Below are 62,833 nucleotides of genomic sequence, written 5' to 3'. Positions count from 1 at the left end.
ATATTAAGAGGGGGTAGGATTTTTCAATCTTTGGCTTTATTGAGCGACTTATTGATAGAAATTCAGGTGCCAGTGCAATCTGGTTAATTTTCTTCATTTAGGCCTAATGGGGCCACTGTGACCTATGTTTGATTCATATCTATATATCCAAAATGCATCAACAGTTCCAGTTTGATGGTCCTATGCCTCACAGTGTGAAAGATACATTGTACGACTTGGACACGATTTGAGTATGTAAACCATAAAATTTCAGTAGAAGGCTATTTTTGATTCAAAACACATGCTGCCTCCAACTACATCATTTGACCAAGTTTGATGGTCCTAGACCTCACAGTGTGAAAGATATGACCCAGACACGAAAAAAGTCAACAGACTAATGGGGAAATCTTGCATCATAATGTGGCCCATCAAAAGACAGGGATATCAAATTCAACAGAAAGATTACACTGGAGATATTAATAAGAATATACATGTAGTAATATGTTCAGTTCAACCCCCATGCCTACTCTAATCACATAACTGTGACATTGTTTACTATTCAAATGGTGAAATGATGACTGGCAGAGTGTGAATTAGCATATTTACAAGAATTATCCCTATTATCTCCCCTTTGAAGGGGGCATGGCCCTTCATTTGAACAAACTTGAAAGCTCTTCACCCAAGGATGCTTTTGGCGAAGTTTGGTTATAATTGGCCCAGTGGTTCTGGAGAAGAAGTTGAAAATGTAAAAAGTTTACGGACGGACAGACAGCCGACGGACTATTGGCAATCAGAACTTTCAGCTCAGCTGAGCTAAAAGACGTGTAGAGTTTATTTACAGACAGATGGACAGATAATAGATGGCCAGAAAAGATCACTTATTAATAAGCTTAATATAGCTCCTGTGAGCTAAAAATGGGGAGGGGTTGGTGTACAATTTGTAGGTTTGTGAACTTTTGAAGGTATTCTATTCACTTTTGTCATTGCTCAAAGGTGAGTAAATGATATAAGTACCAGTTACGAAATTTTTAACAATTTCAAATTTCCATGTGCTCATTTGCACATGTACTGGTAATATCAGGGTAAATGCAGAAACTAACTACACTTTGGTAGTCAAAAATGTTGATGAAAAGAATTGCTAATATGTTTACAAAGAAGTCAAGGACATTAAAGGAAGGTTGTCATATTTACAATTACATACTCTGGTAGATCATGACCCAACAATGCAAGTGATGAAATCACACACAAGATGCACGAATAAAAGTGGGGACTACAATTATTGTACATTTATATTCTTTTTACACTTACTATGAAATATCCTGGATTGGCACCGAAGTCAGATATAGTACATTTTGTGTGTTCATATTACTGACTTCATGAATCAGGGATCACAACATCCTGTGTGCCCCTTATGTTCAGGAGGAAATCACCCTCACAGAACTATGAAAATTTTAAGTCAATTCATCACTCAAAGTTCAGATTTCTTCTGGCCAATGTTTTTGTACCAAAATGTTTTGAAGCTTATGTTTTAAATGTAGAAAATGGATGAATGAGAAGTTTTAATGAACAGTATATCTTTAGCTGTACCTGGTATTCAGGTAGGTGGCAATCTTCAGTGCTGATGCTATGTGGACTTGGATAAGTTGACATTAGTACATAATAATTCTATAATAAGTGAAAGCAGACCCCAGCTGGAAGTTCTAGTAATTTAATATGATAGACATGTATCCCATCCACAAGGGCTCATGCTTCATTGGATTTTTAGGAGTGTTATAAATGTAGATACAATTGGTCCAATCAATTGACAGAGAAATCATTAATTTTTGCATAAAAACCTTATTTGCTCATGAAATTTAATATTTTAAACAAGAGATGTTTGTAAAACACATATGCCCCCCATGGTGCAAAATTGAAAAGGGTTATACACACACACACCATTTAATTAAGAGTAGTATCATCAATTCAAAATATTGAGCAGAATATCTTCCTATATCAAGAGTGGATTGACCATGTGACCTAAAAATCAATAGGGGTCATCAACTCCTGAAGATGTACCAGTGTACCAAGTTTGATGTCTGTCAAGCAAAGGGTTCTCAAGATATTGAAGGGACAGTATATTCCTATGTCCAGTTTGACCCTTGACCTCAAATTCATTAGTAGTCATCTTCTCCTGATGATGTACTAGCGTACCAAGTTTGATGTCTGTCAAGCAAAGGGTTCTCAAGATATTGAACAGACAGTATATTCCTATGTCCAGTTTGACCCTTGACCTTTAATTCAATAGGGGTCATCTTTTCCTGAAGATGTACCAGTGTACCAAGTTTGAAGTCTGTCAAGCAAAGGGTTCTCAAGATATTGACCGGACAGTATATTCCTATGTCCAGTTTGACCCTTGACCATGTGATCTCAAAATCAATAGGTGTTATCTTCTCCTAATGATGTACCAGTGTACCAAGTCTGATGTCTGTCAAGCAAAGGGTTCTCAAGATATTGAGCGGACAGTATATTCTTATGTCCAGAGTAGATTGACCCTTGACCTTTTGACCTGAAAAACAATAGGGGTCCTCTTCTTTTTATAACCAACCCACATATGAAATATCATTACAATCAAGTGAATGGTTCTCAAGATATTAAGCGGACAACTCATGGTCTACCACATGGGGTTAAGACCAGCAGTTTGACCTTGACCTTTGACCACATGACCTGAAAATCCATAGGTATCATCTACTCTCTAAGGAAAGCCTCTGTTTCAATTTTGGCTATTATCAAGCAAAGGGGTCAAAAAATATGAGCAGACAACACATGGGCTTAATACCAGAGGTTTGACCTTGACCATGTGACCTGAAGGTCAATAGGGATCATCTACTCTCCAAGGGCAACCCTTGTACCAAGTTTGGTAGTTATCATGCATAGGGGTCAAAAGTTATTGAGTGGACAACACATGGTCTACCACATGGGGTAAAGACCAGCAGTTTGACCTTGACCTTTGACCATGTGACCTGAAAATCATTAAGGATCATCTACTCTCCAGGGGCAACCCCTGTACCAAGTTTGGCTGTTATCAAACAAAGGGGTCGAAAGATATTGAGCGGACAACACATGGTCTACAGACAGACCGACTGACCGACAGTTGCAAAACAATATGCCCCCTCTTTTTCAAAGGGGGGCATAAAAATAACAATAATCTAAAGCATTAAAAAGAAGCACACTTTTATACTCCAATTGATACATGGTTGAAATTTTGAAATGCAAAACTGTATTTTGAATTCACACTAATTATGCAAATTCGTAAAAAAAAAAAAAAAATTCATTCACAATTTCTTATATCTATATTCACACATTCATTCTCACAAAACAATCGTTTGTATTATGATCAAGATTTCGTTTTCTTTGTATTCATCAAGGTACACCAAGTCTGTATAATCTGAATGATTTTCAATACAGTTTACATGCACAATGAAATCACAGATCACCATTACATGATTACTCCACCTATTTTCACTTTTCTTCTTTAATAGCATGTTTAATGTACGCTTCATCCACCAATGCACCTTTGCTATCAAGTTGTTCTTTTCCAAATTTTCTTTTTTAATGATGCATCTGATCAAAGCCATATTGTTTCTCAATCGGAATCATCCAGTTGAACACTGCCGTCGGTAAATAACACTTCATTATTTTTTATAGCTTCAGCTGTCCTTAAATATCTGTTATAATCATTGTAAGCAAAGTACATCCTGTAAAAAAAGAAAAACAATTACAGACAATTGGATACTGCATACTGCAAATCATTGTCATCGAAACCCATGGGTTTCTCTTCATTACACTGCATTCAATGAGTGCAGTGTAATGGAGAGAAAACCCACGGATTCTGACAATAACTGCAATTCCTTCATTTAAATAATGTTGTTTTACTAGTCTGAAAATCTGTCACATATCAGATTGGCATGCAAAATTCTACAGCAACTCAGAATCAGATTGATAACCTGAAAATGTTCTATACCTCCTTATATTCTTGTCATATACATGTATATAGTTACCTTTTTAACTTCATCAAAGACTTATTGTAATATGGTGATTACAATTCATGCATTCTTAAATTTGTTGACAAGTTCATAAAATTTTTGAAACATTTATAAATGACTGCTTAAATCTAAAGAAAGAAAATATATCACATGTATGCAAAAATTACTGCATGCAATATACATTCAACTAAATTTAAAAAATGCAAAAAAGTAACCCGCATGTGACAAATAAAATATGATAATATAAAATAAGCTCTCAGACCTAATATCAGATGAAAATCCCCGCCTCAAAATTGCTATATACTGAATATATTCAATATTTGGCTTTAAAACAAAGACTGATTATCTCTTTGGGGCAAAAGAATGTGGCTATATCATATAATATACCAGTATTTAAATTGAGGTTTGGGTGATGGGTAGATACAGGAATCCTAACCAACCTGAGGGTATATCCGATCTGTCTGTCCCACTTTGTTCAAAATGTTTGCTTGGGTCATTAGTTTGTAATGGTAAGAACATTAGAAGCTTTCACTTGGAAGAGACTGGAGACTAAACAGTGTATTATGAGTTTATGACCAATAAGCATAGTTATTTCTTCAAGGTCATTAGTGAATTTTTACCATAATTTTTTGTCTAGAGGATTGTTTCTGACTTGGTAGTGTGACATGACCTTGAACAAAGGTCCTTTTGCCAAGGTCAATGGTAAAAAAAGCAAGAGACATTTTTATTCAACCCTGGTTTTAATACATGTACTATTTCACTAAATATGTTTAATCAGTAAGGGTACCATCTGATAATTCTTTGGTGATAATATTCATTTTATAACAAATCAGAATCTAAAAAGCTCATACATGGATTTTCAACATAAAATACCTGTTGATGTCTAGTTTCTGTAACCTTGGTATGATAATATCAAGTAAACAGTATTAAAGAAAATTAATCTTTTAACAAGAAAAATGTGCATCAAATTATAAAGAAAACTCACGTGGTTCCAACATAAGTACTCAAAGATGTGAACATCCCAACAATTACGCCTCTACGCAAATTACCTAAAATATATCAAGTTCTCTTTACAAATACAAATATTTATTGGCACAAACACAATTACAATAATTGGCAAAGGCCCATTGAACATCAATACATAATGTTTACATAATTTTTATGTAGTCGAAAGTAATTGACTTCTGTATTCAAAACAGTCTCTAATAAATTTCACAGTAATTTTTAACACTTTATGTATATCACTCTTAAAATATATTTGTAACATGTATCTTTCATTGTCAAGAGTAATATTTTTCTGTGTTTAACATGTGGCTACTGTAGTAAATAAAGCAGTAAATATTTGATATATTGTATGATGACAAGATTTTGATGAATAAGAATAACCGTTCTCATGTAAGTAATGTATTCGCTTCATTATTTACTTACTTGTTAAGAGAAAAAATCCCATTGATGTTGATAACAATGCTATTGTGGAATTCCTTAGGGACATCTTTAAATATGGAATTGTATTTGCATCGTATCCAAACAAGACTATTCGCTTTCTCTGAAAGCATAGAAATCTGAATGATCAGCTTTTATAATGTTCGATAAATTTACATAGAATACATATCCATTTAAACAGAAATAACTGAAGAAAGATGAGAATGAATAACTGATCTAGTGTAACTAGCTAGAATTTTCTCTGACAGAGACCTATACCAAGAACCTAAGCTGTAGATTTTTAACGTTACAAGAAATAATTATAGATATAAAAGAAAAATATGTAGTAATGATACCAAATAGCTGTCATCATAATTGCAAAAAAGAAAACAACAGGTTACATCGCATGGACATGTGCATGTTTAACAGTGGCTCAAACAGCGTGCACGTCATTCCCATCGAAAGACTGAAAGTATTTTGTAACAGACGTACCTTTGACTTCTCTTCCCCTTCGTGAATCACCGATGCAATGTCTGACATTTTTACGGTTTATGACTATTGGTTGGTTAATTGTTACAATAGACTTCAAGGATAACCGTCATGACGGGTTACTGGAATCTGTGCAATACCCCCAAAAAAGTGCTATACCCAGAAAAAAGTACACTATACCCAATACTGCGATAATATACACAGGATATCCTCTTAGATGGGTTGAGAAATGGTTATCTGGAAAAAATGGTACACTGAATTGGTACCGTTACCGTTATACAGCCAATTCATAGAAAAATCCAATACATCCGGCGCCATTTGCCGGCGCCATTGCTTGTGACGTATTATAAGGTATACCACGCCCGATCAAATTAAAGACGATGATGTAGTTTAAATGATGGTGGGTTTTTCTAAGTTTATAAATTCAAATATATGTATATTTTTTTTATTTTTTAATATAAGTTGATGCCCCATCACCTGTCATTTTGTCACCAAAATGAATTCAATGGATTTTTTTTTTTTTTTTAATTAAATATCATGAATTTAACACCAGTATTTAATTATTTCAAACACTTTTTAATCTCAAAGGCAGGCATGAGTATGTAATTTAAGTGATTAAATAATTTTCTTGCAAGACAAATACACACAAATACACACACATACACACTAATATAAATAAGGAAGTTAGCCATAAGGAAAACATGAATTTGAAATTTATTTAAACATTCATAGTTTCCATATGTTCCCAGCCCTAGCCACGTGGAGGCCTCCTTTCTGTAGAGCCATAATTTCTTTTTTTTGAAATGAAAAATTTAAAGCCAAAGGACCAAAATCATGAAGAACACAACATACAAAAATTTAAAACACATAAAACATCTGTAAATTTACATTTATAATTTATTTTTTGCTTATGTTAAATAAAAAATATTGAAACCAAAGGAAACCAAACTATCAAAAATATAAGAGACAAAAATTTAAAACATCTTTAGTTTTACATTTACAAACAAGAATTTCATTGGCATGTCATTTTCTGCTCATGTTAGATAAAAATATCAAAACCAAAGGACCAAAACTATAAATACGAGAGACAAAAATTAAAAATACACGAAACATCTTTAGTTTGTTTTTTAAATGAAGCAATGAAATATTTTAGGACCTTGACCATAAAAAGAACAGATCAATAGATGAAAAGAGATAGGAATATAAACACTTAATACTATAAAAAATATTTCAATATTACATAATTATAATTTTTTTTAAAAATAAAACAATCCGTTTCATATAAAAATCATTAAGATTATATATTTCATTACGATATCCTTGTTTGGGAAAAAGAGGATGCCAACAAAAACCATTACAACAAAACAAAAAAATAAATATTTAGAGAATTTTAAAAGACCATATGAGATTCATAATTGAAAAAAAAAAAAAACATTTGTAACATTATATTAGCATAAAAAAAGTTATGCAGCTAAAGGCCAGAACATATGAACATTAAAATTAACAAAATGCAAATGGAATGGGTGAGTAATAAGCCTGAAAGTAACCCTACTCAAAGTTCTAACCTACACAAGATCAAGCTGTATTCAGTGGACACACCCGTCTGGCGGGGTAGGAATAAGCCTGAAAGTAACCCTGCTCTAAGTTCTCAAAATTTACTACATTATAATTTTAAAAAAATGAATATGTAGGTTAGAACTTAGAGTAGGGTTACTTTCAGGCTTATTCCTCCCCCGCCAGACGGGTGTGTCCAGTGAATACAGCTTGATATTATGTAGGTTAGAACTTAGAGTAGGGTTACTTTCAGGCTTATTCCTCCCCCGACAGACGGGTGTGTCCAGTGAATACAACTTGATCTTGTGTAGGTTAGGAAGAAATTCAGTTGTTTCATTAAATGTTTGTAATTCTATGATAATGTTATTGTACAAAAATAGTATTTACATTTTTTTATCTAGTGCATTTTTATGGCTTTGGTCCTTTGACTTTAATACTTTCTTTTTTACAAACAGAAAAATTGTATTATGTTAATGAAATACCATAGATTTTTTGTGTAATTTACATTGTTGTCCACTACATTCTTTATGGTTTTGGTTATTACGCTTCACTAATTTTATTTCACACAGTAGAAAAACAAATTATCAACAACTGAAATTGGTTAATGTTAGTATCACAAAATTTATTTATTTTTGATATAATTTTTTTGTATGTTCTACTCTTCATGGTTTTGGTCCTTTGGCTATAAATTTTTCATTTCAAAAACAGAAATTATGGCTCTACAGAAAGGAGGCCTTCACGTGGCTAGAGCTGGAAACATATGGAAACTATGAATGATTCAAAAATTCATATTTTTCTTATGGCTAATGTCCTGATTTGTATAAATATGATGGTGGTTACAAAGTGGTAAATTGTTTGCTTATTAAAAAACCATTTTATTATAGAGCAATGCATTGAAATCACTGACTTATTTATGTATCATTATTTCTTTTTTTTCCCTCATTAATATACATTTGACTATATTCCATATAGCACAAAGAAATTTATATTTCTCATCAAATCATACATATTTCATGTATACAAATAGCAAAATACCAAATGCCTGAGGTGTCATTGGAGGTTTATATAGGGTTTCAATAAACAGGGTCTTCTGTCAGTAGTTGTGTATACACAAAGGGGTGTTAAACAGGCTACAGTAACAGGATATGGGGGTCATGTGTTGGTAGCTGTGTATACACAATAGGGTGTCTTCAAAGAGTCAAGTTGTATCATTTACTTTCAATAATTAATGACCTTTATTGAGATTAAAAATATGATAAATGAAATCAATCACTTCTCAGCATTAAATTTAACTATATAATTCAATGAAAACAACTGTGATATCACAAAGCTGGCTTGTTTCTTGTTGTCTGGTGTCTGAACAACAGCTTTAGTGAGCATTTTTGTGACTTTTAGTCCAGTGAGGTTTTGTCCCGTGACTTTTTATCCTATCTAATCAAAAGTCACCATTGTGACTTTTTATCCTATCTGTCCTATCTAATCAAAAATCATCATTGTGACTTTGTCCTGTGACTTTTTGTCCTACGGATTTTGTGACTTTCTGTCCGTAATCTAAATAACATTATACAGATTTTTAGCGGAATTTTATACTTTGATGCATATATTTTTTCTTTGAGCAGTCACTTACAATTCGCATCTTACAGTTCAACCATCTCATGCTTAAAGAAAAAAAGGTTTTAATGACTGATCCATACACAAATAAAGGGATCAGCATTATGGCCTTCATGAAATGGCATGAAATTCTCATCGTTGGATAAAGCAGAATTATATATATATATATATACATATATATATATATATATATATATATATATATATATATATATATATATATACATGTATATATATATATATAATACATAGTGTTTAGCTAAAACTCAGAATTCTTTTTATGCTGATATATATATATATAGATAGATAGATAGATAGATAGATAGATAGATAGATAGATAGATAGATAGATAGATAGATAAATTCTCAGTTAATGTACACAAATCTTTATTCTGAAAAAACAATTAAAGAATTCCAAAACTGTCCTTCTATACTTATTCATATTGCTAAATGTTTGCAGAAAAGACAAGACAAATATAATTATATGCATGTAATTATAATGCGTTTCATTTTTTACACAATGTCAAACATAAGCACCCTCAATACCAAGTAATTAACACAATGTACGCTTCGCTGAGATCATGTATTCATTTTTGAAAGGTGATATTGCATTAGTGTCTCTATCAATACGTATAATGTCTGATACGAAATTATGCTGCCAGAATATTGAAAACATCAATGGAAACCGTGTTAAGATATTGTTGTCAAACATTATAAACTCAGACATAAAGGAAATCATACACATTCTAGAAACCTTAAGTGTCTGCACTCATGGGGTTCCAAAACAGATAACGCACACATAACGTACATTTCACGTTTGCAAAACTCATTTTCCATACTTAATTTTGGTATATATGTGTGTGTGTGTATGTGTCGACTTTCCGCTCTGTTGAGTGACATTTTCTGCAAATATGAATAGAGATGAAATTGTCTATATGGGGCTATCATAATCATCAAGTATAACTAGTATTGCCTTAACAATAAATATCCGTTGACCAGGGGGTATCATCGTTTTTCAAAGGAAAGGGGGTCGGAATCACAAATTGAAAGTTTATTGGCTTCTCAAAACATCTTGACAAGCAGAAAAAATGGTGGATAATTTTTTATATAAATGCTCTATCGTCTTTATTCACAATTCTCAAGCTATAAATCGTATTTGTAAAGGATTTGATAGGACCACATTGAAACATCATATCTAATAGGAAAACCATCATTTACAACTGATATTTCATACAACATTTCACGTTCCTTCAATCTAGCATTGCTAACAGACGTACGTGTATGTTACAAACAATATATATTAATGTTTGGAATATTTGACACTATCATTCTCTGACAGTGGAAATAATGTATCATGATTGACGGAATGTAAAGTTCGATCTTCAATACAATTGAGTAGTTTATGATATAAGAAATGTACGTTACAATATATAAGGTGCATCCCCCCATAATGTCGTAATTATATGTAGTCAGAATCATCATCTACAATTTCAGAAATGGGAACAATATCGTCTAAAAATTGACATATCCATGTTAAATTTGTTTACATCACCAGATTTCAAAATCAGTGATCTCGTCAAACTTGTATCCAATTACTAATTTCTGCATTGTTTCTGATTTCATTAGAATCTTAAACATAAATTACTTCAAAACCACGCGGTCATATACTTTGTGCAAAGTTAGACAAATTTTTAACACAATGTCGTATGATTTGGTAACGTATGCTAGTCAGTAACGCAGGTTTCGAACAATGCATTGTTGCTTAAACAAAGGTTAAGGACATTTCATAATTTTTTATATTCGATTACAAATACGCAAGATGAATGAAACGTACAGTATTTCATGTTTCATGTATTATACTATTTTCACCAGGCATATATTGCATTGAAAAACTCGTTTTTTCAAAACATGAAATACTGTACGTTTCATTCTTATTCATACGCTAAGAGAACACAATATTAAAATTTGGATAAATCAAAGGCTATATTCTCTTTTAAAAAATGAAACCTATGGATCGGCGACATGACTTTATAAGATACACATTTACAGAGCTCCAGTTAATTTTTTTTATCACAAAGAGTATTTACCCCCTGATTTTCTAATCAATGAGTATTTTGCTTTTCAGAAGAATTCAAAAGTGTATTTTTTTAATTTACTGATTATCGTTGTTCTTTTGCACAGCACAGAAGATGTCACCAGATAAACGATACTTCTTCCGTTAAACTTGAACTTAAAGTTTATACTAAAAGGCCGCTCCAGCTATTTACGGAGAAAATCCTTTGTAGTTCTTTAATTTAAAACTATTCATTGTCATTTGAAATTTGATATTTATCATTGATGCATTAAATTTGAATATGTCAGACATTCAAGTCACATGATTATGATCTAATTTTGTATATCATTCGTCCACGATCGATAATACAAGGGTTTTTTTCTCTGTGCTTTCGACCGCACAATAACTCTTTAAGAAAGAAAGTATAACAATTAGGAATATATAATAGTGTTTTGAGTTAACTCTTCCAATTTTTCAAAATTGTGATTGTCATCCAAATGTATTTCATAGCGCTAAATATCATGTATGATCAATCCCTGGGCTAACCTCACTTCATATGAATAGATAATTCATATTTATATCATACTACATGTATCACAAATACGCGGACTAATAAGCATTACTTTGGGAGTGTAAAGCGTATTTACATTCCCTAATGAGTAATTATACGCATGATTTTCAACTTAAATGCGTATTTGGTAAGATTTAATGAGTATTTACGCTGATACGCACCTTATCTGAGCTCTGCGATTTACCAATTTGAAAAACACACAATAGAACTTATCATTTTTCAACTCATTCATGCTATCGAACTTCATCAAAAAATCTGTTGTTATGCGTACCTTTTATATATCACTGATAATGAAATATAAAATACCTGCTCTGGCTTGTAACGTACGTTTCATTTCTGTACATAACGGTATTCCTTACTACAGTAGTTGGCCATAAGTAAGTTCACAAAGAGAATTTTCTCTATATATTTAATGCAAATCTATCTTTTTTTCAAAATCTTCTCTTACACCCCCCCCCCCCCAAATTACACATACTTATATAAATAGTATATACTCTCAAATTAAGATTCGTGTTAAAATCGTCATATCTTTACAATATATTATCATATATTTATTCTTAAATTATTATATGCTACTGTGAATACTTCTGAGATCAGTGCTTTTTATTTCATCAAAATTGATGAAGAAATGCGGTCAGAAAAATTGTTTAAAAGTATATGGTTTTGTATTAAATATATAGTGAACATTTTCTTTGGGAACTTACTTATGACCTAGTACTGTATACTATGTTTACATATCAATGGATAAATATATGTTAATTTCCAGTTATGGCAACCATTTCTTTTAAAAATTCTCATTGAATTTCTAAATGGAATAGGTATGTACTAATAAAACAATTAAAAAGAGAAAACAAATACTACGTTAAAGGAGGCTGCATGTGCATATTTTTTTTATACTTGCATACTGTACTTACTAAACTATAATTATACTGATTTGATTGCAGTTTTATATGTATTCAAGCAACAATATCATTTTCAGCTGTTTCTGAAACAGTTGGGTTAACTTATCTAATATATCAGGTTGTTAATTTAAATCCTGTCTACAATTAGTATTTCATGTATAAATGTAATTATAGATGTGTGCAGTGCAGAAGTGTTAACTTTGCCAGTATCAGTACCTCCGAATGATTGTTATTTATTTTCATTGTTATAATTAATTGCTTGTTTAACCTGTGGTGCATCCCCCCCCCCCCCCCTCGCTAAATAAGCAATATACATAGCTTATAGTGTAAACAATTTGTAAGGAAGAAATTTTGTCTTGCAAAAAAAGTATTTAATCACTTAAATTACATACTCATGCCTGCTTTTGAGATTAAAAAGTGTTAAGTGTTTGAAATAATTAAATACTGGTGTTAAATTCATGATATTTAATTAAAAAAAAAAATTAAAAATCCATTGAATTCATTTTGGTGACAAAATGACAGGTGATGGGGCATCATCTTACATTAAAAAATAAAAAATTATACATATACTTGAATTTATAAACTTAGAAAAACCCACCAACATTTAAACTACATCATCGTCTTTAATTTGATCGGGCGTGGTATACCTTATAATACGTCACAAGCAATGGCGCCGGCAAATGGCGCCGGATGTATTGGATTTTTCTATGAATTGGCTGTATAACGGTAACGGTACCAATTCAGTGTACCATTTTTTCCAGATAACCATTTCTCAACCCATCTAAGAGGATATCCTGTGTATATTATCGCAGTATTGGGTATAGTGTACTTTTTTCTGGGTATAGCACTTTTTTGGGGGTATTGCACAGATTCCAGGCACCGCCGTCATGACCGGTGCCCGAGTCGTTCACTGTGTCACTTTTTCATAACAAACATACCTGGTTCCCCTCCCGATGTTCCGAATAGTGGGGCAAGAACCAGGCAAGATTGAATATTCGGCAAACTCCGGCAAATTTCGGTATCCAACATCATATGAAAATGAAATGATACTTACTTTTATGGCACACCAATTTTATATCTAGATCTATGTGGAGCGCCAAAACATAAACTCAAATAATTGAAGATATCTTTAATTACTATATCACCAATTCATATGTTGCGCTCATCAATTATTGAATTGATATAGATCTATGGCACGCCAAATTCACAAAAATGAGCTAAACATAGTTTTACAGTTGATAAACTAGGTTTATTGACTGTAAACTATAGTTTACGGACCGCAAACTATAGTTAACGACGTTAATCTATATTTCACATCTGAAAACCATAGTTAACAGATAATCTATGTTTCACAAGCGTAAACTATAATTAACAATGAAAACAATCATTAGCGATTGCAAAACATAGTTTATCTGATAAATACGGTTTCACGATTGTAAACTACGGTTTACAAGTCTGATAAATATAGTATCACAATTTGTGAAACTAGGATTAACAATTGTGAACTATAGTTAACGAATGTAAATTATAGTTTACAAATGTGAATCTGTATTTATCAGCAAAATATATTGTTAACGTTTATTTAAAGACAGATAAACTTGGATTAGCATTTGTAAACTATAGTTTACAACCGTTAAATATAGTTTTACGGATGAAAACTATAGTTAACGAATCGTTAACTATAGTTTACAGTTCGTAAACTATAGTTTACAGTCGATAAACCTAGTTTATCAACTGTGAAACTATGTTTAGCTCATTTTTGTGAATTTGGCGTGCCATAAATATCTTCAAATATTTGAGTTTGTGTTAATTTTGCGTTCCATGCATGTGGACATTAATGGCCACCTGCAAGCTTCTCACGAGTATCACACATTTAACAAAAATAACAATTTGAAGTGTTGCCATCTTCGCTAGCCAAGGATTTACGATCTGCTACTCCTAACTTGAATTCTCTACAACCTTTGGCTGCGCTAGCACAATTTTCGTGTCAACAATTTCCTGCATATGATTGGATGCAGGCCAAGTCCCCTGCATCTAATCAGATAGCGTGTTAGTTAAAATTTTACAATCTATGGACTTAAACTCTATATGGACACAAAATTCATCTTGGCCAAATGACCTTGGTTCAGGTCAAAACTCTATGTCTCTCATAAGCAATGGCAAAATTGAAGATCTATAATCCTTCTTGATTAAATAGTTACAATCTGGAAGGAGTATTTCTAATGAAATTGACCTCTGACCAAATGACCTTTTGTCTTATCAAAAACAACCATTAAACCAAGTACGCCATTCTAAAGTCTTGTATAATGATCGCCTGGAAAAAAGTACGTACCTCATTTATGCAAGTGAACTTGGCTTTGGTTAAAAGACACTGATTAGTTCAGGGTCATGACTCACTGCCTGACCATCAGCAATAGCTGTGACGAGAACAAATATCCCATCTAGTAACCTTGACCAAAGGACCTTCAGTCAGGGCAAAGCATATATATATAAATTATCTGGTCATACGCAGCTCTAGCTCTCTTTTTAACCAAGTACATTACTTGTACTTAATATCAAGTTGCCAAGATTCTGTTATCATTCAGACAAGCGAGATGGTATGCGCCACATACTGGTAATTCTAGTATGCATGTACATTCTTCAGCTATATGAAACGAGTGGGCCATAGAGCCACATTACCCTTTGTTATTTACAGTTATAACGTTTAACTCTAAAATGGAGTTTGAGTAACTATGTTTTCAGTGGAATCAACGGCAGCGTAGTACGTATCAGTTTATTCTCTCATTTGGAAATTAAGTACTTGCCTTTGTCTCCGGCAGAACGAACTATTTTTTAACGTATGGGAATAAGTGGTATTAAACTGACAAAAGTATGCAAGAGGCCCATTGGCCATAATGCCCACTTGAGTCATCTTGGCCCATATTTAAAGATTTTCCCCTATATATATTCACTCAGTACATATTTCTATGTAAAACTTAGATGCCTTATATAGGCCCCAACCTACACCCGGAGGTTATGGTTTTAACAAGCTTGAATCTGCACTATGTCAGGAAGCTTTCGTGTAAATTTCAGTTCTTCTGACTCAGTGGTTCTCGAGAAGATTTTCAATGACTCCATCCTATTTTTGCGATTATCTTCCCTTTGAAGGGGGCATGACCCTCCATTTGAACAAACTTGAAAGCCCTTCACCCAAGTACATGTATGCTATTTGCCAAGTTTGGTTGAAATTGGAGAAGTCCAAAATGGGAAAAGTTTACAGACAGACTGACAGATAGAGAATAGGTGATCAGAAAAGCTCACTTGATATTACAGCTCAGGTGAGCTAAAAACGATTGTAAATACATGTATGCCTGATTCTATGAATTTGCCATCTCTCCTAGGGCCATTGTAAATGTCTACCTTCGAAAGAAAATGAGAAAGTTATAAGTAGAACGGAAATTGAGATAAAAGTTTTACTAATTTTGGTTTATGGCGCTGTGTATTCGTTGAACTGCGATGTGCCGACACACATACTCTACCCCATAAACTTCCACGTGATATAAAAATGACCAATACATTTCCATTTTAGCTTGTTTTTGCGTGTTATTTTAACCCCTTTTTAAGTGTTTACTTTTTCTCATATAGAGACGCCAGTAGTGTCACAAATTGTTCTATGCACAATACGCAAGGCTGTCGACTACCGTAACCTCAACTTTTAAGGCCGTATCTTTAAGGCCGTATCCTAAAGATCGTGATGCTCGTCGAAGGAACAGTCACTAGCAATGAGAAAACCATTTAAGTTGGGATCAAGAATCGAATCTGGGACCTCACAGTTGTGAAACGAGTGACCTCACCACTATAAACTACCACGACTAGTTGTATTGATCTTTTCCGAGCTCCAGTGAGTGCCCTCTACTCAAAGCTACCGCCACTGGTCGTATTGATCTTGTCCGAACTCCAGTGAGTGCCCTCACCTCTAAGCTACCGCCACTGGTCGTTTTTATCTTGTCCGAGCTCCAGTGATTGCCTCACCTCTAAACTACCGCCACTGGTCGTTTTTATCCTGTCCGAGCTCCAGTGAGTGCCCTCACCTCTAAGCTATCGCCACTGGTCGTTTTTATCTTGTCCGAGCTCCAGTGAGTGCCCTCACCTCTAAGCTATCGCCACTGGTCGTTTTTATCTTGTCCGAGCTCCAGTGAATGCTCTCACCTCTAAGTTATCACGACTAGTTGCATTGATCTTGTCCGAGTTCCAGTGAGTGCCCTCTACTCAAAGCTACCGCCACTGGTCGTATTGATCTTGTCCGAACTCCAGTGAGTGTCCTCACCTCTAAACTACCGCCACTGGTCGTTTTTATCTTGTCCGAGCTCCAGTGAGTGTCCTCACCTCTAAACTACCGCCACTGGTCGTTTTTATCTTGTACGAGCTCCAGTGAAGTGCCCTCACCTCTAAGCTACCGCCACTGGTCGTTTTTATCTTGTACGAGCTCCAGTGAAGTGCCCTCACCTCTAAGCTACCGCCACTGGTCGTTTTTATCTTGTCCGAGCTCCAATACCAACACAGCATTGCATGCAAAATAAGTATTCATATAGTTGATACACATTGTTTTAATTTTTTGTTATAACATAATGTACAATATTAGAAATAAATGAATTATGAGCATTTTATGTAATTATTGTATTCAGGTGCTGGGATATTGTATATCCTTGCATGAAACAATAATTATAAAACTACGATCTGTAAAATTGCTTTCAAATGGTGATTTAAATCGGAGAAGTAAGCTGCCTAAGACATAATACCCGGTATACTAGTAGTAAAACAAGAGGCCCATGGGCCACATCGCTCACCTGAGTCACCTTGGTCCATATCAGAAGACTTTCCATATATATTTGCATGTAAAACCGTAGTCCCTATTATGGTCACAACCTACCCCTGGAGGCCATAGTTTTTGCAAACTTGAATCTACACTATGTTAGAAAGCTTTCATGTAAATGTGAACTTCTTTGGCCCAATGGTTCTTGAGAAGATTTATAAAGATTTTTCCTATATATTTGTATGTAAAACTTTGATCCCCCCTTGTGGCCCCATCCTACCCCCAGGAGCCATGATTTGAACAAACTTGAATCTGCACTCTGTCAGAAAGCTTTCATGTAAATATCAGCTTTTCTGGCCCAGTGGTTCTTGAGAAGAAGATTTTTAAAGATTTTCCCTATACATTTGTATGTAAAACTTTGATCCCCTATTGTGGCCCCATCATACCCCCGGTTGCCATCATTTTAACAAGCTTGAATTTGCATTATGTCAGAAAGCTTTCATGTAAATATCAGCTTTTCTGGCTCAGTGGTTCTTGAGAAGAAGATTTTCTCTATATACTGTATTTGTATGTTAAACTTTGATCCCTATTGTGGCCCCATCCGACCCCCGGGGGCCAGGATTTTAACAATTTAGAATCAATCTGCGCTATATCAGGAAGCTTTCAAATAAATCTCAGTTTTTCTAGCTCAGTGGTTCTTGAGAAGAAGATTTTTAAAGATTTTTCCTATATATTTGTATGTAAAACTTTGATCCCCTATTGTGGCCCCATCCTACCCCCGGGGGCCAGGATTTTAACAATTTAGAATCTGCACTACCTAATAAAGCTTATCTATAAATTTCATATTTTCTGGCCCAGTGGTTCTTGAGAAGAAGATTTTTTTAATGACCCTACTCTATTTCTACCATTTCTTGATTATCTCCCCTTGGAAGGTGGTCTGGCCCTTTATTTTAACAAATTAGAATTCCCTTTACCTAAGGATGCTTTGTGCCAACTTTGGTTGAAATTGGCCCAGTGGTTCATGAGAAGAAGATGAAAATGTGAAAAGTTTACAGACAGACAGACAGACGGACGCCGGACAAAATGTGATCAGAAAAGCTCACTTGAACCTTCGGTTCAGGTGAGCTAAAAAAAAACCCAACAAAGTGTTACATTATATCAATGTCAATGCAACGTTAGATGAAATTTAAAAAAAGTTGTTTGTATAATGATAGATATATGATATTTTAAAATACTTCAACGAACAAATCAAGGAAGTGGCATAGAAGTATATATAAAAAAAGTAATACAAGTAAATTTTCATAATACTAGATCCTACAATATATATATACAGAATGACAATACTCTAAATCCACCACTATATTGCATAATTCTACGACCATATGAAGAGGATTTAACAATATACATGCATAATACAATTTTGTTTGTAGTTTTTTCATGTGATTAGTAACATTGTAAACATATATACATGGAAATCCATACATTCACAAATAAATCATGGTCAGACAAAACTGAAAAAAGGTTTAACAAAATCCACACCATCCCGAACATGAACTACACAAAACAATATTCTGAAATCCATCTCTTACAAAATCACGCTTTTTCACCTCTAACACGCACTATATACAATTAATATTAGTATTCTGAAATTCACTTCATGATGTACTGTATATTCTAGACATTATTTTCGTACTCGTACACTTGTACTAGTAGGTCTTTTCATAATTTATTTAAACACATATAGGTAGTTATATACAATTTAATTTAACATTCCCCTATGAATTGGATTTGTCTCGCCACTGTTTGAGTTTCTCCCCATTTAACAGGAATTCCTGTAAATTAATTAGAATTTTTGTAAAATAACTGTCAATATTGTAAACAACGCCTTATTATGATATTCTAAATCCTGAGCTTAAAATATAAATTTACAATTTTTGTAAAATAACTGTTAATATTGTGAACAACGCCTTATTATGATATTCTAAAATCTCGAGCTTAAAATATAAAGTTACCTCATTCATAAGAGTTTGATTTACACTGACCACGATCCAGGTAAACAGAGGCTTGTATTTCACCAGAATTACTTCATACCGCAGACTGGAAACGCCGTCAAAAGACCTGGAATGTTTGGTTTTAACTCCCGTGCGGAACCTGTTTTTAAAAGTACATACGAGTTTTGTTAATAAAATGTGGAACTGTGTGATCATTACACCGATGCGGACCACTAAATTATCATCTAGATTCGACATCAAAGGAGGGGAATATATTTATATTTTATTTGACTTTAAACTCAGAACAAAAAGATCAATTACCGAGATACAGTGATACTGTAAATATGTTATCTTGAGAGACTCCTTTTCATATACATGGAATTAGGTGAAGCAGAAAACGTTACACAGTCGAGGTCCATTTGGTCCTTGAAGAACTAAATGAAAAATATACCGAGAAGTGAACTTCTTCCCCTTCTTGTGCGCTAAAGTCGTGACAAACCCGTCCTGGTAATCTGTTCTATCAAACCAAAGCCGACTCTCCACAAATCTACAAAATATTACCAAACAATTCGATTGGCATAGTTCAATACAAGCATATTAGGGATTGGGGAAGAATTTCAACAATAAAACGTCGCTAAACCTGTCAAAAAGATTGTCATCCTCTCCACCCCAAACGAAGAACATGTTAGAATATCCATTCAATGTCGTCATCTGTGTGTCAGTTAGTGCTATCACTCCCCCAAGCAACCCTCTGTATGGTAAGCTACAAAGATATTATACTGTGGTATAATTAAGGTATTAGACTTCTAAGATCGCGAAAATACAATATTATAGGTTTGATATAAAGGATTGAAAATACATACTATGAATTATCTGCGATTTTCCTATCATACATCGAATGAAAAATAGGGGAGAGGAGGCTAATCTATATATATATACATGTATATATATATATATATATATATATATATATGGCACGCCATACTCATATTTATTCCTCTATAAAGATCTTTTATAATTTATGAGATATCTTCTATTTCTAATAAGATATCTAATAAATTTTATAAGATATCTCATGTAATTTTTAGTTTTTAAGATATTTCATAAAATATAAGATATCTTATAAACTGTATAAAATACCTCATAAACTTTATAAAATATCTTGTATATCAATCAGATATCTTATCAAGTTTATGAGATATCTTATAAGAAAAGAAAAGACATCTAATAAATTTATTGCTATAAGATATCGTATAAAACATATAAGATATCTTATATATTTTAAAAAGACATCTCATAAACTTTATAAGATATCTAATATAATTTATAAGATATCTCATAAATGAATTTATATAAGATATATCTTAAAACTTTTATAAGATATCATAACTTTTTTAAGATATCTTTTAAAAATTATGAGATATCTTTAAAGAGGAATAAACGTAAAAACAGCGTGCCATAATAAATCGAAGAAAGTCTTCTCCACCTTTGAAAATTTTGAATTGATTAAGTCATCTTAAGAAATATTCATATTAAGTTTCATGAAAAAGTAGCATACAGCGTATGCAATTTGGTTATATCATATTTCCTCTATAAATAGGCCATGTCCTTCGTAAAGACCAAGATAAAATCTCAAGAACAGCCCTGTTTTGGACACCTGAGGGGAAACGAAAGACAGGGAGGCCTAAGATAACATGGAGACGAACAGTAGAAGCAGAGATGAAATCTTACCATCAAACCTGGGGAACTCTGCAAAAGAAGGCAACCGACAGACAGGGATGGAGAGAATTCGTTGCTGCCTTACACGCCAGAGGCGTAATGGGCAGTAATAAGTAATATTTCCTCTATCGAATTTCAAAACGGTGGATATATTGATGCTATATAAATGATAAAGTTTATTTCCCTTTAGATCTCAGGGTAATTCATGAATGATTTAAATAGAGAGTTGTTAACATACAGTTCTATTTGATATCAACCTCTTGTCATAACTCACAAAAAATGAGGAATGTACTACCATGAAACCAGTTGCCAATGAATAGTTGAATATGCATTAGCGATGGCATTTATGAACACATTCGTCTGTTTATTATTGGTACATAAATGTATATTAATTACATTTATGAACACATTCGTCTGTTTATTATTGGTACATAAATGTATATTAATTACATTTATGAACACATTCGTCTGTTTATTATTGGTACATAAATGTATATTAATTACATTTATGAACACATTCGTCTGTTTATTATTGGTACATAAATGTATATTAATTACATTTATGAACACATTCGTCTGTTTATTATTGGTACATAAATGTATATTAATTACATTTATGAACACATTCGTCTGTTTATTATTGGTACATAAATGTATATTAATTACATTTATGAACACATTCGTCTGTTTATTATTGGTACATAAATGTATATTAATTTACAATTGACGAAGTACACGTACCTGTAATTGTACCGTCGCACGCCGGACACCAGATGTCGCGCAAAATCCGTACCGCACTTCATCAAGTTTCGATCGTCCTCAATTATAGTGTCAACGTCATTGAAAACATAGCAGTCGTAAGGGAACCTCTTTTTAGCTTCAACAAATCCAATATTCCGCATCATACCTCGGTTGAAATCTTCAGTCTCCGCCTATAGAAATAGAACTTTACAAAATGTCGGGATGGTATATAGTAGCATAGTTTTTAAAGCTTACCTGAACTGAATTTGTCCAGAATCCGTCTGTCTGTCTGTAAACTTTTAACATGTTCGACTTCTCCAGAACCACATGGTCAATTTCAATAACAATTGTCATAAAGCACCCTTGGGTAAAGGGGATTCAACCTTGCAAATAAAGGATCACACATTTTTCAAAAGGGAGAAAATTAAGAAATAACGAAAATATGCTAGCATCTTTTTTTAAAATCTTCTCCTCAAAAACCATTGAGCCAGAAAAGCTGACATGATAGCTTCCTGACATAGTGTAGATTTACATTTGTTCAAATCATGGTTCCTGGGGGTAGGGTTGGACCACTAAAGAATTAAAAGTATAATATTCAAATTACGTCCCTGGATTTTGCTTCCTGGACAACAATTCAATCTGCTATATAAGTTGGCTCCTAGTGAAACTTTTGACGACTATGCAATCATTTTAAAGTTGATAAATATCATTTATTTATCGTTTTTATGATATCAGAAAGGAGCAAGATGGTTTGAGGAGAGAATATTTTTTTTTATCAAACTGAGCTATAATACTATCTCTTCAAAATCTTCTTCAAAACCGCGTGGCCAATTTCAATAAAATTAGGCACAAATTATCCTAGGGTAATGGGAATCCAAGATTGCTCAAATGAAGGCCCAAGCTTCCTTCGAAGGGAAGAAAGTAAAAAAAAAAAAAAAAAAAGGACAAAAATAGAGTGGAGTTAGAATTTTTTTTCTCAAGAACCACAAAGCCAGAAAGGTTATTTACACGAGAGCTTACTAACATAGTGTAGATTCAATTTTTAAAATTGGGGTAGGGTGGGGCTACAATAGGTGATCAAAATTTTACATGGAAATATAAAGGGGAAAATCTTCTCAAGAGCAACAGGTCTATTATTGGTCATTTTGATATGAAAGCACCTCAAGATAGTACGGATTCAAGTTTGTTCAAAATGCCCACCCCCACCCCCGACAGTAGGGTGGGTTCACAATAAGGGATCAAAGATTTACATGAGAATATATAGGAAAAAATTTCTTCCCCAAAACAGGAGAGGCATGATTAACCATATTGAAATCCAAGCATTCCCACGTAGTGGAGATTCAAGTTTGTTCAAATTGTGGCCCCTGGAAGTAGGATGGGGCCATAATAGGGGATCAACGTTTTACATGGGAATATATAGGGAAACACTTCTACAAATCTTCTCCTCAAGAACAACAGGACCACAATAAGTCATAATGATATGCAAGCATGCTCAGGTAGTGTACATTCAAGTTTGTTCAAAGCATGACTCCCGGGGTAAGTTGGAGCCACAATATGATATTTTTTCTACATAAGATATTTTTGAAATCTTCATTTCAATAACAGCAGGGTCATGATCAATCATAGTGATATGTAAGCATCTTCAGGTAGTTCAAATTCAAGTTTGTTCAATTCAGGGGCCCCGAGGATAGGGTGGGACCACAATAGATCAAACTTTTATTTTGAGGATATACAGGAAACTAATTAAAACAAAAGTAGCAGGGCCACATGAAAACATATCAAAATGCAAAAGTTCCTAATTTGTGTGATTCAAATTTTTTTCCAATGCCAATGTGACTAATGTTGTGTGTGTGTGTGTGTGTGTGTGTGTGTGTGTGTGTGTGTGTTTTGTTCTTCCGAAACTTAACTTCTGCATGATTAATAAAAAGGCTCTTATATTTCATATGCCCATTCCTTGTGACAAGAACTTTTGAAAAAAATCAAATCATTCAAAAATAACAAAAGTTGAACAGCAGGGCCAATGTGGCTCAAGTGAGCGATGTGGCCCATTTGCCTCCTGTTTAGATATGGATTTTCAATATCTTGATATTCAAAATTTGTAGCATATGATCATTTTTTAGAAACGCTACCTATTACTCTATTGGTGTTGTTCCTATCTTCATGAATGAATAGAACACGTAATACACAGAAAAATCTGACCTGTTCTATAACATAGATGGTAAAATCTGTGAGTTGCCTCCGAAGCTTTGGGATCAGGTTCAGAAGCAGAAGTTTTAAATGAATTTCCCGGTCTCTGTAAGGGATGACGATAGCAATCCTAGATGAAGGGTTGCAGTGAGAAGGGCGATATCGTCCGCCCTTGTGATCCGGAAACATTTCTTCTAATTCTGTGAACCTCAGTACTCGGAGGTCCACGTCCTCACGTCCCTCTAAAGTAACAAACACATATATCATATAGGATTCAATTTTCAACCAGATCATTTCTTTGTTTTCCGAATGAATTCTTAATGATAAGAAATTAAGAACTCAAATTTAGTCCGCTTATATATGGCATATTACTGATCATATTAGCAGTACTTGTACCCTGCCTTCAGGTCACACTGTCCCTCTAGGTGGGAGTGAACTCCGCAGTTGTGCCTCATCGCCACGTTAATGTGGGTGTTCCTCTGTGGACATAAAGCAGTATGGACACGGAAAGCCGGGACCAACGCGGGTCGGGAACGAACGACCGGCGCTAATGCCCGACCCCTTGCCCCCAAAAAGGATTGCAGGTCAGACCGGGGAGCCAATAAACCCTCTTTGAGAAGGAAAACTCTAATTCCAATTTAGGATAGATGGAATTCGTAAACAGAGTAGCAAAACAATTGTCTAAGAGACGGAGACCCTGACAGAAAAACCACCTGCTTCAGGTTTAGGAGTTATGCGTCAGGCATGTGAAAAACAAAATGATTACAGAAACCGAAAGCGGAACGAATTCTGTCCATAGTGGAAGCATTTCGCAATTTCTATGGTCGTTATAGCGATCTAGTTTGCCAATACAACCTGTCATTGGGTCAAATGCTGTCTGACGTTTTTCATACCGATTGTTAGACCGTTCGAGACACACGGATTTTGACTACGAATAACTCAGTAAAAATACCTGATTAAGATACAATTGTATAGGGCTCACGGCGGGTGTGACCGGTCGACAGGAGATGCTTACTCCTCCTAGGCACCTGATCCCACCTCTGGTGAGTTCAGGGGTCCATGTTTGCCCAATTACCTATTTTGTATTGCTTATGTGATTTATGAGATCGATCACTGTTCGTTATCTTCACCTTTCATGATCCCCATTCAAAGGAGAATGGAAATGAAGCAAATGGGCTGTATTGGACTGTGGTAATGAAGATAAGAAACTGGAATGTGAGAATACTTTATCAAGGAGGCCTAGGAAATATAAATATAGCAGCCAGTGTTAAATCAACACATCATTGTCCTCGTGGGAATTAGCGAAAATCACCGGATTGGTCAATAGAAAGTAAAATTAACATCTGGAGAAACTTTGATGAACTCAGGGAGAGAAAGACGACATGCATAGGGAAGTCGGTATTCTTTTATCGAAACATGCTGAAAAGGATCTTGATTCGACACCAATATCTGAGGGATTGACAAAAGTAAGATTCTATTGAAAATACATTGTATATAAAGATGACCCGGATCCATATCCATACTCCAACTCTAGCAACTGATGAACAACAAAGAGATAGCTTTTATACGTAACTGTAAAGTGTAATAGAAGAGGTTCATAAACATAACTTACTAGTTATCACAGGAAATATAAAAGCAAAAAAGGAATAGATATCAGTCTTATGAAAAATTCTTGGAAAATATGCAACTGGGTAAAGGAATGATAATGGTGAAAGACTAAGCAACCTATGGCACAACAACGAACTATTGATTATAGGATCGCTGTTCCCACATAAAGACATCCATAACACAACATGGATTTCGGCTGATGGAAGAACTATTGATAACAAGATCGTTGTACCCACATAAAGACATCCATAACACAACATGGATTTCGGCTGATGGAAGAACTATTGATAACAAGATCGTTGTACCCACATAAAGACATCCATAACACCACATGGATTTCGGCTGATGGAAAAAGTTATCACCAGGAAGACCACACACTTGTAAACAACAAAATGAATTTACTGATACACACAAAAGCCCTCCGCTCTGCTTTGGGAATAGTCACTATCTTGTGTATACCATCATAAAGTTTAAATTGAAGAAAGTTCCAAATGAAATACCTGAATAACAAAGGCAAAACTTTGACATAGACAATTGAATATACATGTATCATTATACAGAGAAAAAATTAATGTATCAGTTGCCAACATTTGATATGTTCGAGAACAAAATGATGAATAGTGGTGAAGGGGTCAATTCGAACAACCATATAACAATATAGAAAAAAGCTTACATCGGAACTGCAGAGGAGGTATTGGGAACAAGAAAGAAAAAAAAGGAAAAGACCGGTATGGATGAACAGCATGGACGCTTAGCCCACATACACAAGAAATAAATAGAAACCAAATCAGAGAGGCTGAAAGCTCAAATGAATGAACAACATTGAACGAAAGACGGAAGTTATGAAACAGATAAGAACGGAGAAGAGGCAATGGATCAACACCATTCTAATTGAGGCTGATGAAGTTGCGAAAATGCAACATTTATAAACACTATATATTGTATATATAAACAAGATTAAAGACATTATGAGCAATATAACATTACCCAAAGTACTGAGCAGTGAAAACTTGGTATTCTTGACAAAAATGGAGATCTTATCACAAGCAATGAAAAAAGAAAGATGGAAACAACACCTCAGTGAGGCACTAAACTTAGAAAGAACCAGCAGCCGGATGAGATAATAAGTGAAAACAGTAGAACCATCTTTAATGGAAATCAGAAATGTGATACGAAAACTTAAAAATAGGTAACATTACTGCAGAATTCCTGAAAGTATATACTGAAATCAGCTCAAACAAGATCAAAGACCTTATGAGCAATATTTGGAGAAACGAAATCAAACCATCAGACTGGAAAACAGGTTTAATTATTAAGCTATTGCAAAGAGGAATCTTGAAGAATGTAAAATTGAGATGAATCACTATGCTACCAGTGATGAACTCTTTTCGAAAGGATTCTGATAGACAAGATAAAAAATGGTCTTGAAGACAAGTGAAGAAAAGAGCAGGCAGGATTTCGGACAGGCAGAGGAGTGAAAGAGCAATTATTCATTCTACGCAACATCATTGAACAAGTAAATGAATGGTAAGCAACGTTGTATATACACGTTATTGATCTCGGCATTTGACTCCATACACAGAGAAAGCCTACGAAACATCTTAGCTATGACACACCACCAAAAAGTTTGGCCATCTTGAAATTATTTTATGATGGTTTCAGCTGCGCAGTTATTGATGGAAATGACACCTCAGAATGGTTTGAGACTCAAACTAGAGTCAAACAAGGCTACAACATGTCTGGATGTTTATTCCTACTGGGTGATGAGAAAGACTGTTTCAGAAGGAGAAACAGACATCAGGTGGAACTTTACATCAACGCTTGATGACTGGACTTTGCAGACAGTATAGCGCTACTTACTTCATCCAAGAGAAAACAGACAAATTAAGACAAACTGCAAAAACAATAGGACCCCAACAGAAAGATTAGGAGAATAAATCCCAAACAACATCAACCTATTAAGTTAAACAACATGGAATTAGAACATGTCAACTGATTTGTATATCTGGGTGCAACAGTTTCAAAACGAAGTGGAGCAATGGAAAATACAAGAAAGAGTTACAAAGGCACGATCTGCTTTCGCAATTCTCAAAAGAACATCGAACCCAAACTTCATCAAAAGAAAAAAAGTTGGTCTTTATAGGACACTAGGAATACAGTACAGAATAAAGAGAAGAGAACACAGATCACCAGGCTATGATTAACTTTCAGCAAGCCACGAAACGTGATGTCCATCAAAATTAATGATACACGGTAACTCAACTAAACGTTTCTGTGTGGTCATACTATAAACCTTGCACTTACTTAATTGCTTTCTTGTTACATTACACTTTACACCCCTGCTCCTGTGAGTGGAATCTTCACCAGACGTTGCTTCATCATCTGAGCTAGTTGACGTCTGCTCCTCTGAAAACAAATTCAGCAGTCTGTTCTGGTGTACGTAGTCCCTGTAGTTCAGTTCATGGCTATGGTACTCAGTATTTTCAGTAACATTGTCAAGTATTCCTTTACTAGTCAGAATCAGCAAAACACACAGCAATATTATATTTACTTTCTGTAAGCCATTGTTTCTCCTGTTCATCTTGCATATCATAGCTGGGTATTTTGGGTATTGAATTCCTATTGCGAGATGGCGTGAATTCGTATTTTACTACGCCTTGTTTTAGGACCTTTAAATTAATGCTAAATTTTATCAACAATTGGTGGCATGGAATTCTTTAAATGATGACTATCTCATGTTTCGACGTTTTAATTCGATACAAAGCACATGTTGAATGAATATTAATTCTATACCCTGGCACCTATCGGCTTCCGTAAAGAAATGCTTGTCTGCAGAAGTGGAGATTAGGTAGAGTAGACTCTGCCTGGAGATTTGTGCAGTGCAATTTTATGGAAAGGAAAAGAAATGAAAATTGCCTTAGATATAAATGCCTACAGCTCAATCAAACATTTTCGCCTTTCAAACCAAAACACTGCATCCATTTGTAAATTGTATCTATCTTTTTTTTTAATCAGATTTTATGCATGAACTAAATATTTAAAAAATTGAGACTGGAAAAAATTTAACCTATGTATCCTTATGAGTTCAAATTAGAACAATGAAGATTTACGACAAACATTATTTTAAACATTTGCTTACTATGTAGGCGCTATGTTTAATTGTTTAACTGTTCTCATATATTCTATAATCAGTTAAATGTTTTTGTGCCAACTCTAAGCTAAGTTCAAGGTCAGTAATTCTTTAAAAAATAGGTCAAGGAGAGAGCTCACCAGGCGATGTTAGTTTTGAGGGGAAAGAGAAGTAGTATTCCATAGTATGTGCCATATTTGATATTGCGTGGTCAGCCTCACTAATGATTGATTTAGTAGTTACAGCTGCAAAACATTTTAGCTTGATCTCTCATCCAAAAATTATGATGCAAGTCAGATTCATCATCTGAATCATGAAGTGATCGACATAAGATGGATCTACATCTAAACTGCAAATGTATACAGAATATTGTTCAAAGTAATGGTTATACTGTAAAACAAAAATCGCCAGAAAATACAGCTTTCGAATCATAAGTGCATTTCATGGTTGTGTGCATCCACAGCTGCAACATCCATGCAAGTATGGGTCACGTAGGTTTTAAAAAAAAATTAACAGTAGAAAACGAGGTCAGAGGTGACATGATTGACTGGTTGTATACATACATAATCTAGTGATGAATCATCCACGCACGTCTGAATCATAATTTATTGCAAATAAACAGTCAAAAAAGAATTTTTCCTAGTCCCATCTAAATGTATTCCGCAGTGTTTCTATCATATGATATAGTGTGGTGAAACTCCACCGTTTGTTTACGAGGTCACAAGTTGGTCGCTTGCGGAAATACGATTTCGTACACCATCTTTGGCAAAAATAATGGGTATAAGAAATTAGATATTTGACCAGATGCAGTTCCAAGTATTTTCGATTTCGGACCTACTGCAAGCAAGTCGAACACGGGAAAATCCTCCAAAACTTCTACAGCTTTATTCAAACCTATGGGGACGGGGTGGGGGTCTATGGGCCGCGGAAAGTGAATAAAGTTTGATAAAAAAAAAAATCACAACAGCTGAGCAATGGCAGGGTCGAGGTGACTCAAGTGAGCGATCTGGCCCATGGGCCTCTTGATTTTATGTATTGTTCGTTTGCAAAGATAATTTGTTTTTCAGTTACATCTATTCGTTACATACCAGATCGTTCATTTTACTTTTATGTGTATTTGCAAAAAGGTCCGTTGATTAAAAGCATTTAATGTCATTGATTAAGTTTTTATGGTCATTGAAGTTATAGTAAGTGTTTATTTTCTCTTATATGGTATTTTTGCCCTTTCCGTCGCCCTTAGGTCTCCACCATTTTTGTTGACAATTATCAGTTATTTTCATTTGTAAATATTTACTGTGCGACAGGCTTTTCCACTAGTTTGAGGCAGTTTTATCTTATGAATCTAACACCACATTCCCTGTCATGATTTAGGATATTGAAGATCGGGCGAAATTCTTTTTAAAGAATGTTTGATAAGTCAACCTACAACTACACCCCCCCCCCCTTGAAAAAACCCCGACGTTGCGTGTCTGTGGTTAGAAATATTACAGGTAATAGCTATTTATGTTTCTCATATTCACATAAGAAAATTTACTCTGAAAATTATCATATTATTTATCATTAACGTTAATGTTGCCAGTAATATTTGAACCGATTCGGAATGAATAAGATCTTTACAGATCTTCTTTTTCGTCCTCCGATAAAAATCCGTCGATGTAACCAGCATTTGCATTAATTATTATGGGTTCAAAGTAGTTTTGTACAACAAACTTCGGTCCCTCTTCCAAAAACTCCACCTTCTGTGAAATAAGTAATCTGTGGGCTTGCTTTTGTCAAAGTCGGGGGAAGGGGTTCAGAAAATGACAAAGCCGGGAAAGGGGGTGGTACTCACAGGCACTTGCTTTAAAGTTTTCATAATAAATTAAAATGATTTTAAAATAATTATACATTAGTATGAAGTATATGAAACGGTGGATTCTGTGGATGACTTCCCACTCTCTCTCTGTAATTCCTACTTCCCTTGAGCAATATTTTCAGAGAAAATAAATCAAAGTAGCTAAGACCAAAGTACATGTAGCTAAGACCAACACCCCCAACAGTCATCATTTCCCGTGATATTTTTTCTATCAATCATAATGAAAATGTATATAGAATTTATAGAAATTCACTCCATACGAAAACTTTTTATGCTCCTGGTTGGTTTACCAACATGGAGAGTACCGCAATTTCGTTTTGTGTGGCGTAAGCAGGGGAGAAAGGAGTGACAGCGGCAATGTTTTAACAGACGACAAACAAAATGATGGACACATGTCACCAAAGTGACTCAGCTGACCTATAAACAAATCACAAACATCGAATGACGGCTGGTCAATGGGCATTTATTGAGCAACTTTATAAATATGAGCAATGCGAAAATTTATTATCAATCCAATAATAGCGTGTCACTTTGCTTGATGAAGCGTGCATTTGTAGGCCAGTCTTTTTAAAGACTCAATGAAACAGTTTCTACTTGAAATTGAAAAGATTGGCATAGCGTGATCATCCAACTCACATTTAATCAAACCACATACAGTCAGTCAGTGAGTGAAATTTGCACGCTCGATCAAGCGAAGTGGCACGCCGATATTGGATTGATAGTAGATGGACAAAGTGAAATGAAAGCATGGAATGAAAACTGCAGTAAATGTGTCCCATCAATGACAATTATACAGAATGGATATAAAATTCATTAAAGAAACTGTGAGAAAAGCCAGCGCGTATTTAAAAGCTGTATACAGTAAGAGAAGACATGATTTAACATAAAGTTTCTACAATATAAAATTAACTATGAAGAATTAAGTAGTAAACACAACCCATTTAAGTTTTGATATTTGAAAAGTCAAAGATGATCTCAGTAGGTTACAAAATAACTGAGATACCTCCACTTGGAGATAAATACACATCAAAATGTGAAGATAATCTCATAAGCATATAATACCTGCAGTTAAGGCACATGAAACATCCACAGTTGATAATTGCAAAGATCATTTCCTCAACATAATTAACCGACTCAATATTTATGCCTGTACATATGAGAATCTAGATATATTTTCGACATTCAAACAAAGTTCAATATAAAATTTTAATACATCTAGGTAACAGTAATTCTTTACCGTTGGTTTTATTGGTAAGTGTATGTGCTTCAGAGTATTCACCATCTGTTACGTTTAATTTACTGAAGGTGCGCACCGAAACATATGATCAAAGACAATTTAACTAATGCTGCAACCCATGTATAGTCTTCCAGTGTACATTCGTCATTCAAAATTCGGCCAGTTTGAAAACTGATTTTTAGAGGTTACCTTTTGAATAACTTTTAAGATTTGTCTATTCTGTGATTTTCCTCAAAATTTTTACTAATGTTCTATTATCCTTATTCTTTAAAAAAAATTCTGGAATGTGCATGCAGCTATTCATATAAAATTGTTCACATGGGCCTTTCCTCAGAACTTATTGTTTGTTTTCTCTCATATATATATTTTTTTGTAGATAATAAAAAAATTTCTTTAAAATATTTCCTTAAATAAATTTTTTCAATGAAAAACCTTATTTAAACAAGACACCACACACTTGAGGCAATTTCATTTGCAGTGCCTTTCGAGTATGAGTATAGTAGATACCATGGTCCAAATGGAATGTGATATCAAGCAAAATTATGAACTTTAACTGCAATAACTTTCATCAAGAATAAGATTGTAAATAATTTTACACAAACACAAAATGTATATCATTTTTCGACTACGTAATTTGAAATACAAATACTGATCCATTATAGATCATTTGATAACCATACAAAATATCATTTAAATTGCATATACATAATTCTCAAAGAGAATACATTGATATGTTAATGTATCAATATATGTTGGAAATAGATATAAACATTTCTAAGAAAGTAGATGTGTTTGACATAATTATACCACATAACATCTCAACTGGAATGTTGTGTAATGCAATCCACTGATTTCCTTTTTTTTTTTTCGGTGTGTTTGTCTCCTTTCTTACAAACGACTAACACTGTCATGAAGAGTAATATCATACATGTACTTCCTAGTCACATGACTGGACATACGTGAACTACAGAACCTGGTCAGACATGTTGAAACTACCAAATAGAAATTGTTAATCCTGAATATTTTAAATCTGCAAAACATGTGTAACTATTGTTGATGATTTAAACACAGGAGACAAAATTTATGTCCTTTGAAAGACTGGATGATTCCAATTGATGTATTGCATGCTAGTCAGAAAAGATGTTTGCTAGAAGAATCTCTTTTTTTCATTACCAACATGGTGATGTCAAGAAATAATACCAATACTAATTCTAAAAATTATACATAAAATATAATGATTCATCATTTTTTCAAATAACATTTAGACATGGAAAAATGTTTGATGTCAAATGGACAAAAGCACCACAGAAAGGAACATCCACTATTCATAAATATGACTGCGAGCCGAATGTAGTTAATTGTAATTGATATTGAAGTTATACGCACACATGCATTCATTTATGAACTCATCATCTCACAAAATATATGTCCCCAAATTCCACCACAAGGGGAGCTACTATGAAAACAATATTACAGAGCATATAAATGAAGTACTCAACTTGTAAATATATAATATATCTATAAAAATAACAGTAATGAAAACATGAAGTTCATGTGGCACCAGTGTGAATTACAGTGGCATAATAGCCTCAGCACATTATTGCAATCTGATTAATATATATATAAACAATCAACACTGAGGCCATCACAGCTCTCCTTGGTATCTCTCCCCCACCTTCTTTCCATGTTCTTCAATAAGGTAGTCCATGTATCCCATCACTGGGTATTTTTTCTTGTATGTTTCCAGGAAAACTTTATCAAGTCCCTCCAATTCACTGTCTGTTAGGGAGCTCTGTGGAAATATAACAAGTATTCATCTACAGTGTGAAGTAGTATTTTATACTGCTGTAAATGAATCAAGTCTGAGAAGAAAGTTTTGAAATAAACACCCATCGAAGAAATTATCTAAATCACATGTATGAATTTTTCTCACACTTTGATTCACTTGAGATTTCTATAGTAAGTAAGTAAATAGTTTATTTAAATGCTATGTGTCATATCACATATCAATTACAGTAATTGATCAGACAGTAAATTATCACGAAATGTTTTTCTCTTTAAAAAATATTTTGAATCTGCCATTAAAATCAGTATACTGATACATTTAAAATATACTATGGTATATTCATCTTTAAACAATTGCCTCCCAAAAATGACAACAATGCTAAACATAGAGACCGCCAGATAAGTATCACTGATTAATCATAACAATGCTAAACATAGAGACCACCAGATAAGTATCACTGATTATAACAATGCTAAACATAGAGACCGCCAGATAAGTATCACTGATTATAACAATGCTAAACATAGAGACCACCAGATAGGTATCACTGATTAATCACAACAATGCTAAACATAGAGACCACCAGATAAGTATCACTGATTAATCACAACAATGCTAAACATAGAGACCACCAGATAAGTATCATTGATTAATCATAACAATGCTAAACATAGAGACCACCAGATAAGTATCACTGATTAATCATAACAATGCTAAACATAGAGACCACCAGATGAGTATCACTGATTATAACAATGCTAAACATAGAGACCGCCAGATAAGTATCACTGATTATAACAATGCTAAACATAGAGACCACCAGATAAGTATCACTGATTATAACAATGCTAAACATAGAGACCACCAGATAGGCATCACTGATTAATCATAACAATGCTAAACATAAGAGACCACCAGATAAGTATCACTGATTATAACAATGCTAAACATAGAGACCACCAGACAGGTATCACTGATTATAACAATGCTAAACATAGAGACCACCAGATAAGTATCACTGATTAATCACAACAATGCTAAACATAGAGACCACCAGATAGGCATCACTGATTAATCATAACAATGCTAAACATAGAGACCGCCAGATAAGTATCACTGATTAATCATAACAATGCTAAACATAGAGACCACCAGATAAGTATCACTGATTATAACAATGCTAAACATAGAGACCACCAGATAAGTATCACTGATTAATCACAACAATGCTAAACATAAGAGACCACCAGATAAGTATCACTGATTATAACAATGCTAAACATAGAGACCACCAGATAAGTATCACTGATTATAACAATGCTAAACATAGAGACCACCAGATAAGTATCACTGATTAATCATAACAATGCTAAACATAGAGACCACCAGATAAGTATCACTGATTAATCATAACAATGCTAACCATAGAGACCGCCAGATAAGTATCACTGATTAATCATAACAATGCTAAACATAGAGACCACCAGATAAGTATCACTGATTAATCATAACAATGCTAAACATAGAGACCACCAGATAAGTATCACTGATTATAACAATGCTAAACATAGAGAACACCAGATAAGTATCACTGATTAATCACAACAATGCTAAACATAAGAGACCACCAGATAAGTATCACTGATTATAACAATGCTAAACATAGAGACCACCAGATAAGTATCACTGATTATAACAATGCTAAACATAGAGACCACCAGATAAGTATCACTGATTATAACAATGCTAAACATAGAGACCACTAGATAGGCATCACTGATTAATCATAACAATGCTAAACATAAGAGACCACCAGATAAGTATCACTGATTATAACAATGCTAAACATAGAGACCACCAGATAGGCATCACTGATTAATCATAACAATGCTAAACATAAGAGACCACCAGATAAGTATCACTGATTAATCATAACAATGCTAAACATAGAGACCACCAGATAAGTATCACTGATTAATCACAACAATGCTAAACATAGAGACCGCCAGATAAGTATCACTGATTATAACAATGCTAAACATAGAGACCACCAGACAGGTATCACTGATTATAACAATGCTAAACATAGAGACCACCAGATAAGTATCATTGATTAATCATAACAATGCTAAACATAGAGACCACCAGACAAGTATCACTGATTAATCATAACAATGCTAAACATAAGAGACCACTAGATAAGTATCACTGATTATAACAATGCTAAACATAGAGACCACCAGATAAGTATCACTGATTAATCACAACAATGCTAAACATAAGAGACCACCAGATAAGTATCACTGATTATAACAATGCTAAACATAGAGACCACCAGATAAGTATCACTGATTATAACAATGCTAAACATAGAGACCACCAGATAAGTATCACTGATTATAACAATGCTAAACATAGAGACCACCAGATAAGTATCACTGATTATAACAATGCTAAACATAGAGACCACCAGATAAGTATCACTGATTAATCACAACAATGCTAAACATAGAGACCACCAGATAGGTATCACTGATTAATCATAACAATGCTAAACATAGAGACCACCAGATAAGTATCACTGATTAATCATAACAATGCTAAACATACGAGACCACCAGATAAGTATCACTGATTATAACAATGCTAAACATAGAGACCACCAGATAAGTATCACTGATTATAACAATGCTAAACATAGAGACCACCAGATAAGTATCACTGATTATAACAATGCTAAACATAGAGACCACCAGATAAGTATCACTGATCATAACAATGCTAAACATAGAGACCACCAGATAAGTATCACTGATTATAACAATGCTAAACATAGAGACCGCCAGATAGGTATCACTGATTATAACAATGCTAAACATAGAGACCACCAGATAATTATCACTGATCATAACAATGCTAAACATAAGAGACCACCAGATAAGTATCACTGATTATAACAATGCTAAACATAGAGACCGCCAGATAAGTATCACTGATTAATCATAACAATGCTAAACATAGAGACCACCAGATAAGTATCACTGATTATAACAATGCTAAACATAGAGACCACCAGATAAGTATCACTGATTATAACAATGCTAAACATAGAGACCACCAGATAAGTATCACTGATTAATCATAACAATGCTAAACATAAGAGACCACCAGATAAGTATCACTGATTATAACAATGCTAAACATAGAGACCGCCAGATAGGTATCACTGATTAATCACAACAATGCTAAACATAGAGACCGCCAGATAAGTATCACTGATTAATCATAACAATGCTAAACATAAGAGACCACCAGATAAGTATCACTGATTATAACAATGCTAAACATAGAGACCACCAGATAAGTATCACTGATTAATCACAACAATGCTAAACATAGAGACCACCAGATAAGTATCACTGATTAATCACAACAATGCTAAACATAGAGACCGCCAGATAAGTATCACTGATTAATCATAACAATGCTAAACATAAGAGACCACCAGATAAGTATCACTGATTATAACAATGCTAAACATAGAGACCACCAGATAAGTATCACTGATTAATCATAACAATACTAAACATAAGAGACCACCAGATAATTATCACTGATTAATCACAACAATGCTAAACATAGAGACCACCAGATAAGTACCACCAGATAAGTATCACTGATTAATCACAACAATGCTAAACATAGAGACCGCCAGATAAGTATCACTGATTAATCATAACAATACTAAACATAAGAGACCACCAGATAATTATCACTGATTATAACAATGCTAAACATAAGAGACCACCAGATAAGTACCACCAGATAAGTATCACTGATTAATCACAACAATGCTAAACATAGAGACCACCAGATAAGTATCACTGATTATAACAATGCTAAACATAAGAGACCACCAGATAAGTATCACTGATTATAACAATGCTAAACATAGAGACCACCAGATAAGTATCACTGATTATAACAATACTAAACATAAGAGACCACCAGATAAGTATCACTGATTAATCATGTAGTGACCTGTATCACTGTGTGGTAACTACAATACAGGATATCGGAACTAGAAAATTTTGGAACTCTTCAGAAAAAGAAGTTACGAAAATTAAGCATCACTTGGGCAACTCTTGTATACAAAATAGTGAGGGCTAAAGACGACTCATTTCTGATACAAAAATATCTACCTGGTTTTTAAGTTATTTTGCAGAATGTTGTAAGTGAATGTCCTAGTACCAAAAACATGAGTTATTCGATTAAATTTCTGATGTTTAAAATTTTAAAAAATTATTTCCCCTAAGTACGTATGTGGATATTTACTTAATGAGATTTATTTTCTCGAGTCATTAAAGCAACCAACCACAAAAAAATGATATAAATAATCACAATTTATGCATTGATCCCCAGATAATTACATACAGAGCTCAACATGTAGCCCCCTCTCCCTCACTTCTACTACCCCCCCCCCCCCCCCCCCCCCGTTTTCTTGACATGAGACGTACTTATCGTGTTATTATCATATACAATGTTTGTTGTTTAGTACATGCAAAGATCGATTTATTAGCTGGTCACTTGTTATAATGGCGATGAGAGGTAGTAGAAATGCAAGTATTGGAACTCGTACATGTACTGAAGAATACCCCCCCCCCCCCCCCCCCCCCCCTTCCCTACTGAGTTTACGATTTTGGGGTTTGGGCAGAATTGCTTTTCTTGTTAAAAGAAATTTCTACATATATAATGGCACTTTTTTTTTCTCCGTTTGCTCCCCCAACCCTCAACTTTCAAAATCGACGCTTGACTGTCCCTGAACTCACTATATCTGATAATAATTATTAATAACTAGGTGCTCGTCTATTGAAAGTTGCCCAAGTTAACACAGAAAACGTGATCTCGTTGGGCATACTAAATATTAAAACCACGACGGAATCGGAGACGAAATAATGGTTCCGATATTCCGTATTGATCCAGTAATTTTTGTAACTGAACTCCAAAAAATGTATTACAGAGATTTCATGTTTTATTCAAACATTAAAATACAGATTTGTCTAACAGTACATATGTATTTTCTTTTATTACCAGGTCATGATGCAAGTCCTTCTCCTCCAATGACCATTTAGCAAGTGCATACGTTGCATCCTTTGCAGCAAGAATGGAATATCCAGCACCTTTACCATAGAAATCTGTATAAAAAAAAAAACAAACAAAAAAAAAACCCACCTTTAACTCTCTACTAATGCATTCAATATGAAAAATCCATCATATTCAAATCTTACAAACAAGAGGCCCTTGGGCCATAATGGTCACCTGAATATCACACAAAGTAGAACAAAACTAAGAATTGTTGTGAGATATGATGCAAACGTGCATTCTTTAAAACAGCTGGATGTTCTCGTGGACAGAAAGAATTTTCATTTCTTCTGATCCTGGTCATAATCAACCTTTGTACCAAATATGATCCACTGATATCTCTCATTTACTAAGCTGTGACCCAGACAAATATTTCTACTATTTAGTGGAAACCCAATTTATCTGTAAATATCAATAGACATTATAACATATAATAGTATTCAGAAAAGGATCCAGAAACAAGTTATACAAACTGTTACCTGGACCTGGATTCTAGAGCTTTTTGAAAATTGGTAAATGTTTGGCAGTTTTTGCCTTTCCTATAGCCTTTTCGGCAAAGGACTGTTTGCTCCTTCTAAATATCCATTTAGTTTCAGTTTAGTATCAATAACATTAAAGATGATGGTGTTTAAATGTTTTACACATAAACACTATATGCCAAGGAATTGTTTTATCATGTGAAGTTCACTTTGGCCTGTGATAATTTGGTTGTCAGATACATTTACCTGGCACAAATACCAGCTGGTGGTCTAATATACATGTATATTGGTAATCACTTCCTTATAAACAAGAGTTGTCAGAAGACAACATAGCTCTCTGGAAAGCATGACTCTACTTAACCTATCATTCAAAAGGTTAAAGTTTTAGAAAAAGTCCAAGGTACTAGGTCAAAAGTTTTGATACCATAATATGAAAGGCCTGGTCATGAGGCATCTAAATATGAAACATCAAATCTCCATCCCCTTGGTTCGAAAGATATCATATAGCCAAGTTCAATGTTTTTGAAAAGTAGGTCGAAGTACAAGGTCTACAGTTCTGGTAACAAAAGAAATGTCCTCTAATGAGGCATCTAAATTAACAATATTTGAAACATCAAAACCCTATCACTCTTGGTTCAAAAGATATAACCAAGGTTAAAGTTTTTAAAAAGTAGCTCAAAGTCCAAGGTCACAAGGTCAAATGTCTTGGTACCACAACAAAGGTCTTTTCATGAGGAATCAATATGTGAAATATCAAAACCCTATCCCCCTTGATTTAAAAGATATAGCCCAGGTTAAAGTTGTTAACAAAAGGCCCATGGGCTGTATCGCTCACCTGAGTCACCATGGCCTATATTTCAAGATTTTCCCTACATACTTGCATGTAAAACATTCATCCCTATTGTGGCCCCAACACACTTCGGGGGGGGGGGGGGGGGGGGGGGAAGGGGGGGGCATGATTTTCTTTTAAAGATTTTCACTATATATTTGTATGTAAAACTTTGACCCCCTATTGTGGCCCCACCCTACCCCCAGGGGCCATGATGTTTACAAACTTGAATCTGCATTATGTCAGGAAACTTCTATGTAAATGTAAACTTCTCTGGCCCATTGGTTCTTGAGAAGAAGATTGCAGGTGTGCCTCCTTTTAAATCCACCACTGGTTGCATGTAATTATTACTATGGTTGCCTTGATGTCAGCGTTAACTATGATTTAACCACCTTTACAAGTATTGAGATTTTGTTGGAAAAACTCATAGGTGTACCTAAGGACCATCAAATGTGGATGCCTTACTAAGACTAAAGATTGGGGCTGCCTTTGGCCCCAAATGGTGCATAAACAATAAAGGCCAGGGAGGCAGATCTCCCAGAAGTTCACCAGTTCATCAGTATAATAAAAATTTACCATATCTAGTTACTTACAAAAATTGGGTATATATGTGATAAGCTGACATTTTCATAACTTATTTTGCCAACTATGGTATGTTATCCATTATGTGATTGTATTATCACAGTAATTAAACATATTTTGATGTTCAAATTATTTGAAATATACACCATGTACAATATTATAGAAGATAGAATAGATGCAACGGTTGATCCAGAAAATTTTACAAGAAGGGGGAGGGGATAAGATCTATATATCATCTATTCTGTCTAAAAAGGGTGTTTCTTTGCAGACCCCAAAATGGTAGAAATTTTCAACCAAAGGGGGGACCCCCTGTAACCTTCCTCCATTCATGTGATGAACATGTATGATAGACCTAGATTAGAAGTATACCTAACCACACCCCTGGCCAAAAAAAACCAACAACTTGATTCCTCAAAAATCATTTCTTTAAACCTCTGTCAGGAGTTATTTTGAAGTTCGAATGATAAAGTAAATATATTATGCAAACATGATGTCAGTAGTTGGTTGTACTTGGTTGATGATGTCAATTATTTTGGACATTTACAATTCTCTTTAATGTGATAGACAGGCTGCCAAGTACTTATTGCTGAACACGGTTTTGTGGGTGTTGGATTGAAATGTCAATACCTTATTCCCAGTCTTCGATGTCATTTACAGATATTACAACCAAAAATTCTTGTGATACATATAAAGACTCCCTGGGCTATGAGAATTTTTTTAAACTAATTAAAAATATATCGCTACATGATGTAAATTAAAAGACCTAAATATTCTGAATGTATATGCACATAAAAATGAGTGCTCTCTCAGCAGATACCCATAACCACATAGTTTGTCATCAAATGATGTTACAGTTTGTCTGATAAAAGAGAAGGTATCTAACTCACAATAATTTTACCTTAATATTCATATACATTCTGTACCCAACCAAGTGATTGGTGGAAAACTAAAGACTCCTCCATCACAAGGGAGCTGGTATCTCAGAAATTGTGTTTTGACTGTAGTATACACCACAAAGAATTCAATCCCCAAGTGGGTGTGATGGCCCACATTAACTTTTACTTACATTTGTTGCATGCTAACTTTAAGCCCTGCTAAACACATTTTTCTTGCTCTTACCTTTCCCTGATGAAACGTCAAATACCACTCCACGAACAGCCATAAGAAGAGGTTTTGAAGGCTGAAAATTAAAGTAATTGTAACCTTAATTAATTTTATTTTGTTCTATTATATATCATTAGAAATTAAATCAATTCATTAAATTTTCAATATATATTTTGAACAATATATGCAATAATAAATAGTGACACTGTATTTAACTATGTGCTATGTAATTACTTCTTTTTCTTTGCTGATATATGTATACATTTGTAAGTATTTTCATGATGCCCCTTGATTGGGAAAATAAATATGCTAGAATATATCAACCTGTGAGCTATATCATGTATCATATGATCGCTTGTAGTGAGGGAATTCAAGAGCATAGCTGTGAAATTCTACATTTTAATTCACATAATTCCAAAATGCCTTCCGTTACACGTGCTTATATCATAAATTTCCACAATCATTTTGTGTTATTTTACTGACAGCTGTTCAGTACAGTTAGTGTGTACTTACATCTGAACCGTCATATTTGCTAATTTCTTTCGCTGTGAAGATTTTTGCTCCTTCTCCACTTGGGTCTGGATGAATTTCAATCTCACTCATCTGATACTTTGCCGAAATATAGGATAATAAGGACAACAACATTAAAAACAGTTGTGCCAGCTTCATAATTTTACCGGTACCCTCCATATTGAGACGTGTAACGAAATCGTTAGAAACGCGAGGTTTCATTAGCTATCGGTAAAATATCAGCCAATCAATGCAGGCTTAACATAGGAAATTTGGGGAGGAAACTTCCGGTATTAAATTCATGAGGAAGAGGAGTAGACGATAAATTGAAGTCGTCTTTTTTGAAATGGACAGCCAAGGAAGAAAGGTTGTCGTGTGTGACAATGGAACAGGGGTAGGTTGCTATCTAAGCCTCGATATAATCGCTAGCCATGTTGCCAAAAATATTTGTATAACTTTAAAGCCGAAGAAAATACCCGGAAGTGCAGTGTGACTCAATTTGCTTTGCAATGTTCTTAATCCAGTATTTTTGCATAGTTTCTTTTTAAAAGTAATTGGTATACTGCACATTCTTTCTATTTAGAATCAGTTTAGTTTCGCATAGTTTTAGCCCACTTTATGAAACATTTATCGGGTTAAGCATTGACATACAAGTATAAGGACATCTTCCCCCTTCCTGCTCATGTAGTGGTAGCCAATTTCAGTTAAAATCTACATAGCTGTTGTTTCTTTTATCAGTTTTGTTCAAAGGTATTAGTCTGAAACGACATTTCCTGTTCCTGTCTCTGCGGAGAAACAAAAGCATAAAAAATTACCTTGAACAGGTTGGGAACACTTCCCTTATTATAGCGAGATATCCTTGTAAAACCGTTATTATCCCTTTCTAGTGAGAGTAAATATATCTCGTAAAACCGAGAAAAACACCCGTAGAGTACATCTCATGTTTCACGTGTAAAGAAGAAAAAGTGCTAAAATGTATGATATTTCTGCAAAATTATTATATTAATCAAAACAAAAACATGATGTGCATTGGATTTCAGCCTCCTTCCCTTTTACGCAACAACATTGATATGATATTTTTAGACCGTGTTATAAATTTTATAAAGACAATTAGTGTCATGCTGAGTGTGTGTCGCACTTATTCAGCTTTGCACGGAATTTGCCATTATTTTCAATAAAGACGCTGTAACGGGAATGGATGTAGAACAAGGATTTCAAATCCTTCTCATGAGAACATCAGTTCCCGTAAATTAAGAAAATATATTTCCTTTTGGCACGAATATCAATGTTGGATAATAAAAGATAAACCAAGCAGTCTCCGTGATTTGAATATAAATATAAACAATTTACTTTCTAAGTTAACATTGAAATATGCAGTTACCAATAATACGTCCTACCCCTAACCCTACGATGTAACAACTGCCTTTAAACCTACCTCTATTTTCTGTTATGTTTACCTTAAATTACCTAGCAACATCACCGGCCCCGCGTGTGATGCAAAGGTAGTGACACCGGTGACGGCTATATATCATGTTAATTATAATTCGAACAAAATACACGCCCATTACAGACACCAAAACACCTGTTTGGTAATGTTTACTTTCTCACTAAAGAGGGATAATGGCATTTTAGCAAGATCTCACTATAGGGGAAGTGTTTCCAACCTGTTGAAGCCGTATGATCCATATTTTGTCTCTGATAAAATTCAAAACTTGTTTTTATGGGAAAAGATGTGTCTAAAAAAGTGAACTTTTCCATCCAAATCACAAACCTAATATCATTTTCATAAGTAAGAAAAGAAATAATGTATAAATTATTCATTGGTGGGTAGCATATGCATATACAGTAGGACTCATTAAACAGAAGGACGTTAAAGTAAAGGGAATGAAAAAATACTTTCAGCTCAGACAGTGAGGCTTTCATGTTATTCAGCTAGTCTAAGAAATGAATTACAGCCCACACATAAATCATTATGCTGTTTACAAATGTAAACTATAGCATAAACAGGTACCATGTTATAACAGAAAGCATTTGATTGACATGCTATCTTGCAATTAAATTTCCTTGTTGCAATACTGTTTGTACTTGTTTTAAGCAAATATTTGATATTTAATCCTCTATTTTTGGAAAAAAAGGCCTTGAGGTTATAAAATGTTCTGAGTACGTACTCCGTACTCAACCCCATAATCTGTACTCAAATTATCTTATAATCACCAAGCCTGGTGAACTCTTTGAAAGATATGTGATTCACTAATTCTTACATATTCTCAAAAAAAACATCTGTAAAGTGTTTATTATGCCAATCTTGTGGATCATACACCATCATCTTTAAATAAGCAAGGATTTTTCCTTGTACATGTATTTGATTAGGGTTGAAACGATACACCCCATTCATGATTTGATACATATTGCAATACTTATGCCACGATTCAATACTTTCAATATGTTACAATTTAACAGAAGATTTGAGAAGAAACCAATGATAATTATCATTGAAGAAGAAATTTATTACCAAGATTCACAATCATAATTTTAAAAGCAAAATGTTTGCAAACGGTTAGATGCCTGTTGGATCTCTACTCTGTAGTTTAAATCAATAAAGTTCATTATTATTTTTATCAGACTCAAGGCAAACAACAATCTGAACATTATTGAACACTATTTTGCCCCTTATGTAGGTAAAAATAATAAGTACAGGCCAAAACTGATATATTTTACTGAACCCATTTGTAATAAATGTGTCGAGCCGAAAATGGAGGCAATGAATCAAACATTGAATCGAACGTTTGTATTTTGAACAGTATCAGAATATTTCGATGAATCATTTCAGCCCCATATTTGATATTCTTCTGTCAATGTAAGGATATAAAGATATAAATTCCTATTTGATTACAGTAGAATCCCCCAACCACAGTGACGCACTCACACACATTTATTGGAATGGAAAGATATTTCTTTGATAGAATGTTTATTATCATTGAAATTTATCAAATCTAAAATATTCTAAATATATTACACCCCCCCCCCACACACACACACACACATACATACACCCTTTTTTGACATCTATATTGTGATTTATATTGATCTTTTATTTTGTTGTACTTGAATGATGATCTTTTATTTTATTGTACGTACTTGAATGTGAAAAAAGAATCTTAATTTATGTTTTGTGTTGTCAGTTCGTGAAATGTGGATTTGCAGGATCCAATTTTCCTACACACATCTTCCCATCTCTGGTGGGAAGACCAATTATCAGGTCTACAGCAAAAATAGGAAACATTGAAATTAAGGTAAGGACTTAGAGATTGAAACTGAATAATAAAATTTCATAGTAAATAACTGTTATCCAATCAACTGCATTTTCATCTTTTTGTTTGTATTTATATACATGTATATGCATGATCCTGAAGTGATCCCCAACACCCACGATAATAATTTCATAAAATTGATCCTGTAATCTTTTAATGCTAATGGTTATAGGATGTTATGCTTGGAGATGAGGCAAGTGAACTGCGCTCCATGCTTGAGGTGAATTACCCAATGGAGAACGGAATTGTGAGGAACTGGGATGACATGCTTTTGCTGTATGACTATACCTTCGGTCCTGAAAAACTAAACCTAGACTGCAGGAACAGCAAAATCCTACTTACAGAACCGCCAATGAACCCTAGCAAAAACAGAGAAAAGATGGTGGAGGTAAATTTGGAGATCTAAAAATAGACAGGTTTTAGTATCCAATCAACTACCTGTACTTATATGAATGCTATTGATACATGTATATATATATTCCACAACTCTTGTAAATTAGTTTGATACTCTTATTTTCTTTTCCTTCGCTAGCCAAGGGTGATGCTCTGCGGTGTTTCTCTTTTCACTGTGGAGCGTCACCCTTGGGTAGCAAAGATGAAGATAATGATGCAGGTCAGATTTTTTTTATTTACCGGTACTACATTACGGGTGTTACTGTCATGGGTTTATCTCTCAGCAAAAATATCTTCTCAGAGCATATTGATTTAATTGTATCTTTATTGATTGTTTCAAAGTTGTTGTTTTTTTTCTTCAGAACTCTTATTATGTCTAATTTTTAGGTTATGTTTGAGAAATATGGATTTCAAAGTGCATACATTGCAATTCAGGCAGTTTTGACATTATATGCTCAAGGTAAGTGCATAATTGTATCCCGCTACTTTGTGATAACAAAAATTGGAAGTTACTTCAGTTTTTTTTAAAAGACAGTGTGACATTTTGGTTGTTCTAAAAACTGTCAGAATAAGTAGAAATAAATAGAAAATGAATTAGATAACCAGATATAAGAGATTAAAATTCTTTTTCAGTCTTTTGGGTGTCTTAAAGGGACTGATTCACGATTTTCCCCACAAATTTCTTTTTCACTTTTAATGATCAAAATCTACTGTCTAATGTGTTTAAAAGATTTTACATAAAAATTAAGGTTATACATTATCACAGAAGCTCATTTTAGAGAGTTTATTATTTGTTTTGTAAACAAAGATTGCGGTATGTTATTATTTATGAAATTTTCAAAAGTAATAGATATCGATCTAAGTTTATATTATCTTTCACATTTCAAGCATTTTTGGGTAAAATGTATCATCAAAATGTTGCTTTATACTACAAAATCAATATTTTACTTGTTTGTTTGTATACTTAAAAAGACTCGAGTCTTTGTTTACATAACACAGATTTCAGGCTAAAATATTGCTTTTATTCTTGCATTCAGAAGGTAAAAATTTTGACTGTCAACACTAAATGAGTTATATTTTTTAATTTTTAAAATCAAAAAAACATTTTTATCAAAAATCGTGAACCAGTCCCTTTTAGATGAATACATTGAATATGCCATTACAGAGAGAGGAACACATCTATGTTTTTAGGTTTACTAACTGGAGTAGTTGTTGATTCTGGTGATGGTGTCACACACATCTGTCCTGTATATGAAGGATTTGCCCTTCCTCATTTGACCAGAAGATTAGATATTGCTGGTAGAGACATCACTAGATATCTTATTAAGGTAAGTGATCAGTAACCCTCTGTTATGAAGAAGTCTTTGAAATGGGGATTCAAAAATGGTTGTTGAGTGAAACTGATGAATGGATAATCAACATTTAAAACTTCTTGATATACAGTGGAATCCCATTATTAAGTTCAAAGTTTATTAAATAAAAAACGCTAGGATGGAATTTCAAAACACATTATATAGAATAGACATGTTTTTCATACATTGTCCCAAGATGCCGCAATTCAGTATTACATTGTAAACATTCTGGCAAAAAATTGATAAACCCCTGTGTATTCACTGTTGATCAAGGTAAGATACACCTACACTCTATGATCAGCAGTTGAGACCTGGACTGCTCCAGATGGGCACGTGAGTAAATTCCCTGATCTGTTTGGGGATTTGTGATGCTTGACTGATCACGCTTTGACAGATAGCTTGGGTATCAAACATAGATATCAAACATAATTTTGACAAACTGAACTTCAGGCACACAGCTTGGATAAACTCTACGGTGACACTAGAAACAGGTGCAATGTTATTTTTATAACATTGGGGGGGTTGGGGGTTATAGGAATCACTCTGTCTGTCTGTCTATCCGTCCGTCTGTCTCCAGATTCGTGTCCGGGCCATAACTTCTTTGTTCTTTGACATAGGCATACCATATTTGGCACACAGGTCGATCACCATTAGACGATGTCAAGTACCTTCATGACCTCCATATGACCTTGACCCTTGACCTCAAGGTCAAAATTAAATGTTTTTTTTACAATGGATTTGTGTCGGGGCCATAACTTCTTTGTTCTTTGACATAGGCATACCATATTTGACACATGAGTGTATCACCATGAGACGATGTGTTGGGTACCTTCATGACCTCTATATGACCCTAAACTTTGACCTCAAGGTCAAAATTGATTATAGGGTTTTGACATAGTCATACCATAAGACATGGGTGTATCAACATGAGACTATGTGTCATGTACATTCATGGCCTCTTTATGACCTTGACCTTTGATCTCAAGGTCAAAATTATAGGTTTATACCATGAATTGTGTTCAGACTATATCTTCCATTTTCTTCTACAAAGGCATACCATATTTTTACACCCAGGAAAGAGATAATTTATTTATACCTATTTAGAACAACACCCTTTGGGAGATTGGGGTAAGCGGGGGGTATTCTTAGTCACAGTACCTCTTGTTAAGATAAAGATAGAGCTTAATAAAGAGTTGTCAATCAGAACAATGTTCTGTTGATTATAATTCTATGTTCATATAAAAATTGGCGGCGTCAGATACAGATAAGCAAAATTTATTTTAAAATATGCATCCTAACTAGAAATAAAGAAAAGGAAGTATAAGAAATATGGACATTTAAGATGAGCTGTAAATAAATTTAAGTGTCATAGTCTTTTAGCAAGGAAACAGAATAAAAAAATATTCACCTAGCCATGAAATATCCACGTAGAATATAGTATTTCTAAACGACATTGCCCCTGGTATTACATTACTTCATTGTGGCAAAATCAGAAACTTAATAACGGGATTCCACTGACATGCAAAAGAAACACAACCTCAATTAAATGTCAATAATTTTTTATGTTGATAGTTTATTGTTAGCAAATTTGAATTGCATATCATACACATTCCCAATTTTTAATTTCTTGAACTCTGTCACACTATGCGTTCTTGTGTCTGTGAGACGTCAATACATACTCTGATTAGCATATAGGCAGATACACATGAGAGCATTTCATGCATCTCAGACCTGTATGTTATTCTTCAGGTATGCGGTAAGAATAGTTCAATATTGAAATTTGTTTCCCTTATTGCATAAAGGATGCCTAGGCTACTCAACAATGCACACAATAGGGTAGTGCAGTTACTGTTGGGTAGAAACACCCAAAATGCTGCAGCAAGAGCTCTGAATGTCCACGAAAGCAAAGTATCTCATCTCATCTTAGACTGACTGATACAGCTGCCAACCACCCTTGATCTGGCTGACAGAAGGCTATGACGCCTCATCAGGATTGTTTCATGAGGTTGCAGTACTTGTGCTACTGATTTAGAACTGCACAAAGAAACTGCAAATAAGACACCAGGGATACATAATCTGAGAATAAGTCAAGACACTCCTGAGGTGTTTCCAGTCCTATGGCATCACGCTGTGTCGTGTTACATTGGGAATGACTCTTATTGTACCCCCCGCAACAAAGTTGTGTGTGTGAGGGGTTGGGAGTTATACTGGAATCGGGTTGTCTGTCCGTCTGTCTATAGACGCAATGGTTTCCGGGCTCTAAAGCGTTATCCTTTCCACCTATAGTCACCATATCATACATATGGACTACCCATGGGATGAAGATGTTCCCTATTGAATTTGGGGTCAAAGGTCAAGCGTACTGGACATCGACATAGCATCATGGTTTCCGGGCTCTAAAGCATTATACTTTCCACCTACAGTCACCATATCATACATATGGACTACTCATGGGACGAAGATGTTCCCTTTCGATTTTGGGGTCAAAGGTCAAGCGCACTCCTAGAATGAGACTACCCAAGGGTTGGTCATGCCCTTTCTTTTTTACAACACCCTTTGGGTGATTGGGGTGGGGGGTGGTATTCTTAGTGAGCATTGTTCACAGTACCTCTTGTTTGTCGTGGATGTGATGTCAGACTCCAGTCGTTATAATAGCATCCAAATGTGTTTCCTATGCAAAGATGGCACCTTGAACTCTTCTCTGATAAGTCAAGTTTCATGCTTTACTTTCTGATGGGCATCAGTGTGTTTTTCAATGTTGTGATGAATTTTATGCCAATAATCCACTAGGTTGAAGGCAATTTGGAAGTTCATTGGTACTGTAATATTGACACTGTTCTGCAACCTGTTGTTGTGCTGCTTGTCCACCCGCACAACTTGATTTTTCAACAAGGCAATGCCCAATGTCATGTGGTGTGACATGCTTTGGACTATCTTCACCAAAACAATGTTGGCACGTTGCCTTGGCCCCATACAGTCCTAATCTCTCTTCAATACAGCATGTATGGGACATGTTAGATCAACACATTCGACCACACTCACATCCACCAGAGACTAACTGCTTTGCACCAGACACTTCTAGAAGAGTGACAGAACATACCAATGGCACAAATAAACCTTGTAATGAACTCTATGCATTATAGAATTTAAGCTGCAACAAATGCTAATATATTGGGTGGGGGTGGGGGTGTCAATATTCATTATTGAAGTAGGAAAATTTCAATAGCTACGATCTCTAAAGCCTTGACAATTTTTGTCAAAGTGATGATGGCAAACTCTAAATTTACTGTGTTATCCAACAGAATAGATGTGTATCTTCTTTTAGATGTAAAAATTAAACTATTTGTATTTAAATGGACTTTGAAAATATTGCCAAAAATTGGAGGTTGCATTTCTTTTCTGTGTCAGTTTATAAATCAAAAAAAGAAATTCAGATTATTGTATTGCATGTACATGTATATTCATTATGTACACTTGTCAGATAATGAGTTTTGTTTTTCAGTTGCTTTTATTACGTGGCTATGCATTCAACCATTCTGCTGACTTTGAAACTGTACGAATGATGAAAGAGAAGTTATGTTATGTAGGATATGATATTGAACAAGAGCAAAAATTAGCTCTGGAGACAACGGTGCTTGTAGAATCTTACACAGTAAGTTTAAATTTACTAAAATATGAAGAAGAAAATAAAAAAGCAAGGAAAGATTTTCTGTAGATTCCTGAATATATGTGAAGAATTTATCATTGCCTAATATTAGCAAGAAGCACCATTCACAAAATAGATTTACACACTTTTGTTTTAGTAATTTTATTTTTGTATTGCTGAAAAATTCTTAATTAACAGTCCACTTGCAAATTCATGTTCTCACAGTTTGACATCTACAAGTCATTTTGTAATATTAATAATAATACTCGCATAGAGTAAGGAATCTACAGAATTTACTTGGATTGATAATAGAAATCATGGGAAACAGTGGGTGTTTTTTTATATAATAGTCAAGTCAAAATAGCCTGAAAAATATCGGAACTGGGACAAATTGCAACAGAATTTTCATTTTACTTTCAATCTGCATATATCGAAGAAACATATAAAGAAAAATTTAAGGATCTCTAGCTTCAGGGAAGTATCATACCAGGTATTACTAGTAGTACTTTTGAAGGAAAATTCAATGAAAACAAATTGGGTTATGGTTGAATTTTATGGTGTCCCTTTCAGGGTTTTAGTTAACATGTATTTTTTCTACTATTAGTATTTTCAGAAAAATGTTTTATTGATAGTAGTTTATGACATTAACCAAAAATTAAGCAAACTTTAATGAATTTTGAGATTAATCTGATTTCTTTCAGTAATTATGCATAAAATCTTATTACAAATTTTATGTTGAATAGTTGAAATATACCTAATATCTTGCTCCAAACTGATGAATTTTTTTACTAATATTTCATCATGCATATTCATATCATTGAAAATAATTTCTGTAGTAATTTTGTCCCGGTTTTATCTTGACTGCACTATTATGAATTTAAATATGAATATCAAAGAACCCAACAAATGATTTTGATTTGACACGACTTTGATGTATTACAGTTACCAGATGGAAGAGTAATACGTGTAGGGGGTGAGAGATTTGGTGCTCCTGAGGCCTTGTTCCAGCCCCATCTTATCAACGTAGATGGAGTGGGAGTGGCAGAACTTCTATTCAACACAATCCAGGCAGCCGACATTGACACGCGTCCCGAGTTCTATAAACATATTGTCTTGTCAGGGGGCTCAACCATGTACCCGGGTCTGCCTAGCCGACTTGAGAGAGAAATCAAACAGCTCTACTTAGAGAGGGTGCTGAAAGGGGACACAACTAAACTCTCTGTAAGTTTGTGGGCGTTGTTGATATTGTTATTTCTTCCTTTCTCAGTTCCTTGTTTTATTGGGAACAATACCTTCAATGTTAAGGAAATAGATGGTTTAAATTGTTAACAGACTAAGATATGCATACACTTTTTAAGGTTTTATTTATTGCATTTTTTATTATTTATTTATGATTTGTGGTCATTGTTCAAATATAGATAAACATAAAAAATATTAATTGAAATGATATGTGGATTGAATTTCACAAATGGGGTATTTAAATGTAAAAAATATATATATATATATATATATTAATGACCACAATATGAATACTTTATACAGCTTAATTTGCTCTTGGTTATTTTCACATCTATATTCATCTACATGCCATTTTAAATTCACAATTCTAAAAAAGTGTTACAGCTATGAAACTTTCACTGCAGTTATAGACCACAGTGAAAGTAACGAAAATTTTTACTATGGTGAAGATAAGGCTGTATGCAGTTTTGCATTTGAAAATAAGGTACTCAAATGTTCATTTCAAATTTTTTTTCTTAGAAATTCAAGATTAGGATAGAAGACCCTCCGAGAAGGAAACACATGGTGTTCCTGGGGGGTGCAGTCTTGGCAGACATTATGAAGGATAAGGACAGTTTCTGGATGACACGACAGGAGTATGAAGAGAAGGGGATCCGAGTGCTGGATAAACTCGTATCAGGACCACAGTGATAACTCCTGCTCTAGGACCTAACCAAATTCCATTCCACAAGTCACCACACTTCATAGGGAACATTCTCATTTAAATCAAATCTTAAGCAAATAAAGGATTGCTGTTTAAAGATATTTATTGACACGAGAATAATTCATTAATTTGAACAAAATATTTCTAAAGAGATATATTGACTCCAGGAATATAGTAGAATTTATGATTTGTCTCTGACATCAAAGAAAAGGTATTTGCTATATCTCTGTAGAGTGGTTTTATCATCACATAAAAAGTACAGGTAGAAAATATATACTGGTTTAAAAATATATACTGGTAGATATTTTAAACAGCAGTCAATATTTTAAGCAGCAGTCAACAGTTAAATGAAAATAGCAACAGTAATACTTGTGAACGAAATTATGGTGCCTTTATGGTCTGGATTGAAGAATGTGTGCATTATACATGTGATATGAATAGTGACATAAATATGCGTTAAGTGTAGACAGCAATCATTTGTACATGATGGACAAATCCAAAGTAGGGTGCTTTGTCTCCTACATTTACTGTTTTACTGTTTATTTATGTACTGATAATTTCAAGGTTTTTTTCTTCTTTTGTAGTACATGTAATTTATATAGTAATATAAACGTTCAGTGATGTGGATGTTTACAAAATACTTCAATTTAAATGATCATAAATGTCGAGGATTTATACAATATAAAGCATTTAATGTTACATCTAAAGTAAAAAACAAGAGCCTATGTTTAAAGCAGTTTAATAGCCATTACTGAACAAAATGATAGTTTCTGTTATGAATGTTTTTTTTCCCCTAATTTTTTTTTAAGAGGATGATTTAAACGAAGTTCTAAAATTATCCCAAGTTTATGTATTAGTTATATGAAGACAAAGACAAGTTCTATCTTTGTGTTTTACGTTAATGATGCAATGTTAATTGAGAACAATGTAGTTGTAGTGGGAAAGGAATGATTTTCATTACAGAATGTCTGTACATGTCTCAGTAAAGGTTTAAGAGCAATTATATTTGTACTGGTGCATGAATGAAATGATACACAATATGTGATTGCCAACATGGATGGAAAAATCTATATTTATTACAACTGCTAGAAATCTTTCTTGTTTCAGTGATATTTGTATGTAATATATGTATGTTCCAGTAACCTGTTGGAATGAGTCATTTCATAACAGATATATATTGAAAATAGCAATATCTATTGTAAATGGTCAAATATTAATCACCAAATTTTTAATAAACTTTAAATCTTTCAGTTTTCTTTTTTGTACTCCCCCAAATATTTCAGGGGAGCTTATACAGTAGTCGCTGTTTTGTGTCAGTCTGTCTGGCTGAACTCATATCTCCTAAACATTTCATTAGAAATCAATCATAATTGATCACAAATGTTCCTTTAGAAAAGGACTTTTGGACCAAGGTATCACCATCCATTTTGAAAAGGTCAAGGTCACTCATAACATAGAAATCCCATATTTCAACAGTTTTTAAACAGGTATCGATCATGTATCACACAGATAAGTAATAGGCAAATGGCTTTCAAAGGTCTTTTGATGTCATTTTTCATAATGGTCAAGGTCACTTGGAACATGGGGGAAAAAAGACTACATTTTAACAATATTTTAACAGTTATTAATCATTGAGTGGATAACTTTTGGACAAAGGTCACTCAAGTTTAGTTTGTTAAGGTCACTAAGAAAATATACCTTATATGCTAAAAAAACTAATTTAAACAGTTATTGTTCATTGTGCAAATGCCTCCTCAGACAAAGATCACTTGAGGTCACTTTGTTAAAGTCAAGATCACTCAGAACATATACCTTAATTTCAGATGAAATAAAAAAACCTTCATTTCAGCAATTATTGATTATATATCAGATGTGTATTGTGTAAAAGACAAAGGTCTTGTATAAAGAAGAAGTTCCTTATTTCAAAAGTTTTGACCAGGAATTGGTCATATACCACACAAATTTGTAATGGGCGAGTGGCTTTCAGATTAAGATAATTTTGTATTAAGGTCGCTCCAAACATGCATCTCATTTATGAAAAAAAAAAACACCTTCACTTCAACAATTATTGATCATTGTGCAAGTCATTCTCGTGTGAAGTAGTTCATCGGTTAGACGCAGTTCAGGAAGCATACATCAGTTTTACTGATATTCTTGTTTTTATTCATAAATGGTGTATGCACATATATTTTTTTGGATATGCATGCACAAGGATGTTCATGTTCCGGGCTGATCTGATTAAAATGGCTGCATAATTACAATGTGCTTGAACATAACAAATAACAATGCTGTGGTTGTTGACTCGTACACAAACATGATAGCAAGTCTGGAACACTCGTTACACTAAGCAGCAGAAAATAGTTGTCAAAACCAGAACATCCGTTTAAGATGACTGAAGAAATAATTACAATGTATTCAAGTATGTCAACAAAGCGGACCCAAGTGACTGCACTTTCTATCTCCACTTGGAATCAAGAATATGATATCAATACTTAGTATGTTTGTTACCTCATATGATGATGATTTATTCTCATAAACCAATGTACAAAAGGTATAGAGAAATACAAATACTACAGTATACAATACACAAACCTAAGTCAGTATCCAAGGTAGAACAAAAGAACATAAAACTTTGCAAGTTGTACTATTATATACATGTATAATGACATAATGTTATTATGTAGTATAGCTTGCGAAGTTTCAAGCGCCTGGGTTTTTAACCGACTGACTAATGTTGGAGTGACTCATCTTATAGACGGCGAGGTGAAGTACAAGGACATATTGGTATAGATAGCAGTTACGTGGTACAATTAAATCAATGAAGAAGCGAGGGGGGAAAACTATTTTATACGTACCTTTGACTGTCCAATGTCCTGTCAGCCACATAATTTGTCATATTTTGTCCATTTTTATTAAATTGCTTCTCGGTAATTGGTGCGGTCACCTTTGAGTGTGAGTGAGACGTCTTCAAATCCCTGTCTTACGACGGAATCATACAAGTCCTTGGATGTAATGAACGCAAAAGTTCACACGGACAAGAGAGGAGACCTATGGAAAACGGTTTATTAAATAAATAACAAGTAGCCGATTCAGAGAGGATTCGAACGTTATCGAAAGGGGCGGGGATCTTTAATTATTTGAAGATATCATCAATTCATTTGATGCGCGCAACAATTCCATCAAAGAATTAAAGATATCTTTAATTCTGAATTATTGTGCGCATTAATTGAGTTGTTGACAGAATTGATTATTCTGCTGAATTGATACCTCTCTTCAAATGGATTTACGATATCAACAATTGAATTGATGCGCGCTACAGTCTATTTGAAGAGAGCAATATTTCAATTAATACGCGCATCAATTCAATTAATGCTAACAATAATTGAAAAAAAAATCAAAATTAAATTGTAGAGCACATAAATTCATTTAATGCGCGCAATAATTGAATTATTGCTCTCTTCAATTGAATTAATGGTATCATTAATTGAATTGATGCGCGCATAAATTGAATTAGTACGTCTATCGCAAATCCCTAAAGAAAATCAGATTATCTATCTTTTTTCCAAATGCCATGACTATATCCAAAGATCAACGTTAGCGTTTCGCAGGAGTGCTTCAAGCATAGACTGTGGGAACTACCCAGCTGATAATAATCCTTCTCTGGAGACGTTTTCAAACAACTGGATTCACTGATCGGTCCCGCAGTGGTAGACCCAGAGTCATAACCCCTAGAGAAAACCGTCAAATTTACTTCCTACATTTGCGAAACAGATGTTTAACTGCGAAGCTAAAACGTTGTGGTTTGAACGCCCGAAGACCGTACAAAGGGACAGAAATAACCAAATATTTTTTGTGCCATTGTACTCACTTACGGTTTAAAATAACCATGTTTGAATAATCACGATTATTTTACCCCAATAGGACATTTTGTCTTCCAAACTTCTATTCAAATTCAAGTGGAAAATATTATTATTTAATATATATTAGGAGTATTATTTTGTTCTTCAGGTTCATTCTCCATTGCTCAATGTGTGTGTGTGTGTGTGTGTGTGTGTGTGGTATCTTGTATTTATCATGATTAATTGTTAGAATTCCACGTGCCTCATGTGATCCCTTAATTGGTGAACAAATAAATATAATACATGCAAAAAGTGGTGTACAATGTAAATCAAATATGGCTTATCAAAAATTCCAAAGACCTTTTAGTGAATTGAAATCACATAGCTTCTCTCAAATCAACAACATCAAAACGAATGACTTTTATACACTTTACACGATCTTCCTCACGACTAGGCTTTTTGACATCACAGACAACTGCTTCTTCAATCAAGATGAAACTCCGAAAAATCCACATTTCGTGATCAGTCATCCAAAACATTACTTTGTTAAAACCATTCTGATTTTAAGAACAATTAAGTACTAAAAAGTTGATATTAAAAAGATGCTGGAGTTCCTCATTGACAATATCTGTGTTGTCTCTGGTGGTCAGGTCTTCAGTAGTCTGTTATTTGTTGTCTCTGGTGGTCAGGTCTCCAGCAGTCTGTTGGAATTCCCTTGGATACTCCTTTATTAGCTGAACTGTTTTCGTATTCTTTTGCGGGAGATATATTCCAAAAAACTTCAAACGTATTGTGCCACAACATATGCAGAAGTGGTGTAAATTAAATGTGGATTCTAAAAAATTCTAAAGAACTTTTAGTAAATTTGAAATCACGAAACTTTTCTCAAATCAACATCATTAAACGTATGACTTTTCAACACTTTACACAACAATTCCTCACGATAAATTAAAGACTAGACTTGTTGACATCATAGACAGTTACTTTTTCAAGTAGAATAGAACAGGGAAATATTTATATCTAGTGATCAGTCATTCAAAAAGTTACTTTGTTAAACACCACTCTGATTTTAATCACAAAAACACTGCAGTTGTTATTAAAAAGATACTGGAGTTCCTCATTGGTAATATCTTCGTAGTCTTTGGTGATCAGGTCTTCCAACAGTCTGTTGTAATTCCTATGGACACGAATTATGCTCCTTTATTAGCTGACCTATTTTTGTATTCTTATGCGGCAGAATTTATTCAAAAGCTTCTACATGAGAAGAAAAAATATCTTGCTGTGGCCTTCAACTCAACATTTAGATAGATCGACGACGTTTTATCTATTAACAATAATCCTTTTCATTCATATGTTGATTCGATATATCCCTGTGAACTCGAAGCAAAAGACAACACATAGTCTTCAACATCTGCTTCCTACTTAGGCATTTATGGAACATAGATGTAAACGGCAAACTAAAAACTCAACTTTATGACAAACAGAATTACATCAGCTTCTCCATCGTCAACTTACCATATCTATGAACCATATTCCATTATTACCTGCATGTGGTGTTTATATATCTCAACTGATTCGATACACAAGAGCTTGTTCTGCGCATGATCAGTTTTAAATCGAGACAGGCTACTGACAAACAAATTGGTGTTACAGGGGTTTCAACAGTCTCGTTCAAAGTCAGCATTTCGCAAACTCTGTGGTCGTTATAGCGATTTAGTTTATCAATACAACCTGTCATTGGGTCAAGTACCGTCTCACTTGTTCCATACCAATTGTTAGACCGTTCTGTACATACTAATTTTGAATAGTGATTACTCCGTTTACCTGATCAAGATATAGGGCTCACGGCGGGTGTGACAGGTCGACGGGGATGGTGTGTCCAGAGGTCCGTGTTTGCCCAACTCTTACTTTTGTATTCCTTATAGGAGTTCTGAGATTGATCACCGTTTGTTGTCTTCACCTTTTCATAAGAAAAATAAATCTCTGCCTTCAACTCGACATTTAGATACATAGAAGACATTCTATTTATTAACAATATTCACATTTCTTCATATTGGTCGATTCGATATATATCTCAGTGAACTCGAAATAAAAGACATCACAGAGTCTCCCACATCATTTTCATGTTTAGGTGTGTTACTGAGCATAGTCGTTAACGGCAACAGAGTCGATAACGGCAAAATAACCATTCAACTTTATGACAAACGGGATGACTTCATCATGAACTTTGTATATTTATGTAGCAATATTCCATGATTTTGTGTTTTTTACCAAATATATTTTAAATAAAGTACGAAGTTAGTAATTCTGTAGTAAGTTGCAATAATCACATCACTAATTCCATGCCTAGTACCTTAGGAATCAAACAAGGCTAAAGCTAAGTCCAATTTATTATGGCAAAAGTAAAAGAATTAGATGAACAAATACACCCATTAGATTGGAATTTTTTTTAACAGTATGGCGCTGTTTTTTTGTTTTTTGGTTTTTTTTTTTATTAATAACAATATTTATTCGCCATTCATACCTATCCATTTCAAAGGGTCAAAGACATTACCAGTGTTGATGTGTGATTTCCTATATAATTAATGTTACATGTATATACCTATGGCAGGGAAATTATTCATTATAACATGTTATTTACAGATAGATCATTAAAATTTTGAAAATGAAACGCAATTATTTGTTGCTCCAACATTGAGGACTTAATTTTGATAGATAGCTCTAGCATTATATCAGCTGGCAAATATGCTCCGCCCTGGAAAAGTATTATTTCAATACAATAATTTCATTTTGTGTGAAATTTGATCAAAGAAAATATAAAATATTTCTAATGCAAAAGATTCAAAGGTCCATTCGTAGCATGAACAACATATATGATACATTGTACTGGCATATTAATACAGGATTTTACATTGTTTGGTGATTTTGAACAACAAATTATGACACGTACTAAAAAAAATCTAGAGTAGATATACTGCTTCTTTATATGCTTTATCTTTTACTGTGCGCACTATTTTTTAAAAACAAAACTTTGATATAAAAATTAATAGATCATACAAATCGAATCTATACCTAATTACATGCTTTTATACCAACTTTAGACAACTTGATTGACGAATTCCTAACTCGTCATAAATCAATTCCTGAATCTGCACCATTGATGAGGAGAACAGTGATTTGGACATAAGACATTCAATCGACAGAGCTCACAATGAGGATCTCGGGAAGAAAATAAGGAAATTTGGCGAAACCTTTGCACAGAAAACAGCGATGAAAACAGCGTGCAATGGATATAATGTCATGTAGAGTTTGAAAGAAAAAGTATTTAAAAAATCTTGCACCTGTGGAGAGAACTGTCTAGGTCATGACAATTCAAAAGAAGTACAAAATTCCATCTTGACTACCAATGAATTATCAAAAGATAGAGATATGATTATTATTGGTAAACTTTCAGAGTTTTGGCAGCAGTATACAGTCCCCCCCCCCCCCCCCCCCCCCCCCCCCCCCCCCCCCCCCCCCCCCCCCCGTTTTTTGCAGGACCACAATGGAAACTAGCTATATGCTAATTTGTGTCATCCTGGATAAATAAAGGCTATTATTACAGTGTGAAGTCTTTTTCGGGTCATAGATGTTGTGGAAAGTCCAACATCTTCATCATAATTATACACTAATGATACAGACGAATATTCTTGTATTTCTTTAAAACTATAGTTTGAGTTTTCTTTTATTTGAGCAATCAAAATTTTAGTAAAATCTCAACCTTAAGTCGAAGTTTCGACATAATATGGAAGTTTTCTTCGAGAAATCCAGGTGAAATTTCATGAAAGTGGTATGACTGAAAGACATTTACCATAACCTTGAATTCTGCTTCTGAATCATGGCCGTCAAAGGCATACGAAAAATACAACTTACAAGACCTCAGATTTTCATCTCCAGGTTTGCATGGCGGATTATCTACATGTAAATTTCAATATATTTGATGTGATAGTTCCATATAGGGTAGATTTAAGTTTCCACATCCATGGTTTACTCGTAATATTTGTACAACTGTCGTTTTGGAATACTTCATAGATCAATCTATACACAGTGAAGCTGTTTGTTAAGAGTGATACATAAGATACAGAGAGAGAATTCATTCTGCTGAAGCCCACCATCAGACCAGAGGATTTGACAACAGGAACTTAATGCCTGACATTCCTCCCCGCGGATTGCCTTTGGAGCGATGCTACCTGTTCCGCATGGTCCGTGACCCAAACAAGGAGACCACTTGTCCAAATGTTGAAGAGTCATGATGGTGAAATTCTGTTGTTGATGATTTACGATATTCATTTCTCTTGTCCATAATTGATCACTATTTCAGAAATCAACTTAGCATTGTTTATATAGTCATTAAAATGGTCACCATTGGTATAGTCTTTGATTACATTTGATAAAATTAATGTGCATTGAATATTTAAGTCTTTGTTTTCTTTACAATGATGTTCCAACGATATTGACGTTATATAACGTTATCAAATGATTTATGACGTTATCTCAGGATCAAAGCATGCATTTCAAATCAGTATTAATATGGGTTAGGTGTAACGTTCAAGGTAAACTTTGGTATCAAAATAATCAGGAAGATGTGTGCTTTCAGAAAATAATTAAAACCCAGTTTTGAAAATATTGTCCCGAAGGTCCCTTTTCGCTTGACGCAACTCATATTCATTCCTCTATAAAGATATCTTATGTAATTTATGAGATACTTCTATTTTTGATAAGATATCTAATACATGTAAATCTTATAAGATATCTCATATAATTTACAGTTTATAAGATATCTTTCAAAATGTATAAGATATTTTATACATTATATAAGATATTTCATAAACTTAACAATATATCTTGTACGAGTATATCAAATAAGACATAAGGGGGCTGTTCGATATGTAATGTGTATTGTACCACAGCGCGATAACGCTTTGCACGATTTCGTGGATGATTTGATTTGATTTATTGATGTTTTCCGCCACACTCAACATCTGGTGGCGCCCAGTTTTTATTGGTGGAAGAGAGAACCCAGATACAATGTAGCTGGGAAGAGACCACCGACCTTCCGAAAGTAAACTGGGAAACTTTCTCACTTACCGGCGCGAGCGGGATTCGAACCTCTTGAATAGCTCTATTCAATACCTTCCCAACGGTATAAACACGAGCCTTCAGCTTCACATAGTTTTCAACTTATAGTCATTTCAATAAAGCCAGTCGTTGACCACTGTTGTAAAAATGGTTGAGAAACGGGCTGAGAATATTGAAGAAATTAGAGCTAATATAAAAGTTCGCACAAAACTCGGTCATTCGGTAATGCAGATTTTTACTGAATTGGGGGAAGTTTATGGGTCTGATAAGGTATCTTTTGAGATAGTTCGTAGGTGGAGAAAAAAATTTCTGACTGGCACAGAGTCCGTCAAAGATGCAGCAAAATCTGGCCGACCTGTGACTGTAACAGGTGAGGCAAATGTCGCAAAAGTCAGGGAAATAGTTGAAAGTGATGGCAGATACACGATTTGTGATATTGCCAAAGCTGTTGGCATATTGCTATCGCGGGTGCATTTCATTTTGAAGCGTATTTTGAAAGTACGAAAGATTTCTGCCAGATGGATACCGCATATATTGACAGATGACCAAAATCGGATAAGAGGACAAACCACTAAGCAATTGCTCAAAATGTTTTCCAAATTCAACCAAAGACAATTTGCAAACATTGTTACTGGTGACGAAACATAGGTTCACTATTTCGAACCAGTAGGAAAAATTGGAAACAAAATATGGCTAACTAAATACGGTAGAAGGCCTGTAGTTGCCAAAAGAACCATAAGCACAAAGAAGGTTCTTGGTTGCATATTCTTCTCACGTGATGGTATAGCCGTACAAATTCCGGTACCGAAGGGCAAAAGTGTTACAGGTCGGCATTACCGAGATGTTATACTAAAAAGGCTCAAGAAATATTATTATAAACGACGCCCTGTGTCAGGATTTAGGCATGTTCGTCTACTTCATGATAATGCTCCATCAC

General features: G+C 34.2%; 4 protein-coding genes across 5 annotated transcripts; 1 reads left to right on the top strand and 3 right to left on the bottom strand.

The window, feature by feature from the left end:
• Window positions 1–3,172: 3,172 nt before the first annotated feature.
• LOC125652369 (uncharacterized) lies at window positions 3,173–13,576 on the bottom strand. Its single transcript, XM_056164714.1, has 5 exons — window positions 13,496–13,576; window positions 5,916–6,028; window positions 5,430–5,547; window positions 4,987–5,050; window positions 3,173–3,713 (listed from the first exon to the last, which is right to left on the bottom strand). Exons 2-5 carry the CDS (start codon window positions 5,961–5,963, stop codon window positions 3,602–3,604), a joined length of 342 nt encoding a protein of 113 aa, XP_056020689.1. The 5' UTR covers window positions 5,964–6,028; window positions 13,496–13,576; the 3' UTR covers window positions 3,173–3,601.
• Window positions 13,577–17,177: 3,601 nt separating this feature from the next.
• LOC125652820 (beta-1,4-N-acetylgalactosaminyltransferase bre-4-like) lies at window positions 17,178–28,256 on the bottom strand. 2 transcript variants are annotated; one of them, XM_048882238.2, is made up of 7 exons: window positions 27,946–28,256; window positions 24,046–24,275; window positions 21,847–22,037; window positions 20,027–20,149; window positions 19,838–19,933; window positions 19,408–19,546; window positions 17,178–19,227 (listed from the first exon to the last, which is right to left on the bottom strand). In XM_048882238.2, exons 1-7 carry the CDS (start codon window positions 28,232–28,234, stop codon window positions 19,171–19,173), a joined length of 1,125 nt encoding a protein of 374 aa, XP_048738195.1. In that variant the 5' UTR covers window positions 28,235–28,256; the 3' UTR covers window positions 17,178–19,170. The 2 variants fall into 2 exon arrangements, with proteins under 2 accessions (XP_048738195.1, XP_048738196.1); XM_048882239.2 differs by having other exon boundaries at window positions 19,438–19,546.
• A 2,812-nt stretch (window positions 28,257–31,068) lies between these two features.
• LOC125650220 (neudesin-like) lies at window positions 31,069–42,535 on the bottom strand. The gene is made up of 4 exons (XM_048878296.2): window positions 42,299–42,535; window positions 41,801–41,861; window positions 38,741–38,844; window positions 31,069–33,655 (listed from the first exon to the last, which is right to left on the bottom strand). Exons 1-4 carry the CDS (start codon window positions 42,515–42,517, stop codon window positions 33,509–33,511), a joined length of 531 nt encoding a protein of 176 aa, XP_048734253.2. The 5' UTR covers window positions 42,518–42,535; the 3' UTR covers window positions 31,069–33,508.
• An 18-nt stretch (window positions 42,536–42,553) lies between these two features.
• On the top strand, window positions 42,554–54,189 carry LOC125650218 (actin-related protein 2-A). The gene is made up of 8 exons (XM_048878295.2): window positions 42,554–42,689; window positions 45,478–45,588; window positions 45,779–45,994; window positions 46,387–46,459; window positions 47,191–47,327; window positions 50,854–51,003; window positions 51,940–52,218; window positions 52,756–54,189. The coding sequence occupies exons 1-8, from the start codon at window positions 42,642–42,644 to the stop codon at window positions 52,924–52,926; spliced, it is 1,185 nt and encodes a 394-aa protein (XP_048734252.1). The 5' UTR covers window positions 42,554–42,641; the 3' UTR covers window positions 52,927–54,189.
• The last annotated feature ends 8,644 nt before the right edge of the window (window positions 54,190–62,833 follow it).

This window comes from Ostrea edulis, chromosome 5, assembly GCF_947568905.1.
Source record: "Ostrea edulis chromosome 5, xbOstEdul1.1, whole genome shotgun sequence".
Lineage (NCBI taxonomy): Eukaryota > Metazoa > Mollusca > Bivalvia > Ostreida > Ostreidae > Ostrea > Ostrea edulis.
Note: the sequence above shows the minus strand (reverse complement) of the source record. Positions and strands in the feature narration are given on the sequence as shown.

What these genes read in the sequence shown, in the direction of transcription:
- LOC125652369 (XM_056164714.1), bottom strand. Translation starts at nt 5,963, where the DNA reads ATGTCAGACATTGCATCGGTGATTCACGAAGGGGAAGAGAAGTCAAAG. An exon ending in AAGGGGAAGAGAAGTCAAAG is followed by an intron (nt 5,548 to 5,915) that starts GTACGTCTGTTA and finishes CTATGCTTTCAG; the next exon opens with AGAAAGCGAATAGTCTTGTT. An exon ending in AGTACTTATGTTGGAACCAC is followed by an intron (nt 3,714 to 4,986) that starts GTGAGTTTTCTT and finishes CTTTTTTTACAG; the next exon opens with GATGTACTTTGCTTACAATG.
- LOC125652820 (XM_048882238.2), bottom strand. Translation starts at nt 28,234, where the DNA reads ATGATATGCAAGATGAACAGGAGAAACAATGGCTTACAGAAAGTAAAT. An exon ending in GTGCGACGGTACAATTACAG is followed by an intron (nt 20,150 to 21,846) that starts GTACGTGTACTT and finishes ATATCTTTGTAG; the next exon opens with CTTACCATACAGAGGGTTGC. An exon ending in ATCAAACTCTTATGAATGAG is followed by an intron (nt 19,228 to 19,407) that starts GTAACTTTATAT and finishes ATTAATTTACAG; the next exon opens with GAATTCCTGTTAAATGGGGA.
- LOC125650220 (XM_048878296.2), bottom strand. Translation starts at nt 42,517, where the DNA reads ATGAAACCTCGCGTTTCTAACGATTTCGTTACACGTCTCAATATGGAG. An exon ending in GCAAATATGACGGTTCAGAT is followed by an intron (nt 41,862 to 42,298) that starts GTAAGTACACAC and finishes TTTAATTTTCAG; the next exon opens with CCTTCAAAACCTCTTCTTAT. An exon ending in AGGACTTGCATCATGACCTG is followed by an intron (nt 33,656 to 38,740) that starts GTAATAAAAGAA and finishes ATATTTCCACAG; the next exon opens with AGCTCCCTAACAGACAGTGA.
- LOC125650218 (XM_048878295.2), top strand. Translation starts at nt 42,642, where the DNA reads ATGGACAGCCAAGGAAGAAAGGTTGTCGTGTGTGACAATGGAACAGGG. An exon ending in TAGGAAACATTGAAATTAAG is followed by an intron (nt 45,589 to 45,778) that starts GTAAGGACTTAG and finishes TAATGGTTATAG; the next exon opens with GATGTTATGCTTGGAGATGA. An exon ending in TGCTTGTAGAATCTTACACA is followed by an intron (nt 51,004 to 51,939) that starts GTAAGTTTAAAT and finishes GATGTATTACAG; the next exon opens with TTACCAGATGGAAGAGTAAT.